The sequence below is a fragment of the Heptranchias perlo genome, chromosome 18 (genome assembly GCF_035084215.1).
Source record: "Heptranchias perlo isolate sHepPer1 chromosome 18, sHepPer1.hap1, whole genome shotgun sequence".
Classification (NCBI taxonomy): Eukaryota; Metazoa; Chordata; class Chondrichthyes; order Hexanchiformes; family Hexanchidae; genus Heptranchias; species Heptranchias perlo.
In genome coordinates this window covers 50493885-50556681 of record NC_090342.1, presented here as the reverse complement: position 1 = coordinate 50556681, position 62797 = coordinate 50493885, and the positions used below count along the sequence as shown (strand labels likewise).

The 62797-nt window shown below is 42.1% G+C and overlaps 1 protein-coding gene across 2 annotated transcripts; it reads left to right on the top strand.

Annotated features, from left to right (window-relative positions):
- The first annotated feature begins 8365 nt into the window (after positions 1–8365).
- caprin2 (caprin family member 2) lies at positions 8366–62556 on the top strand. 2 transcript variants are annotated; one of them, XM_068000110.1, is made up of 20 exons: positions 8366–8687; positions 9933–9992; positions 12542–12628; positions 13507–13745; positions 15120–15202; positions 15401–15550; positions 18697–18743; positions 19965–20330; positions 20408–20449; positions 22721–22852; positions 23454–23535; positions 25957–26012; positions 28820–28927; positions 29987–30100; positions 34361–34495; positions 36740–36923; positions 37242–37430; positions 44619–44713; positions 48498–48564; positions 62272–62556. In XM_068000110.1, exons 1-20 carry the CDS (start codon positions 8409–8411, stop codon positions 62310–62312), a joined length of 2556 nt encoding a protein of 851 aa, XP_067856211.1. In that variant the 5' UTR covers positions 8366–8408; the 3' UTR covers positions 62313–62556. The 2 variants fall into 2 exon arrangements, with proteins under 2 accessions (XP_067856211.1, XP_067856210.1); XM_068000109.1 differs by lacking the exon at positions 62272–62556 and adding an exon at positions 53133–54095.
- The last annotated feature ends 241 nt before the right edge of the window (positions 62557–62797 follow it).

The window sequence follows — 62797 nt, the reverse complement described above, 5'->3', positions numbered from 1 at the left end:
CTGCAGCCACAGTGCGCCGGTGGTGAAGGGAGTGAATGTTTACGATGGTGGATGGGGTGCCAATCAAGTGGGCTGCTTTGTCCTGGATGGTGTCAAGCTTCTTGAGTGTTGTTGGAGCTGCACTCATCCAGGCAAGTGGAGAGTATTCCATCACACTCCTGACTTGTGCCTTGTAGATGGTGGAAAGGCTTTGGGGAGTCAGGAGGTGAGTCACTCGCCGCAGAATACCCAGCCTCTGACCTGCTCTCGTAGCCACAGTATTTATATGGCTGGTCCAGTTAAGTTTCTGGTCAATGGTGAGCCCCAGGATGTTGATGGTGGGGGATTCGGCGATTGTAATGCCGTTGAATGTCAAGGGGAGGTGGTTAGATTCTCTCTTGTTGGAGATGGTCATTGCCTGGCACTTGTCTGGCGCGAATGTTACTTGCCACTTATGAGCCCAAGCCTGGATGTTGTCCAGGTTTTGCTACATGCGGGCTCAGACTGCTTCATTATCCGAGGGGTTGCGAATGGAACTGAACACTGTGCAATCATCAACGAACATCCCCATTTCTGACCGTATGATGGAGGGAAGCTCATTGATGAAGCAGCTGAAGATGGTTGGGCCTAGGACACTGCCTTGAGGAACTCCTGCAGCAATGTCTTGGGGCTGAGATGATTGGCCTCCAACAACCACTACCATCTTCCTTTGTGCTAGGTATGACTCCAGCCACTGGAGAGTTTCCCCCCTGATTCCCATTGATTTCAATTTTACTAGGGCTCCTTGGTGCCACACTCGGTCAAATGCTGGCTTTATGTCAAGGGCAGTCACTCTCACCTCATCTCTGGAATTCAGCTCTTTTGTCCATGTTTGGACCAAGGCTGTAATGAGGTCTGGAGCTGAGTGGTCCTGGCAGAACCCAAACTGAGCATCGGTGAGCAGGTTATTGGTGAGTAAGTGCTGCTTGATAGCACTGTTGACGACACTTTCCATCACTTTGCTGATGATTGAGAGTAGACTGATGGGGCGGTAATTGGCCGGATTGGATTTGTCCTGCTTTTTGTGGACAGGACATACCTGGGCAATTTTCCACATTGTCGGGTAGATGCCAGTGTTGTAGCTGTACTGGAACAGCTTGGCTAGAGGCGCAGCTAGTTCTGGAGCACAAGTCTTCAGCACTACAGCCGGAATGTTGTCGGGGCCCATAGCCTTTGCTGTATCCAGTGCACTCAGCTGTTTCTTGATATCATGTGGAGTGAATCAAATTGGCTGAAGACTGGCTTCTGTGATGATGGGGATATCGGGAGGCGGCCGAGATGGATCATCCACTCGGCACTTCTGGCTGAAGATGGTTGCAAACGGTTCAGCCTTGTCTTTTGAACTCACGTGCGGGACTCCGCCATCGTTGAGGATGGGGATGTTTACAGAGCCTCCTCCTCCCGTTAGTTGTTTAATTGTCCACCACCATTCACGACTGGATGTGGCAGGACTGCAGAGCTTTGATCTGATCCGTTGGTTGTGGAATCGCTTAGCTCTGTCTATAGCATGTTGCTTCCGCTGTTTAGCATGCATGTAGTCCTGAGTTGTAGCTTCACCAGGTTGGCACCTTATTTTTAGGTACACCTGGTGCTGCTCCTGGCATGCTCTTCTATACTCCTCATTGAACCAGGGTTGATCCCCTGGCTTGTTGGTAATGGTAGAGTGAGGAATATGCCGGCCATGAGGTTACAGATAGTTCTGGAATACAATTCTGCTGCTGCTGATGGCCCACAGTGCCTCACGGATGCCCAGTTTTGAGCTGCTAGCTCTGTTCTGAATCTATCCCATTTAGCACAGTGGTAGTGCCACACAACACGTTGGATGGTGTCCTCTGTGCGAAGACGGGACTTCGTCTCCATGAGGAATGTGCGGTGGTCACTCGTATCAATACTGTCATGGACAGATGCATTTGCGACAGGTAGATTGGTGAGGACGAGATCAAGTAAGTTTTTCCCTCGTGTTGGTTCGCTCACCACTTGCCGCAGGCTCAGTCTGGCAGCTATGTCCTTTAGGACTCGGCCAGCTCGGTCAGTAGTGGTGCTACCGAGCCACTCTTGGTGATGGACATTGAAGTCCCCCACCCAGAGTACATTTTGTGCCCTTGCTACCCTCAGTGCTTCCCCCAAGTGGTGTTCAACATGGAGGAGGACTGATTCATCAGCTGAGGGAGGGCGGTAGGTGGTAATCAGCAGGAGGTTTCCTTGCTCATGTTTGATCTGATGCCATGAGATTTCATGGGGTCCAGAGTCAATGTTGAGGACTCCCAGGGCGACTCCCTCCTGACTGTATATCACTGTACCGCCACCTCTGGTGGGTCTGTCCTGCCGGTGGGACAGGACATACCCAGGGATGGTGATGGAAGAGTCTGGGACGTTGGCTGAAAGGTATGATTCTGTGAGTATGGCTATGTCAGGGTGTTGCTTGACTAGTCTGTGGGACAGCTCTCCCAATTTTGGCACAAGTCCCCAGATGTTAGTGAGGAGGACTTTGCAGGGTCGACTGGGCTTGGTTTGCCTTTGTCATGTCTGGTGCCTAGTGGTCCAATGCCGGGTGGTCCGTCCAGTTTTATTCTTATTGTGACTTTTTTTTGTGGGAATTTACAACCGATGGGCTTGCTAGGCCATTTCAGAGGGCAATTAAGAATCAACCACATTGCTGTGGGTCTGGAGTCACATATAGGCCAGACAGGGTAAGGACGGCAGGTTTCCTTCCCTAAAGGACATTAGTGAACCAGATGGGTTTTTACGACAATCCAGTAGTTTCATGGTCACCATTACTGATACTAGTATTTTAATTCCAGATTTTATTTAATTCATTGAATTTAATTAATTGAATTTAAATTCCCCAGCTGCGGTGCTCAAGTCTCTGGAGTGGGACTACCACTGAGTCATGACTGACACCCTTTAACAGCCCTAATAAGCCTTGCACACAGGCTCCCAACACCCTTAGCGTTGGTCGGCTGCGTTGGGTTTCAGCTGAGCTAAGGCGTGTTAAAGACCTTGCGTCTCTGCGCCCTATTATATGGGAGCAGACGTGCCAACACCACATTATCGGCCCAGTCACGCCAGGCAGTGGCTTTACCCTCAGGCCTTTGGAAGAGTTGCTTTCTTAGCTTCAAATCCTTTGAAGGAAGGAGGGTGATGGTACAGCTATGTCTCAAATTTAATATTCTCATCCTTGAGTTCAAATCCCTCCATGGCCTCGCCCCTCCCTATCTCTGTAACCTCCTCCAGCCCTACAACCCCCCGAGATCTCTGCGCTTCTCCAATTCTGGCCTTTTGCCCTCCCCGATTTTAATCGCTCCACCATTGACGGCCGTGCCTTCAGCTGCCTAGGCCTTAAGCTCTGGAATGCCCTTCCTAAACCTTTCCGTCTCTCTACCTCTCTCTCCTCCTTTAAGACGCTCCTTAAAACCTACCTGTTTGGCCAAGCTTTGGGTCATCTATCCTGGGATCTCTTTATGTGGCTCGGTGTCAAATTTTGTTTGATTGCGCTATCGTGAAGCGCCTTAGGACGTTTTACTAAGTTAAAGGCACTATATAAATGCAAGTTGTTGTTGTTGTTGATGATGTATCTGGAAAAAAATCTGTCTGCAGTTTTGGTTCTGCAGGTCGGCCCTTGATCTGCTAATAAATCATTTCTATTAACCTCTGGCTTCTGAATATCAGCAATGTCATTGCCTGATGTGCCTTTGAGGGGACACATAGCACCATCTTGTGGTCACAATGGAACCCATCTGTGCAACAGCTTTTTATGATTTTTTTCTTCACATGCTGATCAGCCCCAACGACTGAGCATCAGCATCCATTTTATATTTTTATTTTTCTCTGCCCCTCCTCCAATGACACTGGGCTTTAACCCATGTCATCTTGCCTGATCTATAATAAATCAATTGAAACTAAATTAAATCATAATTTTGTTATTGGTGTCGATGATGCACTCCAGTCTGTTGCGGAAAGCCTCACGCCCACCGGCAGTCACCGCATGCTCCTTCTCCAGGGTCACCGGGGCGCGGAGAATGCCACGGAAAAGAGGCAGACAGTTGGAGCGACCGACCTCGCTGTCCGCGTCCAGCCAGGACCTGTAGATGGCCACCTTGGTCAATCCCAGGAGCAGATCCACGAGGCGATCCTCTGACTTGCCCACCCCCCCTCCTCACCGGGTGGCCAAAGATGAGGAGCGTGGGACCAAAATGTAAGGAGCAGACCCCTTAAATACTGAAATAGGGGCTGCAACCTCTCACTCTCACGTGAAAACAGGACTCATCCAGGCTGCAGAAATTGCACGCATCCTGGGTCTCCGTAAAATGGCTTAGCAGCCAGTTTGTCGGTACTGCTCCGTGCAGCACTCTCCACACCAAATCCCCAATGTTGCAGGGGAGGACTCCTGCATAGAGAACCCTCCATTGGGGACCCCCGCCTTCGCTGGAGTGCAAGATGGTACGCCAGGGTCAGTGCAACAGCTTGGGTCGGTGGCCTTCTGTGTGCCTGCAAATACTGATACACGTGCCTGTGGACACCCCTCTTATATTGACACACTCCCGGGAATTGCTGCATATATTGACAGGGGTCCTAACCTCTAAAGATAGCACTGTCTTGCTTTGGAAAACCAACACTAATCCGGTGAATTTGCAATTTGTTGCCTAAACAAGAAGGAAAAAGGCGTGCATTTATATAGCGCCTTATCACATTTCTCCGTTATTGTAAACTGTTTCGGGATGTCCTGAGGATGTGATCTAAATGCAAGTTCTTTCTTTTTTATTCTTTGAAATGTTAAAGCACTTTACATAGAATAGTGTACTGTGCGCAGTTCTGGTCTACCTTTTAAAAATGGATATAGAGCCACCGGTGAAGGTACAATAATGATTTACAAGGATGATACAAGAACTGAGAGGTTATATCTATCAGGAGAGACTGAAAAGGCTGGAGCTCTTTTCTCTAGAAAAGACAAGTCTGAGAGGTGACCTGATAGAGGTCTTTAAAATTATGAAGGGGTTTGATAGGGTAGACGTAGAGAAGGTGTTTCCACTTTTGGGGTGACCAAAACTAGGAGCGATAAATATAAGATAGTCACTAATAAATCCAATAAGGAATTCGGGAGGAACTTCTTTACCCAGAGAGTGGTTAGAATGTGGAACGTGCTACTACATGGAGTGGTTAAGGTGAATAGCCTCAACCATTTAATAGGAAGTGAGATAAGCACATAAGGGAGAAAGGAATAGAAGGATATGCTGATAGGTGTAGATGTATTAGGGTGGGAGGAGGCTCGTGTGGAGCATAAACACCGGCATGGACCAATTGGGCTGAAAAGCCTGTTTCTGAAAATGTTGGCTCCCGAGTGGATCTGAGTGATGACAAATCCCTTAACTATACACAACCACTGAGTCAGTAACCTTTGACCGTCGACCATTTTTATTGATGTAAGAGAGGAAAGGCTGTAAGGTAACTGATGTCCCATGTAGTCCATTATGTCAATGCACTTTGCCAAGAAAAGAAATTGCTCATTTCAGTAATTGGTGATTGGGAATCACTTTTACGTGTTGCTAATTCATTCAAGAACTAATGCAAATGCTTTGAAATCACATGATTTTATAGTTTTAAAAAAATTCTTGATAATTTTTACTACCTTCTCTTCTCTTGAAGGAAGTTGACTTCCTGCTTTGACATGGTGCACCAGTAGTCATTATTTGTGCTTGAGTGGGTGTCAGCAGGACTATTCGACTGATGGAGGCATCGTCAATGAACCCTATCTTATCCTCAGTCATTTTCCACAAACAAGTACCCAGGGGTGATCGCAGGCATGCATCTTAGCTGATTTCCCCCTCCCTAACTCAGAGGTGCTGAAGCCAATTATACCACACCCATTACTGGCCCTGTTACGATCGGCTGGGGATCAAGTGGGGATCAAACCTGTGGCCGTCCTATTCTGTATGATTCTGTGGTTCACTGGCTAAACTCACCGACTCATCTGGGTGCCCGACTGCATGGTTTTCAAATGGAGAAAGATGCTGTATTTATATAATACTTTCATACTTTTGGGATGTCCCAAAGTATTTCACAACCAATGAATTGCTCTTGAAGTGCTGTTACTATTGTTATGTAGGTAAACACCCCAGCCAAATCATGTTCAGCCAGGTTCCCGAAACAACAATGAGGTAAATCACCGGTCAATCTGTCTTTGGTGGTGGTGGCTCATACCACACCATGTAATTTTATTCGGTAAGGGTATCGAGGTATATGGAGTTAAGGGGGATAAATGGAGTTGAGGTACAGATCAGTCATGATCTAATAGAATGGTGGAGCAGGCTCGAGGGGCTGAATGGCCATCTCCTGTTCTTAAGTTCCTAATGTTCTACAAGCTACAGTAATCTGTATCAGACACTGAGCAGGTACATATTTCACTCGGGTTCTTAACTTCCTAGCTCTGTCAGGCAATGCATGGAAACTGAAAGAAAAGTACTTACCTACGTAAAAATTGATGGCTCTGGACCAGACACCAGTTTGCTGCTTACTTTGATTGTCGTATTCATTATGGGGAGATTGATCCCTCAGTATTCAGACATTTGTCTGCTTGTGGACTTTTAAGGCTGTTATACCTTGACAAGAGTGCTGCGTACTACTGACATGCTGATCTCGATCTGGTCAGTGACACTTGCAAGTGTTAACAACCTAGTTCCAGAGAGCTGACAGCAACGGGAAGGGAATTTTGCATGGATCTCCTGTTCTGCATTCGGAACAGGGGGCTAAAAGAATTAAACTATGAGGACAGGTCAACATGGAGACTGGCTCAGAAGGAGGACCTGTACCTCCTTCAGCAATTGGCTGTAAAGCACTTTGGGATGTCCTTAAGTTGTGAAAGGCACTATTTAACTGCAAGTCCTTCATTCTTTTTTCCTGAGACATGAACAATGGTAGAGATATACAAGTATCTTCACACGCAACTGATGCAGGGAGGGGGCACTGCTTTGTGTTCCTGCAATTGGTAGGGTGTTTTACCATATCAGTAGTGGCAAGACTGGAGCAGGAGGGAGAACCGGGGTAGGGATGGGACTGAAGTGGCATTCAAGGAGGTGTGAAACATGTTAGTATCTGGGGAAGAGGGACATGGGGAGTCTCATGGTTACCTTTAGAGGGGCTGAAAAATAGCTGAAGGAATCTTGTAGTCTATTCCTCCCGAAATTAATTTTTCTTTGCACTAAATTTCCTCTTCGCTCTATTATTTACATTGTTTAATACAGGTGATGGGATAATTCACATTTTTGGGTGCGAAAAAAAAGTCTTCTCCACTTGCAATTTACCACCTCTTTGGTGATGTCATCACGTCCAAGTGAGTGACGCAACGGGATATTTTGACACATTTATGTCATCACGTGGTAATTATTTACAAATAAAAACATATTTGCCTTTTCATTCAAAGTGTGGCCTTTTAAGTAAAAGTAGTACTTGCAATGCTGATTGCTAAACTTCTGAATTTATGTTTCCTCCACTTTGATTTGCCCCATACCCTCACAACATTAAAACGCAGTGAACGGGATATGCTGCCGACTGATCAACGTGTCTTTATTTTTTTAGTTAAAATATTTTATTATCATTATTTTATCTGGTCCGGCCAATGCACCTTGGACGGGAGGTCATTTAGCCCTACCATTTGCAGTTACTAACGTGCAATACGGCAATCAAAACGACAGGAACGATTTGAAACCGACAAACTTTAAGACAATATACAACAGTGATGAGGAATGTAACGTCACGCTCCGATGGATTTGTATATCCTTTTGCAAAAAAAAAAGCCAAAATCCAGGTGAAATGCATTGCAAATATTTCCAGACATATTTTCAAAAAACATAAAACAAAATAACATATATTGCAAATGTGTCCGCGTGCATTTTATTTGTAGATTTACTTACATTGCACAAATATGCATTTTAATTGCGATGCAAATATTTATTTCTATATGCATTGTAAATATTTATTTCTATATGCATGTCAATTGCGTTGCAAATACTTAATTTCCGTGTGGCATTTGTAACTGCATTGCAAATATTTGTTTCTGTATGCATTTTAATGACCAAAAAAAAAACACTCAAAAGATCGCATGCTGTAATTATATTTATGCGTTCATAAAAAAAATTTTAAAAAAAAATTTTTAAACCGAATTTGTGCGGTGCGCGTCGTTTGATTGGAACGTCGAGGGACGCAATAGAACGTGGTGTCGGGAGAAATAGAATTCGGTGACATAAAAGCGGCGGCGCGCGCTGAAGCCGTGGCCAGTGCGCGGGCGGAGGATGAGCCGCAGTCCCGGGGTCAGTGTTCGGTGAACAGGAGCTGAACCGGTGATAGAGCACGCACTCCCCCCCCCCCCCCCCCTTATGTGGTGACGCCGTTCCCCGATGGTTCAGCTTTCGCTGTCGGCTCTCCCCATTCCCCCGGAGCAAGAAACAGGTGCAGCAGCAGCAGCAGCAGCAGCAGGCGGCGGCGACGAGATGAAGATGAAAGCCGAAAAGAGGTCCCCTTCCAGCGGCGGAGACGGTGTCGCCGTGATCCAGGGGCCGGCCCCATTCAGTCAGGCTCTGGCGGCGGCGACCAGCCAGTATCAAGCTTATGAGACGTACTTAGAGAATGGCATGATCTGCCTCAAGCATAAAATCAGAAATATAGAGAAGAGGAAGGTAATATCTGGGCATCTTTCTCCTCCCCCCTTCACTCCCCCCCTCTCCTTTTCTGTTGCTTTGGTTCTGAGTCCATTTGATGCTGCCCGGTTATTTCTGCAGTGTCAGTTGCTGCAGTCTAACTGCAATGCAATCGGTTACACCGAGTCCCCGTCTATGCCTGACTGACTGCAAAAATCCATCCAACTCCTGAACTTTGCATTTATTTTAAAAAATATTTCTCCAACGCGTTATTGGAAGTTTGCAATTTTAAAAATAAATCCCTTTTAGTTCATGCATCTTAAACACTGCCAGTACCTTAAACACTCAATCCTTTTTATATTAAGGGCACTTTTTTTTCTAATTCCAAGTGTTAAAGGGACAGCGCCCAGATTGCGCAGTAATCTCCCCCCTTTTCCAAAAGCATACAATGCCTGGACACTTTGTAGAAGGTTAGACTAGTGGCAAATCGAATGCTGTGTTGACCGAGTCTGGACCATTTTAAACAATGTGACACCCATCCACCCTGAGCGTCCAATACCCAGTACTGCAGTTGTACTGAGACTTTTTTTGTATTCACTGCCTCTAATTCACCCCAATTGCCTCTAACAATGTGAAGTCACTTTACATTTCATCAGCAGAGAGCGAAAACATAATCGCTTTGCACCCTCTTAAATAGGGAGTTTGGTGGCATTTTGCTTAATTTTCGGATTTTATTTGTATGCATGAAGCGATTGGTTTCCCCCAAACACTTTAGGCGCGGGACTTGAGTTTATTTTTGTATTATCGCACTCTCGAGCTGAAAAAACAAGTTGCAAGCCCGTTTTCAACTGAACGTAATTTGTACTTTTAAAAAAAAAATTACGCGTTGAATTGCATCACCGTTAACAAGTAACTTGCTCTGCCCCCCTCTCGAAAGCTGCATCATGTTTGAAGCAGGACGTGCAGGAATTGACCCTTCTGTGTGTCTCGTTAGAATGCACTCAGTGAATGACCTAACTCGTTTCATCTAGTACTTGTTCACTTTACAATTAACTGTCAGTGGGTAATGGGAGTTCAATGGCTTGGCACAAGGTTGCAGTGTCGGTTAGTATCGGGTGAGCCAATACTTTGTTCAATACACATTATTGCTCATCTCTTCCCAGCCATGTCGAACACCGAGAACTTTTATCATTATAGATAAATCCTTGGTATGGACTCCATTGCTGGGCATACGGTGAATGTGATCGGCACGCATGATTATATAGTGTTCGTTTTTTTTCCAAGGCAAAACTGGATGATTACAAAGAACGCCTAAAACGAGAAGAACTTAATCCAGATCAATTGGTATGTATTTTTCAATTGGTTAATCCTAGCGATTGATAACCTCTAAAACATGTTAATTGGTTGCACAAGTCTTGCTGCTGTTGTGCAGCTCGAGCTGTTCAAATTAACGCTGCTATAGTCTCCTGTACAAAGCTTAAACTAAATTTAAGCTTGGATAATTGAATATTCCCTCTTAAAGATAAAAGGCTCACAAGTTACTAGTATGTGATCTTTAATTTTATACTCAAGTCTCAGTTGCATCATGCATCTATTTTTATCTTGAATAAGTTTCTCACTTAACCTGCACTTGTACTGGAGATTTCTTTTGCAATCTTGCTTTTGGAGGCAATACATTGCCAGCCTAAACTCAAGGTGAAATCAGCAGTTTGCACTCCCAAGATCTTGTCGTAGCTATATGCCAGTTTTTATATTGGACTTGATACAAACTATGCTTACTGACAACAGCTGCTGTACTGCAACTGTGAGCTTGCAGTGTGGAAATATAGATTGGGTATTTTTCTTTGAGGCTAGAATGAAACTGGTCTGAATTATAAGTTGTTTTATGTGCACTGATTATTCCAATGCTCTCTTGGCTGGCCCTTCTCCTTCCACCCTCTGTAAACTTCTTCAGTTCATCCAGAACTCTGCCTGTATCCTAACTTGCACCAAGTCCTGGTCTCCCATTACTCCCTGTGCTCACTAACTACATTTGATCAGTCTGGCAACGTCTTGAATTTAAAATTCAAATCCCTCCTTGGCCTCGCCCCCTCCATATCTCACTAATGTCCTCCAGCCCTCTGAGATCTCTACACATCCCCCAATTTCTATTGCCCCTCCATTGGTGGCTGTGCTTTCTGCTGCCTACGCTCCAAGCTCTGGAATTCCCTCCCTCAACCCTTCCACCTCTCTCCTATAAGGCACTTCTTAAAACCTACCTCTTTGACCAAGCTTTTGGTCACCTGTCCTAATTTCTCTGTGGCTCGGTGTCAAATTTTGTTTGATAACACTTCTGTGAAGCAGCTTGGGACATTTTACTAGATTGAAGAAGCTATATAAATGCAAGTTGTTGCTTGTCCTTGTCATTGAGTTGACCCTTCCCATTAGATGAGTTGCATGCTGCTGATTCTGAAACTTTTACTTGCACTATGCATGGAGGACAGCCTGTAATCGATTCCAGGTTCAGTTGTTTGCCGTTATTGGCAAAAGCTGTATGAGTTAATATAACTGCCCAGTTAACATAAATATGTTGGTGTGAGTGTTTGGTAGTTTTGTAAAAAGTTTTGACTCTGCAATCTTTTCAAATAAATTGTAGGTTCCACACTAGATTATTGGTTTAAAATAAAAACCATCTGTTCCATCTTTGTTCCAGGATGCAACTGAAGCATCTTTATTGGGTTGACCTGTGGCACGGCTTTTGTTAAGATAGGGGGTTAAACTGGAAGCGTTTATGCCAGCATATAGTGTTGGTGGGTGAAGTCGTCTAAAGTTTTCTGAGCTACTCTTCAAACTTGCTGTGGCAATGGCAGAGATGTTTCCCAACTGCTTCAATTGGTGTAGGGATGGAGATGCCCTGGTGGGAGCTTGCTTTGGTGAAATGATGGTGGTTGGAGGCAGTGGTGACAGAACTTTGTGCTAATTGAGCTTCGTTGCATGAATGAGGCATGCCCCTAACTGATATGTATTTGTGCCACTCACTGAGGTGCTCTGCAACTTTTGAAAACCCAACTCAAATAGTACACTGGGTATGGTGTCTGTTGTTGCATTGGTCAACTTTCCTTGACTCTACCTTCTGCCAGACCCAAATTGACCAAACCAGCTGGTTGCATAGACTTGTAATGGACCTGAGCTAGAGAAGTGAAAGGCATGTCTCCAAAAATGCTTGAACATTCGTGTATGAGATAGATCATCTTCCGATTTGTGATGCTCTGTAATTTCCCCCTGGCCCCAGGGTATTGTGACGTGTGGAGAGGGGAGAATCAGCTGAAATCCTCTCAGCTGAATGACACTGGTGCTAAAACATATGTGGTGGTGCATCTTGGGTCTGTTTTATGTAGGCTCATGGGAATAAGCTACCTAGTTTGAGGGGAGAAGGGCAGCACAGAAACCATAAAATATGGGAAAGGGACAACATTTTGCTCTCCTTCCTCAAATTTATCAATATGAGAATTTGAACTCAAAATGGCTGTCACTTGGTCTCAGTTGGTTGCAGATCTTGTGCTGATTTGTTCTTCCTGTGAGTTATGTAAATACTGTAGCAAAACAAGATTTACTTTTCAGGGCTGCCAAGGATCTTTCTATAACTAACTTGATCATTAAAGGCTCGACTCCATATTTTGCAAGACAAAATTCAACCATTTGAGGATTACGATTTTGCTTTGAGATGTGTTCAAACATTATGTGCAGTTTACTAGCTATTCAGTAAACTGGCCACTGAGTGTCTTGTTAAGACGCAACCATAAATAAGACTCTAGGAATTTTTTTTGGAGTGAGTGCTCAGTCAGAATGTTTTGAGATCTTTTGGATTTAAATACCTAACCAAGACTATGATGCACTAATGCTGTCTTTCACAGGATGCTGTAGAGAAATATGAAGAAGTAATTCACAATCTGGAATTTGCCAAGGAGCTGCAAAAAACCTTTGTTGCACTCAACCAAGAAGTAAGATTTTCTCCTTTGCTGCTAATGGTTCAGGGAGGGATGGTTGTATAGCACTGGAGGTGAGTGGTGTGTTGGATTGTGCTGTCTGCATCTTGAACAGATGCCATTCCTCATTTATGTTGGAAACTTCAAGATTTAGCATTACAGGGACTGAAGCAGATAAGCTTTTGAATTTGCTATACCAATGTTGACTAACTGGCTAGCAATTACTCTTAAATGTGGTATCTGTTGAATCTCCATGGGTTTTAATGATGTCAACTCAGTTGCCAATTTGGACTCTTGTGCAACCTTCTGCTATTTGATTTTGTTTTTAAACATTGCAACTGTGACCACACAACTGTGGCCTAGATAGTTTTTATGCTGGGCATTCAAGTTTAATACCAGCATTTGCACAGACTGCACCAAAAAATGATGGTGGCTCTTCATATTTGACATGACCTTTCAGAATAGATGTTTCTGAATTAATTACCACCTTTTTTTTAATGTTGACTTGTGCATAATTCCACAGTGGCAGTCACCTTACAGTATCTTACCCAAGTGATTGGCTTTCATGTCTATCTTGATTGTTGATTACCTATTCAACTCTGGGCCATCTCAGCTGGTCATGCACCTTCATCAAGGTTGGCTAGATGGTGATTGAGCAAATGCTACTTTATTTTCCACCTTCCCAACAAAAGCATGCTGAGGCTAGTTTCCATGCTGCTCCAACTTGAGATTAGCTAACAGGGCACAGACTAAATTGAACCTGGGACCCTCTTCATCTAGTGCAGTTGGTCACCCCCTTAACTGGCCCAATCATCAAGGAGTGCACTAGACCTTGGTTTAAGCTGAAGTCCCACATTTTTCTTCATGTGATTTATGATTTTTATTTTGAGCAGTTACTGAAAGCACAAAGGAAAACTCTGCGGCGTGAACAGCTTCTGAGGACAGAAATGGAGAAGAGACGGCTTTGCACAGTATTGCAAGTTAGATATGTACTAGAAAACTTCAGCCAGGAGCATGTTCAGAATGACTTCAGAGATGGCCTTAATGGTGCATTTATTATTTCTCGGAAGGAAATTGGCTACCTCAAGGATTTCTGTAAACTCGCCTGTCCTGAAAGGAATGGAAGAGTGTCGTAAGTAATGGCTTGACATGAGGGTGTTCATAGCATCTGTGTACGGTTTTTTAAAAAATTAATTCTCTGGATATGGGCATTGCTGGTATTTATTGCCCATCCCTAGTTGCCCTTGAGAAGGTGGTGGTGGGCCTACTTCGTGAACCCCTGCAACCTTGTGCTGTTAGGTCACTGGGTCAAAAACCTGTTACTCTAACAGTAACAATGCATTGCCAAACTCAAATAAAATTGATTTCAATAATATACATTTCATAATTCCAGTATTCTATCCATTTTAGAAGTAAATGGATAATATAGTGCAGGTATGTGTACTAAGGTGGTGCCTCCACACAGACTTTTGAAACCTGCGCTACAGATGGATTGAGTGTCTGGGAACTGTACCAAATGGAACCAAGGTCTTGCCTAAAGACCACCTTCAAAGGACTGCCTTAATGTAGGAGGGTAATAGTGGGTGGGTTATAACAAATTACTTTAGTGGAAAGCAAATGTCTCCCCACTTGGAAATAACCATATTTAGTGGGAGAAAACCTTTTGGGAGTCCTTCCTCTTGGATCCTAATAGGCTTTTCTTTTGGCCTCTGACCATTTGGATAGGGGTAATTTGTTACTCTAATATCCAGTGATGTCTGTTGGTATTGATTTGAACAAGGTAGAGAATGAAGTTGCTGAAATTGCCACCAATTAGAGTGAGTCTCATAGGGACAGGAGTAGGCCATTTAGCCCCTTGAGCCTGTTCCACCATTCATTCAGCTCATGGCTGATCTGTATCTTAACTCATTTACCTGCCTTGGTTCTGTAAGCTGTAAGATTTGTTTTAGACAAACTCTATTGAAATTTTCAATTGACCCAGTCTCTCAGCTTTTTTGGGGGGGTGGTGAATTCCAGATTTCCACTACCCTTTGTTCAATGGCAACTGTGCATTCAGCACTTTCCTATCTCTTGTCAATTCAACAATATTCCAAGCTAGTACTTCATTAATATTGCTTTGTTAAATTTTCTTATTGCAATGGAAAATTTGAGAGCAACTTCGGCCAGTCTTCTCTGCTTATAACCTGATTTCTCTGTTCTTCTGAGAAAGTGAATGCCAGCAGAGATTCTGATTGGAGGCATTACTATGAAGCCTGATAATTTTTTCACCCAGCATCTGTGAGCATATTTCCAGTTGGGATAAAACAGCAATGTAGCTATCTTGCCTAAGATTTGGTGTTGGCACACTTGAAGAGTTGAGATCTTCAGATGTTACTTGAGGTCACACTATTCACCCCTTGAGGTGAAGATGTCTACTGGAAACCTCCACCCCCCCAAAAAAAAAACTGATATTGGGGGGAGGGGAGACAAGAGAGAAGTGACCAGTTCTTCATGGTGTTTTCTTCAGCCTTGAAGATCAAATGGAATTGGTGTCAAATCAAATATGGGACCTATTGGAAGGAGCTGACAAGATGGTGGCTGGTAGCACCTGTAAGTTCAAATCTTTTTTTCCTCTGTGAATGTGGACCTTCATTGTACATGCTAATATTGGAATCTTGGACTAGTCATGATTAGTCTTAATTCTTGATCAGGGAATTTTGAAACATCTCAAGTATTTGTAGTATCTTGTGGTGCTGAATAGTGGCCATCTTGACTTTGTAAAGGCAGTATGCTTTTTCTTTTTCCTAGATAAACATTTGAAGGAGACAATAAGCAGACTACTGAAGTGTGCCTACTTTGATAATATTCCAGTCCCTCACAATGGGTTGCAGGATGATGATAAAGTTAAAGAGACCAAAGTAACCACTACACCCAAATCCCTATCTGTAAAGGAATCTGGTAAGTGTAACGATAAAATTATACAGAACAAGATCCCACTTGATTACCAACTGCTGCAACACCACATTATTCTGGCAGATGGGGTAGAACTCATTTTCTCCAGTGGTAGAGTATGGACTGCATGCAAATCCAGAGTCAGCTGTCTAATTAGAACCACTGCAGCCAATAATCAGTTGAATGAATTTGGTGGTCCTTGTGAATGTGGCATATAACCATTCATGATTTGAGGATTAACTAGCAGTTTTGTTAAATGAGTAGTTTGGCTGAGAGCCTGAAGGTATGGGTGCTTTCCCCGGAGGGTGGGTTTGAGTGAGCAGAGACATGGTGGTTTAAAGTGATGCTGACTGCACCCAGAGGAAATGAATGTCAGTTGTTTGATGCTGACATTTCTACCCATGAGCCTGACATTCTCCTGTCAAGTTTGCTACCATTGGAGGGTTGGGTGTTGAAGCCTGCCAATGCTCATCTTTTGGTGTTACTCAATTGGCTGAGAAGGACTGAGGTGACCTGCCAATCACGTTTTCTCTTTCTGCTATTACCAAGTCCTTGCATGATTTCAGTAACTTCCAAAGTTAGTACAAAAAGCTGCCATTCACTTCATTTGTCTCCAAGTTGTGTGGTTTTGTCTATCAGCCCAACTCCTAGCATGGTGAGGGGAAGAAAACTGGCTTGATCCCTTCCAGGTTGGATTTGAGGCAGTTGCCTAGTGAATTACTGGCATAAATTGGTTTGTAGCACTACATCGTGAAGTGAATTAGTGCCATTGCCATATACCACTGGTTAATCGCAGCCTTCATTTTGGCCAGAAATAGCTGTTAAAATGTTTTTTTTGGGGAGGAGGGGGGGGTTCTTGGGTGTGCAATCCCCATTTGGAGTTTGTGAACTGTTCTTGATGAGTATCTGTTCTCTGCCAATGATTCATTGAAACAACTAGTGTACATGATCAGTCTAGTGATGTGCTGCTAGTTACCACCCAATGGTGGCATTGATAGTCTAGGGACACTCTACTTGTAGACATTAGCTTTTGTACTGTAGTATTGCAGGGCCATAACTGAGAATTTAATAACTACAGTCATTCCAAATGTTGTCTTTCACAAACTCTCAAATGTTGCAGATTGTGGCGAGAGGCCATTCTCCCTAGAACACTTGGGCATTTTGCACTAGAGGTGCATGCATACGCTTATTACAAACATCTTGCTGCACAGTTGAATTTTAATCTTGGCAGTGTTTATCCTTATTCAGCAGACAATTTACTATCCAAAAAGCTACCTTGACTGTTTTCTTTCTCTTCTCCCTTCCCCCCCCCCCCTTCTGTTAATCTTGGCACTTTCTCTCCTCCCCACCACTCCTGATTGACTTGATTCTGCAGCTGCTCCAGGAAAGGGAACTCTACTACAGATGGGCATTCTTGACCTTTCAATCTGAGTGTTCCCATCCAGAGTTTCATCCTTGGAGCAGCAGAAAATGATAATGCAGGAATGGAACTGACTTGACATGCACTCTGCCATTGCTGTCCTTGACCTCTCCAACAGTTGTACATAATTTATGTTGGGAGAACTGGTTTCAAGGATGGCTTTATCTTGAATCTTGCAAGTATAAGAGGACCACTTCACTAGGTTTAATGTTCTGTGGTTTTGGTTCTAGACCGACTGAGTAGAGAAGCTGTATTCTTCCATTTGGTGGGATCAGTTGCTTTGTGATAGTGCGAATAACAAATTCCATGTTTCCCTGAAAGCTTGATATTCTTGGGTGCTTATACTGCATCTGCTCCTGTGGAGTCTGACCCAGTTTACCAGTAGTGTGCAATAAGACTGATTTTTGATTGGCTTACTGTGTCCTCTTGCTCCCAATGGATGGAGGAAGGTGGAGTTTGCTGGAAACCCCTTGAGCAGAAGAGGTGTGTTAAGATGTTATATTCTTGGCTTTGATAAAGGAGGATAAATTGAAACCATATACTGCCTTGAAGACCTGTTAACAATCCATTGTATTGATCTGTGCTTGGGGAGGGTGAAAGGAACAAATGAATCCCCAGTCAACTGCAAAACCTCTTGCATGCTCAAATTAGTGTCAATTAAAAGTCAGTGCATTTTATATCATTAATTGGCCAGCTTATGTACTAATGAGTGGAATTATTCAGCAGGTAGGAAGAAGTGCTCCAAATTACTTAATAGCAAGGAATATTGAAGAGTGACCAGAAATTTTTATTTAAAAAAAAATTCCAGGCTGGATTTCAGTACTTGCTGTAAGCTCCAAGGTCTCCACCCTATTGAATGATAGATGTATAACCTTTTTAAAATGCAAAGCATTTGGATCAGAATTGGAAGAAATAACTTAAATTTGGGCAGCCCCAAATAGCAAGTGGACTGGTACAATGTGTAGATTTAAGTTTTTACGTTGAGCATTAGTATGCTGTAATACATGCATCTTTTTTTGGGAAGCTTGTTGTTGATCGGCTTCCTTTTTTGAACTGGTGACAGTTAGTTCTGCTTTTTAAAAAGTATTGAATAGTCTTGTCAAAAAATTCAGCTTTTTTTCCCCTCAACAAAGAATAAATGAGTTATAATTTACAGTTGGTCACATTTGTCTCTCGTTAACATCTTTTTAAATTAATGCACTAAATCCTGTCATTTTTTACATATAATGCAAATTATTTGGGATTGACAGTTACCTAATCTCATATTTTGAATTTTGTAAATATAGTGAGTAATGGCACGATCTAGTGGCTGCATGTCAAGAGTGCCTCAAATAAATTTGAGTATGTTGCATTCTTGGGTGTAGTCTTACCTAATGACCACTATCCTACAAACTGCTACAGTATGACTTGAGCCAAGGTTGCAGTAACCATGCTGTGGACCTTATGGGTCCATGAATTTGGTTTTTCAGCTTATTTGCAATAGGTTTTTGTGTACAATGGGAACTAGAGCCCATATTGAAACAGTTGTTGCTTTAATGCATCCCAGATTGACAGGGAGCAATAGAAAGCTAATAAAAACATGACTGGTACTTCAAGATTATTAAAGTAGAGTGCATGGTAAAATTGAGCCTGTTCAAGTTGTATAAATTATGGCTCAGCTGCTCATTTTTAATAACTGCATCTATATCATAAGGTTTGCTTTTAACTTCCTGTTTGTAAACTTTCATTGCAGAATCTGACCTGCATTTTTTGTGCTCCAGTGAAGTGCAGCCAAGAGAGGTAAATTCCCTTGTTCAAAATAAGTTTATCCTTCCCACATTGGCTTTCGGAACCAATTTTAAACTGTCAAATGGGAGAGTATTGTTGTGCGTTAGTTACTTGGTAACTTCATGTTGCGTTTAATTGGGCTCCATTCTCCTATTTGTACCATAATTCACTGATAAGCTGGGGAACTTTTATATGTTGCATTGAACTGATGAGCTAATAGAAAGAAGAACTAACAACTTGCATTTATATAGCACCTTTTACAACCTCTGTCCCAAACCACAATGAAGTACTTTTGAAGTGTAGTTCCTGTTGTAATGCAGGAAACACAGCAGCCAATTTGTGTACAACAAGCTCCTGCAAACAGCAATTAATGACCAGATAACTTGTTTGGTAGTGTTTGTTGAGGGATAAATACTGGCTAGGACACTGGGAGAACTCACTTGCTTGTCTTTTTGAAGTAGTGCCATGGAATCTTTTATATCCACCTGAGGACAAATGGGGCATCGGTTAACATGTTATCAAGACTGCACCTCTGACACTGCAGTTCTGCAGTAAGTGTCAGTCAAGATTGTGCTCAAGTTAGGCTTGAACCCACAACTTTCTGACTCTGGTGAGTGTGCTATCACTGAGCCATGGTTGATCTCTACTAGAAGTGCAAGTGTGCTCTTGAGTGGCTGGCTCCCTGCCTCTTAGCAATTGTTTAGCCTTAAGATCTAGGCTGTGAACAAACTGGGTGAATTGGCTGTATCAATTCAAATATCTTTGAGGATCCTGAGGTTATCCCATGCAAGGTTCAATTGCATCAGCATTATGAAGACTACATATAAGTAGTTTAACCATTGGCTGTCTAGTGTTCTGGAGAAAGAAACCAATTTTAATCAGACAAAGGAAATTAATGACAAGTTTTGAAACTGATAGCTTCTCTAATCTCTCCTTAACCTTTCTGCTGACTTTTGAGGCGTTCAGCTCAGTCTGGCAAATTTGTTGCACCTCAGACTCCATTTCTGACTGTCTTGGGCAGAATTTGCCTCAACAGTAATATCTCCTCTTGAGCAGTGTTAACTCATTGCTCTGGACTCTTGCTGTTGTCCATTCAGCTCATAACTGGGGAACATGTCCTGGAGTGCTTTGCTTTTTCCACTTTAATATAATTGGGGATGTGTAATAATGGTGCTTGGTTCATGTACTAAACCTGTACAGGGTGTGCCACAACAACTGAATTTCCTTTCCCAGTTTTTGAATAGGCAGTACATGAACAAAATTGACTACACAGTGAAGCAGCCAGAAAAACCAAGGAGCTGGGAAGCAGAGTATGTCAGCAGGAAGCAAGACGAGGTTCCCAAGAAATGGGACACCGAATACATCAGTAGAAAGCATGAGGACGTGACTCCTGAAAAGTGGGATGCTGACTGCATTGATGAGAAACTGGACAAGGAGCCCCCCAAAAAGTGGGATGCCGAGTTTGTCAATAAGAAGCAGGAGGAGCAGCCCAAAAAGTGGGATATACAGTACTCTGTGCAGGAGACCGAAAGGTGGGAACCCAGATCTGTCCCAAAGGAGTCGGGTGAACCAAAGAGACCTATGCCTGAGCCCAGAGAGGTGAGAAGACCAGCCTGCTTTGGTGGCCTAGAAACACACGCGTATGACTGACCGGCCTTTTCTTTTTCTCTATTTAGAAACGGGATCGTAAATCAAAACCTGAACCTGAAGTGAAGCAAGTGGGTAACATTTTTTTGTTTTTGAAGGACAAACCATGGTGGTGGTTAGTGGCACTTGTTCTTGAAGATGGGCACACTAACATTTCTAACTTGGGTGTTGGCAACTGGCATGGGAGAAGCTGTGGAATGCTACCAAATTGGAACCCTAGCACCTGAAGGTTCATTAACTCAAAACATCTGACAACTGCATCCATAGTGAATATTTTCTGGAAGTATAGGTCGTAAGAAATTTACATTTCTGTTGGGACTATGAAAGGCCATGTGCATTATGCACTTAATTTTCAAACAGCATGTGAGCTATGATTGCAGAGCCTTTCTTTCTAGAACTCTATAAATTTCATTGTAGGCGATTCTTTGGCTCACAGTCTCTATTCTGATGGCAGCTTCACATTAGAGCTACCCATGGGAATCTAGTTTGCTTGAGTGTTGAATTCCCTTTAAGAATATTCACTGTGGTATGTTTGATATACTAATAACCCTTCGTGTGAAACTTCTTGTAACTTCCCTCCTTTATGCTTTTAATATTCTAAACTTGTGTCCCGCCTTCCTGATTCTTAACCAGGGAGAAGATAATGTCACTGTCTTCCTCAGCACTTTGAATACTATTGCATTCCTTGTTTAATCTTTTGCTGTTGTGCATACAGCTCCTTGATTTCCAAGTTTTGCTAGAATCTACATCTCTTCCATATCTTTTTGACTACTTGTTTGGAGTTGTGGCGACACAATGCCACCAGTAAGAACTGATTCCCAGGCAAGTGTGTAATATGCACTCTCTATCTACATTATCTCCTTCCATCCTAAAATCTTCAGCAATGAAATCCCCACTCAGGCACAGTCTACTAACCTGTGTAATGCCTGATCCTTATTTGATTGCCCCAGGGTAAAATGGACACCTTGGCTAGTGGGTATGCAGCATTACACACTTGCCAAGGAGCAAGTAGCTTGCTGCTGGGCAGACCAGCTTCTGAAGCACAGGCATTTGCTCCATTATTACTGCCTCCTACAGCACAGTTGAAATTCCAATTTGCATTTGGGCAATTAAAGGATGCAACACTCTGCAGCACAATGTTGAAATAAGCTAGTTCAATGCACAATAATGGCTGTCTGTCTCTTGAGCATCTTAGTACTGTTTATCAATTTACATATGTGCAATGAATGGGAATTTTTTTGGAAACCTTTTTCCATCGGTCAAAACTCGACCAAGTGCTTTCTCCCATTTCTTGGTCCCAGCCATCCTGTGTCCTGCTGAGATTCTGTCTGATTCCATTGCTTGTGGAAATTTTCACAAGATTAGGAGTCCTACCAGCAGTGTGAATCACCTAGCAAGGGGGTAGCCTGGAGCTACACAAGGAGTAGGTAAGGCAAATAGTGTAGATGCATTTAAGGGGAAGCTAGATAAACATGAGTGGGGGGGGGGAAAGGAATAGAAGGTTATGCTGATGGTGGGAGGAGGCTCATGTGGAGCATAAACACCAGCATAGACTAGTTGGGCTGAATGACCTGTTTCTGTGCTGTAAATTCTATGTAAAATGTTTTGGCAGATGGCTAGAGAAGCTGGAAGGGGATTGCAAGGGGTAGAAGTGACTGAGGTGGCTTTTTGGAAAGCTGGGTACAGTTAGTGTATTAGAAAACCCTTGAGTTTCACACTAAGTTTAAAATTAACCTTTTATAATTAAAAAAAAAATCCCTTTCAAGGAGAGTGGTGGTGGGAGATCAAAGTGTGACCAGCTGTGAAGTGAAACTGAGAAAAATCTTAGCACCATCTCATAACTAGAAGGAAGAATTTTTGTCCACTTGTGGCAAATGTACAAGAACACCCAATTCAGATCACCTTCCGAACAAGTGGCTTTTATTTTTTTTCGCCACAATGAACCAATTACCTGTTTTCTGGTGGTCAAACTTCTAGTTTTACTAACTAGGATTTGAGATGATCTGGTAAAAGCATTTGGCCAATAAGTTCCTTTTTGCTACAATGGGTGCCATAAGTCATGACAGTGCAATAGCATTGTTTCTGATTTAAAGGCAGTGGAGAGGTTTTGTGCACATGTCTAATCCCCTTCACAGTTGATGTACCTGCAATTTGAGGATTGAAGTATACTAGCTGCATGATTGTCCTTGTCTGGCAAACACTGGAAGTGTACTAGACTAGAGTTAATTGTAGCATTTGCAGTAATTTGTTCCAAGGTGCAGTGCCTGCTTTCTCAAGCAGCAGCTGTCTTCGTGTAAATATTATGCCGAACTGATCTTGCATGACAGTTAAATCCTTCTTAGGTGTCAAAGGTGGTACAACAGGCTGCTGCAGAGTTCTGTTCAACCTCATCACTGCCAAAGGATCCAGAACTCAGGAGGAAGAAGCTTCAAGACCTGATGTCCCAGATACAAGGGACATGTCATTTCATTCAGGTATGTGGACTTTTTTTGCACATTCTAGATTCCTATCCTAAAATGTTCCATGAAACTTGACATTGACTGTTCAAACCTGTGAAGTCTCCTGTTAAGTTTTCCTTTCACCACATGTTCATCAAGGTTTTGACAGGAAATTTTCATACTTGCAATTTGGCCTCAAGTCTCAGTTTGTCTTGTATGTTTAATCCATCATTGCACTTCACTTCTGGTTTCTGTCCAGTTGTTCTCTTGTATGCTACTCACTACTTGTAATACTAGCAGTTGCTTGCTTTAGGTTTTTTAAAAAAAACCTGAGCATCTAATGATTCATGCAGCACTTTTGAACACTCAGCTAATAAGAATAATCTTTGTTTCCTCTGTCTATCCATAATTGCTTTGGAATCCTCCTTGACTGCAAGTCATTGTGTCTTAAGTGAGTAGAAATGAAGTCCTTGTCAAGATGGGTGACAGAAACTAATGTGTCTTGCACTGTTAAGACTTGATTTGTCTTAACATTTTGTTCTTTTGGTAGTACATACTTAAGTAGATTTCAGTAGCTAAGCTCTTGTTCCTCAATTTCAGTTTTTCAAAAAGTTACAATTTTTTAAATTAAACTTAGGATTCTATGTTGGATTCTGACTCCTCCTCACAAAGTGCTATTGGATCACAGAAGGCTGCCATGTTATCGCTCAGTACTGCAGGTAGGAGGCTTTATCACCACCCTCCCCCCCCCCCCCCCCCCCCCCCCCCGCCACACACACAAACACCTTTCCTAAGGCTTGTAATACAGGACTGTGGCTAAATGTGTTAGGCCTATTCTGCTTATGCACTAAATTCTGATCTAAAGCTAGACGCATAGTTAAATCTCTAGTTGGGTTTTAAGATCAGTTACAGGAGCCTCAGTTAGGCATTTAAAAACTTGTTAACAACGTGCTACCATTTTTAGCACAAGCCAAGTAGCAAATTTCTGGCTTTGAGGAAATGGCACATGTGTGAATCCAGGGGTTGGAAAAAGTACTAGGATTGTGTTTGAACAATGAAGTGCAGTCTGGTGCACTGATCTCTTGGCATGCTGCCTAGTGTCCATGTTCTGTTGAGCTTATAATCTGAGCAACATATCCTAAGATTTTGTGAATTAACTTGCAGGGAGACACTGAATGCAGTAACAGCAAAACGTTTCTGCTGCTTTCAGGCTAGATGTTTTTTTGTGCTGTTAAAATATCAATTATGTTAACAGCTTTTGGGGTCCTGCATTCTGCCCTTGCAACCTCAGCCAGCAATATTACCCATGTATAACTAGGAGGCTGGTTTCAGATTGCTGGTGGAAACCCCCCCACCCCTCTCCAAAAGAGGAAATGTTGACTCTTGCTTATGCAATTTTTTTGGTGAATTGCTGCTTGCCAGAAGGTGGACAAGTAGATAGATTTGCTGTCTTAAGCTTCTATTGAGATTTCAGCTACTGATTCCCAAGGGACTGGGGTGGAACTGTGGGATGTAGCTCTTGTACTTGCGCTGCAATCTGTTCATGGGAGATCCTGGAATTGTTTCCATTACACTTGGGAGCTTAAGTGCAACTGTATGGCCCTTCATAAAGATTGGATCATTTACCCTATTGTGCATGGTGTATTTGGTATGTAAGTTTCAAGGGATGTGTGTGGCTTGGTGTAAATCTGGCCTGCTAGTCACAAGTTCCAGTGGCCTATGTATTTGGAATGCTACCTATTTTGCTCTGCTCGCTGATCTTCTCCCCAACATCTGATATAAAATTTGTATTCTCTTGATTAAATCCATTCATGGCTTCACTCCTCACTATTTCTCTAGCTTCATCCAGCCCTACCATCACAATCTCCATTCCCCTGAAGCTGTGCCTTTGGCCACCTAGGCTGTTTTTTTCCCTCCTTTTAAACCCCACCTTTTTTCACTCAACTATTGGTCACTCCTTTGGCTTGGAATCTTTTTTCCCCTTGGATTACATTTGATATGCCTTTCTATGTTAAAGGTGCTATATATATGTTTTTGTTTAGGTTAATTTATGCAGTGACAATTTTTCCCCAAAAAAACACACTGCATAGTGGGCACTATTTTGAAGTTCATCTTAGTAGCATGATAATAAGGTTGACCAACAAAGCATGGGTCAGCATAAGTTTTCTCTGATCTAAGATGTACATTTTGTCATGTTGCCTTTTTGAAGCTAAACTGGAATTTTTTCTTTATCTTCAGCTCCCACAAGGTGCATACCAATGTCCATTGGATTTCAATGTGGTATTTTTGCAATGAGTCCACTGACAATCTGTCAGTCTCTCTTCCCTTCAAAATTACATACTGATGCAATGTGGACCTCTGCATGCAAATGAGGTTAAATTCTCCAAACCTAATGGAGCATTGGGTGTGGATGGTGAATCTTTGTTTCTGCACTACAAATATTTGAAGCATGCTTCATCCAGCAGTTGAATGTGTTTCCTTTTAGTCAGTATTGTAGCTCCAATAACTGCAAACCAAGACAGTGGATATATTGGGAGTGGTGGACTTATTGCACAGAAGTGTTCTGTGCCCAGCATATAATATATTCCATACTGGGGGGAAAAACACTTGCATTTATGTAGTGCCTGTCAGGATGCCCCAAAGTGCTTTGCAGCCAATGAAGTACTTTTTTGAAGTTTAGTCTCTGTTGTAGAAAACACACAGCAGCCAATTTGTGTACAGCAATGAGATAATGACCAGATAATCTGTTTAGTGATGGTTGAAGTATGAATATTGGCCAGGACACCAGAGAACACCTGCTCTTAGTGTCATGGGATCTCTAGGCCACCTGAGGGCAGACAGGGCCTCAGCTGAACATCACAGCCAAAAGACTGCACCTCTGAGTGCAGCATTCCCTCAGTACAGCAGAGTTGTCAGATTGTGCTCAAATCTCTGGAAGGAGTTTATAAATAGAATTTGGCATTGCTTTCCTCTTTTTTTTTTTTCCTCCCCTGCTCCCCAAGATATTCTCCAAGTCCCTGTAAGAAGCTAAGGTAACCTATTGCCCTTGACTAATCAGCTATAATGGGCTTGCTGTGTATTGGACAGCTTTCCTTATCTGTTGTCCTCTACCAGTTTTAATGTGTACTTTTCTTGAATAGCACCAAAAGAACAGAAGCAGCAAAACAAGACTGAAATTGTTCCATCCCCGTCTAAGGTAAGAACTAACTTTACACTTGGCTAGAAGTGTTAAATCGGTGTTGGAGGCTTCAGTGACACTTGTTTGAAGTCTTTGACTGATTTAACTCTGTAGGTGAAGTGCTTGCTGCCCATTGTACCCTGTGCCCCTGCATTGGGGATTGGAATTCTAGTTTCAGATTGCTATCTGGTGGCAGCTGCTGCTATGGGGCAGGGGAGGTTGTGCTGGCATGAATGTTAGATTGGGTTGTGATGTCGTTGACTAGCCTGATTCTGTTTGGGAATAATGACCTTTTGATGTGGTTAACTTCTTCGAGAGACAGTTAGTTTTAAACTTTACAAAGTTTTCATGGCTTATAGTGCAAAGCTGACAATTGGGTGCACTGCTAAACCGAACTACAATGCCATGAGTGCTTGTAGTATGGCTGTTCCAGTTTGAATCTAGTTATCGTAAAGGCTTCCAATGGGGAAATAAACCAACTGATGGAGAGGGGTGGTGAAGTTGTGTATGGACTTTCAAAAGGCATTTGATAAAGTACCACAAAAGACTTGTTAACAAAATTGAAGCCCATGGGATTAAAGGGGCAGTGGTTGCATGGATACAAAATTGGCTAAAGGACAGTAGTGGTGACTGGTTGTTTTTCAGACTGGAGGAAAGTATGCAGTGATGTCCCCTAGGGGTCAGTGTTGGGGCCACTGCTCTTGTGTTAATGACCTGGACTTGGATATATAGGACCTAAGGTTTGTAAACTCAAATGTGGTGAACATTGAGTAGGATAGTAAATGACTTCAGGAGGACATAGATTGGTGACATGGGCAGACACATGGCAGATGAAATTTAACAGAGCAGTGTGAAGTGATTCATTTTGGTAGGAAGGAGAATAGGCAATATAAATTAAATGGGGTACAATTTTAAAGAGGGTGCAGGAACAGAGACCTGGGGTGTCCATAAGTCTATGAAGGCAGCAAGACAAGTTGATGAAGGGTCACAAAGCTTTTGAAAAAGCTTCACTATTAAGAGGCATAAAGTAAAAAAGCAAGGAAGTTGCTTAACACTGGTTAAGTCCCAGCTGTCATACTGGGCCAATTCTGGACACTACACTTTAGGAAAGATGTTACAGCCTTAGAGGGTGCATAGGAGATTAAACTGGAATATCAGGGATAAAAGACTCCAGTTACGTGGAGACAAGAGAAACTGGGGTTCTGTTTTTTTTGAAGAGTAGACAGTTAAGGGGAGATTTAATAGGTGTTCAAAATCATGAATGGTTGAGAGTAAATAAGGAGAAACTGTTCCAGTGGCAGAAGGGCCAGTAACCAGAGGACACAAATTTGCAGTAATTAGCAAAAGAACCAGGTGATGTGGGGAAACACCTTTTTTACACCAAGTTATGATCTGGAATGCACTGCCTGAAAGGGTGGTAGAAGAAGATTCAATAATAACTTTCAAAAGGAAATTAGGTAAATACTTGGGGAATTTGCAGGGCTGAGGAAAGAGCAGGGGAGTGGGACTAATTGGATAGCTTGTTCAAAGAGCAGATATGATGGGCCATATAGCTGCCTTCTGTATCATTTGATGATCCTATGAAACCATGTAAAATTGCATGATCTCTTGCTGGAGATGATTGGCTTCTGAGATGAGATTTGACTTCACTTGACAGTCAATATTGGACTTTTTAAAATCTGTCAACTTGGTACTTTGAAGGTGGCTGAAATAGCATACTACTAGTCAAAAGTTTGTGTAATCTGGTGTTGCCCCCATTCTGCATGTTGGCTGGATTCCCTCTGACCTTGGTTAACAATTGGTCAATTGTTGTCAAACCGAACACTTGCTCAAAAATGAGCCTGCTGCAACCCCATCTCCTCTTTCCTCCCCCCCCCCCCCCCCCCCAAAAAAAAATAAACTGGGCTGAGGTGCAGTTTTCCCATCATAAGGAGTTGTAGGTTATCTAAAAATCAACTTACTGTACTTGTAAAAGTTGAGGTTACTGATTTTTAACTCAAAGTTGCTTCTGTGCTATACACTGACAATACTTGGTACCAGAATTGGATGCTGTCTGTTACTTTTTAATGTAAATGTCACATTAGCTTGTCACCTGGCTTTGTATGTAATAGCACAAGAGGCTGTTATTCAATCCATTAGCACCTGTGCTGGCCCTTGAGCTACCCAATTTGCCCCTTTCACCATAACCTTTTCAAAAAGGAAAACTTTTTTCTACTACTCTGAAAATCCATTGCTGATTTTACTTCTGCCATGGTCTCTAGTAGGACTATTCCATGTCTTACTAAACATTTATTAAAAATAAATGATTAAATTTATGCCCTCTAGTTACTGACTCTAACCACAAGAAATTATTTTTTTCCCACTTTATTTTACTTTATCAAAATAACTATCTCATCAATCATCCTTTTGAGGCTCCCCCTCCTGGTTGGAGCATCTCCAGCATTTAGCAGTATTTGGGAAATGGCAAGTAGGTTCCCAAAGGACATTCTGTGGGTATGACTATACATCAAATCCTACAAACTAGAACATGAAATGTGCACTTGGCAAATAGTATACATACTGGGGAGTTGGGGTACTTCCAACAAAAGAATTTTAAAACTGACATGATTGCACTGGCAGCAAGAAAATAGCAAATGTATACCAGATACTTGGTATGGTGTGGGAAGATGAGCTATAGCTGTCTCGGCAGAGTTTCATTTTGTGCCACTTTTTTTAGCCCAGGGTTGGCATGAGTTTGGGAGCAAATCACTTAGTGGATTGATGAACTTTTTATTCCTTGCCTGAAAAACCCACAAGGAATAAACGTTTTTATTCTACTTTCACAGCCTGCTTCAGAATTGGGTGTCCTTTCCAATATCGGGGGTAGTTCAGGTTCTGATGACCAATCGTCACTCTCCGGTTCTACAACCGATCTTTCGGGACAAACTCCACAGGTAAAGTCACTTAACTGTCCTTCCTGCATAGCTAATGGTTACAAATTCATGTCTGCTGTAGATGGCCTCTGGTTGTGGCATCACTTGCTCCCATAAACAGTCTAAATGCTAGTCTTATGGGGTTGACTCTGCACAATAGTATAACCCAGGGATGTAACAATACAATCCCTTTGTGATCAGTCTACCATTTCTATCTTGAGTACAAATGCTTCTTCTCTCCAAAGGTGGACTGAGTTAACACTTGGTGAGTCGCAACATGCAATCAGTTAAACCACTTTATTTCTCAGCAAGTTTATGATTTAGATTTATTTAGTTAATAGGTATTGACAGTGATTTTTGATTTTGTTCTTTATTTTCTATCATTGACTTCAATGGGCGTGTAACTGGTGACTGTTGCAATACTGCCCATTTTACATCCCTGCCCAAGTCAAACTTCACCCTTTTTGGACTGTAAGCATGGCTTGCTTGAATTTAAATTTTTCTTCTATCTTGAACCCAGTAGTCTTTGATTCTTCAATAGGCTTTTGGTTCTGTTGAGGCATTGCATCTTGGAGCAGCAATTCCAAAATGGTGTTCATGCTTTTGAGCCCTTCATTACTTTTTGTTCCCCTTTGGAGCTAGGATGCTGAATCCTGCACTTAATATTACAAATGTGGCTTCACTGATCTGCACAAAGCTGTTCTGACCAGGATACATGTTGCCACCTGTACTGGTGCTCCAGCATGGTTCCTGATCTTGCCTCAGTGCTTGAGACCAGTGAGTCCCCATAAGTTGGCCATAGTGGCTTTTGTATATGTAACTCTCCTAAAAGGAGGGGGTAATGTCACTGACTTACTTTCTTGAGGTTGGGAAAAGAAAATTATAGTTTGCCTTTTGAAGTCAATATGGTCATTTGAACATGGACTGTTGGCCTTTTCATTTCCTGTTTCTTTCCCAAGGTGAGTGAGTTTAGTGAAGGTACAAAGCCATAAACCTGAATGTGGTGATGTATCTAAACATGTTGACCTAACAAAATGGCGATGAAAGACTCAAAATGACTAGCCCTGACTCCATTTCCAGGTATCTGCTGCACGCAATTCGGAAAGTGAGGCATATGTTCCTCCACCACAGATGTACCAAACGAGTACACCAATTACTGAATCTTTAACGCAGAAGTCCCTAGAGACAAATCAGGTGGGTTCTTTTGTGGTGTGACTCAGGAGTGCAAAAAGACTTTACTATGGTCCAGATTAGCTTCAGAGTTTGTATGTGAGCTCTAGCAAACCTTGCATGTGTTGAGTAAACTCTTTGCAAGCCACGTACTGCCATCAAGCATGCAGTCCAATTCTAAATAGTTGTGGAAAGATTTTTAATCACTGTTGATCTATAGCCATAGTGGAGTAGCAAACTCAAATTAATTGCATAGGAGATAACACTGCAAGCTGGAGGCTAGTTGCAAGAAAGCAGCATCAAGAAAGCAATGTTTGATACTGGTGTCCATTCACCCTACTAGATTTGAGAATCTGAAGTTGCAGTTGGACAGTGGTTGTGGCCTTCAGTGTATTGCCCTCCCCATCTCAAATCATTGTATGGAATGCCTAATGACACTTCTCAAAACTTGTACTTTTGAGGCCCTGAAAGCTACAAGCTAGACTGCAAATATGAGAAGTTTAGCAGAAAAATCTATTTGGGGTGTCTCCATTCAAGTTTAGCACTGACCTATGCAAATTTCTATTAAACTTGGTGGCTTCGCAAGCTGTTTGACGCCCAATTTCAATAGCAAAGAGCTTCTAATTGACTTCAGGAGTTGTACTAAAAACCTAGGCTGGCCTCTAATTGACCTTGGGAGCAGTGCAAGAACAATTAACTTGTAATTAACCTAGCAATCTACACAATTGCACCTTGTGGCCTTAAAGGGTCACATAGCTGACATTGGCTGTAGAATGTTTCTATTTTGGTTTTGTTGGGGGTGGGGAGAAACAGATGTGGAGAAGCATCATCTCCAACCTACTGTGAGCATCATCATGGGAAATCTGTTTTAATGAGCCTCTGGTTGACCTTAGATGGTGGAATTTTGCCAGACTGTTTTCTCTCTACTGCCTGTTTAAATACTAAATGCTTTTCTAGTAGCAAAACTGAGACCAAGCTACTTTTTCAAATCAGTAGATTGGGTAATTGGAGGGGGTGGGGAGATGGTGGAGAGGGTTTGATGGATGGGACTGGCTCAATGGACAATGTTTGAACCTGCATAACTACCTGGAATTCAAAGGCCCCCAGACTAACTGTCTAAAGGAATGGTAGAGGACTTGAATGTGGAGAAATGTAAGCCACCATAATGCATAGTGGTATAAGAGGAATTCATAGATTATGGATATATTAACATAAGCTAGGAATAGGCCATATGGCCTTGAGCCTGATCCACCATTCAATCAAATCATAGCTGATCTTCAACCTCCACTTTACTTTCTGGCCTGGTCCCCATATCCCTTGATTTCCCCTAGAGTCCATTGATTAAGTAGTGAATTTCCTCATGACCAGGTCTTGTAATGAGGTTGAAATAGAAGGCCTTTGCACTGGCAATCCAGTGGTGGTAATGTAACCCGATTTAATTAATTAGTAACAACATATTTGGAATGTTTTTCTCCTCATCTCCCCCTCCCTAAGAACCACATCTTAAACATTGCAGCTGTGCTGACTTTAGATACCTGTAACCAATAGGTGCCCTGAATTTATTGTAGGAAACACTGTAGCGATGTGATTGAAGCCTGGATGTCCTATTCATTTAGACATGGTAATAGGCCAGCCTGATGCTAAACAAACTCTGCACAAGTGTGTGAATTAGCATCTTGTATAGAGCAGATCCCATTTCAAATCTCAATGGTTTGCTGAAAGAATTACAAATCCAGTTGAGGAAAGGATTGAGCATATTACTGAGCAGTGATTCTTTGATCATTATGGCCATGGAAATGCCTGACTATAGCTGATGGGGTGAAACATGTTGGATCATAGGACTATTCATTTCTGTTTTGCAAGGTGTCTTTAATGGGGTGATAAATTGAGCATCCAACAATGGAAACTGCATAGGTGAAAGGGATGGGCTTGAGTCACATGGCTTCTCTTTATAAGATGAAATGGCTGAGATGAGTGTCTTGCTTGTGAGACATTGCAGATATCAAGCCCATTTTGGCAGCATGCATGAGCTTTAACACCTAAATCTCATCACGTGGGCCAGTGGTTGCTGCAGTCTTCTATTTGGGAATTTGCCTAAATCAAGGTGAGAAGTTAGTTGCTAAGCTAAAGGAAGGAATAATGATCCACAGTCACATCTGGACCAGTTTTGATTTGCCTGAAGTGGGGGGGGGGGGGGGAGAAAGAGAGAAAGCAGTTGAGATTTTTTTCTCTTTCCCCCCTCCCAATTTGGCCCTGGATTTTTTTGGTGTTTTGCCTCACAGGAGGTTACATGGCTGCAGGGGTTAGGAAGTGTCTAGTCATGATATGACAAGGGTGGAGCAGCCTTCATGGATCAGTTGGTCTTGTCCTGCCTGTTTTCATGTTTGTAGTTGCTCTCGCTAGGAGACAGGACAGCATTTGAGGTGTGAAGATCAGCACAGTTGCCAGCTTGCTTCTGCTAAGCAGTATGGTGACTATATGGAAACAGTCAGCATGGTTAACTTGCTTCAGATGATGTAGGATGTGATTTTTTTTTTGCAGTGTTTGGTATATACAAGTAGTGGGGGGGGGGGGGGAAAGGGATGAGGCTGAGAGAAAATAGCATCTGAAAGAGAACCTCAACCTCACTTTGAAGTTCTAATTGTGCTATTCATGAACTATTTGGTGCTGAAGGTTGTCTGGGGAGGAGCTAACATGGGTTTCTCTCTCTGGATATGAAGTGGGTATATTTGGCATGTCTTGAACACATGTCCTTAAATGGGTTATAATTGTGCATGAGCTCAGTCCTTTTTGCTAAGGGATTTGCTATTGTGAAGTTAGAGAAAAGTATATATTTCAGTGATTTGAGTGAAAATATCAAGTAGTTGAACAACTTGATATAACTCCATTTCACCTTGTCAACATACAATCCTGATTTTTAAGTTCACATGGACAGTTCAATTTAAGCTAGATTGCATGGCAATTGCAAAAACTGGGCTTCATTGGATGACCTCCCTCAGTGCTTGTGAATCTTGATTTGATTTAGTCTTCCATGTCTTTGCCATTATATGAAGACTTGAGTTTTATACTTTTTGGGAGAGATGCTCTGAGAAGCCATTTCCATTTTTTTGGTACCATTGCAGTACATTTCCAGGTTGAGTACTGCTTGGTAAGATGTGGAGGGAAACTCATTTAGAACACCATTTTGAGATTCCTGAGTGGTGTTGCTGCTTTCTGGGTCTGTGTATATAGACATTTGCTTAATTGTCTCATTCTGTTGCCTTTGCATGAGGATATTTAGGGTATGAGGGTAGCCATGTGAATTCCATTTCACTGATTTCAAAAGCTCTAACTCCAGCAGCATCACCACTGAAGTGTCCTGTGCTCTAACTCTAACTGGAGACAGTACAGCCATCTGAATCCAAAGGACCCTTTTGCAATGTACTTAGGATCATATTTGTCTGAATGAAATGGCAAAATGTTGATTTCTGAAATTGATAAGACAGTTGTATAGTGGTGATGGGCTGTCTTTATCTGCAGTGACCTTCTGTTTGAACAGAGCAAAGTATCTCCCTTGGAAGGTGCAGTTTATGTAAATAAGGCATGAGTGCTTGGTTGTGGCTTATTGCTGTTGTCAGGTGACAATGAAGTTTACACTGCCATGAACCTTGGTTTTGTGCCTGTGTATTGCTGCATGTTGGGAGTTTTGGTGCCTGTCACAGGCTGTGCACAGCATTGCTGAATGTTGCCTAAGATTCTCTATGGAATCCAGCATCACTTTTTATTCCCTTCCCACCCCACTGCTGTCTTTTTTGAAAACTGAATCTGCTGTGACTTGTATTCAAGACACTTTCATGGTATCTATTTCTTGAGTAAAAGATTTTCTGTCAGCATGACCTAGACAGCTTCAGGAATCTTAAATTTTCATTGGAGTCTTGACTGACTTTCATCTCCCATTAAATATTTATGCATTTCATGCTATGATCTATGCATCATAAGTTTCAGAATGTGTTTCTCCTCCCTCCCCTCTGCCCCCCCCAAAAAAAAACCTCTTAATGGCACTGTTCAGCCACCTTGTGATTGTTCAAACATGGCAAATGTTTTACCTGGCTCAGCATTGAATCAGCTTGTTGGTTGTCCTGCAGTCCACTTGGACTTGTTTCCAGCACTGTGATTAATAACTTGTCCAGTTGCTATCCTGTTAAATGCTGACTTCTGGCAGTTATGTTTGTCTGGATTTGAAATCAATTTACTATTGCTTCTATTTGTCAAGTGATTTTATTCCTTTTCTATGAATTCCACCAGGTGACTGCTCTGCCTAACGACCAGACTGCCTCAAGCACAGCGATAACTCCAGCATCCCGAGGACGGGTACTCCAGACTCCAGTAAGCAATTCTCCAATTAGCATGAAGACCACACCCTTTCAGGCTATGCAGACTGTGAGTGGCTGAGACTGGTTTTAACTTGGACAAATTGCTGTCCTTTTCCTCGCTGTCTTTGCATAGACATTTTGCTAGGTGGGAATTGGAGGGGGGAGAAAGATGGTGGTTACCATCTATTGCACACTTGTAAAGGTACTTAGTGTATAAACAGAATATACTGGAGGTAGTTTGAGTGTCAAACTAGAAGATGCTCTGATGTCTCCGAGTGCTTTTGTCTGGTTGAGTTGGCAGTGTCTGCTCCTAGCTTGCCAGTGTGGGAATGCACATCTGCCCTATAACACTTGTACCTTCCAATAGACCAAGTGCTGTGTTTCTGTTCATTTTACACCTTGTTCCTCTTTTCTGGAGGGAGTTGTGTAAGTGAGCTTCTAGAACTGCTGACCTAATGGCAGTCAACCTCCTGATGGTCACTGACCTCAATTTGTCAAGTGCCCCTCATGTCATTGAACATCCTGAGTCTTCATTGGAGGGAGGATAGGATACTGCAGGAGATGGAGGAAAGGGGGCTTTTAAGAAACTATTGAAAGAGGCAAGTTTGAGGCAAAGTAGCTTTGAGTGTGGATGATAAAGTAGGGGTTAGTATCTGCTTGGTCAAATGGCACTTTTTTTTGTAGCCTCCAGTAGAGGAAGCATTGTTCATTTTCTGTAATTTAAAAAGTAACCATAGAACTTTTAATTCTCTTCCCCCCCCCCCCCCCCCCCCCCCCCCCAGCTTTTTTTGGACATTTGCTGACCTGGTCACTTGGAAAGGGGAGAAAGAGGAAGGGACTATAAGGGGTGGGTGATGAGATTTACACTTGTTCCCACGATTGCTATTTGTCTTGAGTTTAGTCAGTGTGTAACCTTCATTTATGAATGACTTAACTTTATCCAGGCCTGAATGAATTTGTCCATTAAGTTGGAAAAAAAACCTCAATTGGGTGTCTCTTAAATTCCCCCATTCTATTTATTTTCTTTGAACTCCAATTAATCAATGTGATTTCTCAAAGTTGGCTGTTTAAAACAGCATGCAATATTGGATGTGCGGCCTTGAGTTTTAAAAGATTAAAACATCTGAAACCCTTGAGCTGCCTCACAGTAAGTAATTGGCTGTAACTGCATCTCCTTTCTGTAGGTTAAGAAAATGGTCCAACTCAGCCCAGTTCATTTTTTTTCACCATTGTGTATTTTTGTACACAAGATTTGCATCTGAACTTATGTCAGATGGTAGATTTTTATTGCTGGGGCATCTCTTGGATTATCCCAGTTTTTGTCCTGATCCTTCTTGAATACTTGATCTCCCTCATGGTTTCAAAGCTTGCTGCCAATGTAGAGATTTGTACCAGAAATGACATCGGTAGAATGTGTAAACCAGGGACCCAGATGTGACTCCTGTGGTGCCTTGGCAACTCACTGCCATGTACTGGAGCCTTGTCCATTGCCAGGGACTTGAACCCATCAATTTTTCCATATTCAGGATATGGAAAATACTAAACTAACTGTGGCCATGTTCTGAATTTGTTAAATGTGTTGGGAGTGATTTAGGCTATTTGCAACCTCCACCACACTTCAAACTGTCAAAGGGTTGTCTGTTGCAGGGTTTGAAAAGATTGAATGGAAAGGCACAAATTGGGGGAAATGTGTACCTTTTTAATCCCATGGATTAATGGCATTGTCAAATTATACTCAAACTTCCAGGGGAGCAGAATGTTGGATGGTGAAGATATAGTGCAGTCCTTGGATCAGTGTGGTTTTGGAGAAACTCCTGTGGTTTTTTATAGGTGTAGGATTCTACTGTGGGAATGAACATTGTGACCTACAGTACCAAAGGGTTTACAAATGTCCTGGGTGCAGATGCCTCTTTGCCAGATGTGAGTTGGGTAGCCTTTCTGAAGTTCATTGGTTTCCAAGATTGGTCATCTACCACAGCCTACATCTCCCAGGTCTGGTAGTAGTGAGAATCAAGATTGTATCTAGGCATTATCTGAAGAAATAATGGTACATGTTAAGTGACTTCTTTTGATAAGTGCATTCTTGCACTCAAACTGGATCTAAACCTTTTTCTCCATCTTTTGAATTCATGGAAGGCAATAGGATGTACTGATAGAAGGCATTCATTGGAGCTCTTGGTACCAAAATATGACTGGGTCACTTTTCTGTTGAGTAAAACCAATCCATGTATTGGAGACTAGAGAAAGTGGCAAAATACAATGATTACATAGTGAAAGGAATGAAAATGTAACTTGTATCATTGCCTTGCAGGTGTTCAATGTGAATGCACCTCTGCCTCCACGAAGTGAGCAAGAAGCAAAATCAGATGCTCCATATTCCCCTGTCTATACTCTAAGTTTGATTACAGCCAGTACTCAGACTCCACCGCAGCCCACATCTCTTCAGTCTTCACATATTGTGGAGCAAAATGCACTAACACAAGACTCTTTAACAGGTATTAAAATTGTAGATATGTTGGTAATGGTACTATTGGAGTATTGCTATCTAGTGTACTTAAACATCTGGTAGTAAATATCTTTTGGGGTTTAACTTGTAGTTACTGATCCATGGATTAATGGCTAGCAATGACTACTGTTTTCTTTCGACTTAAGAACCTGTCGTGAGGTTGAACTCTTGTATTTCTCAAGTGGCTGTAGATCAAGATTGTGCCTATTTGGAGATGCCTGGTGTTACTGCTTTTGTAATTTTAAGCTATAAAGATTTTGTACTTGAATTTTGAAAAAAAAATTACCTTAGCTTTGTTTCCAATCAGAAGAAACTACATCTGTTGCCAATGGGACCCCGGTTTTTCTACCCCACCATCAGCAAAATAATACTCTGCCCAGACCAAACCAAGCCTACTTTGGGAGCCGAGGTGCAATACGGGGAGCTGCACGAGGTGGCAGAGGAATTGCTAATGCGTACCGTAGCTCTAGCAATGGATACAAAGGTGTACAAATAGGTACAGTATAGAATCTCTTCAATTAAGGTGTGGCACAGAATGGCTACTTCGATGTTTTCATGAAAACTGACAGGTGTCAGCTGTGGCTCAGTTGGTAGCACTCTCGTCAGAGGCCATGAGTTCAAGCCCCATTAGAGAATTGATCACATAATCTAGGCTGACACTCCAGTACAGTACTGAGTGCTGCACTGTCAGAAGTGCAACTCTTTTGGATGAGTCATCAAACCAAGGCCCCATCTGCCTCCGGTGGATGTAAAAGATCCTATGGTGCTATTTGAAGAATAGGGGCATTCTCCGGTGTCCTGCCCAATATTTATCCATCAAAAAAATCTCATCTGGTCATTTATCTAATTGCTATTTTGTCTCATTCTCAAATGCCTGTTGTAGTTCTCAGTGTGGATTGCAAAATTTACTTCTGAGAATACTGGTTGTGGTCAACCCTGAGCAAATTTTATTTTGCATTTGGCATGTAACATGTTTCTCCTAATGCTTGTGTTGCTTCACAAAAATGTAGATGGTCTTCAACAATTGAGTGGTACAAAGATGAATTCTGATAAGAGATATATGGGTGCAGTTCAGGGTGGGATGTTTACTGCCCTTGGCTAAACTGTCAAAGTAACTAGAACTGGGGCTGTTGCTCCCTGCAGCACATGAGCACTCCCTATGTCAGGTGGTAGTGGCATGACAACATCCAGGCAGATACCCAAAGTCTGGACATGACCTGTGTGTGGGGAAAGGTGCGGAAGGGAGGTAGGCAGGCATTACGCTCTGCATACACTCAACTTGCTAGTGTTAATTCTGGAAGACCAGGCTAAGGGGTGTCTTAAGCGGTCTTCACCATTTCAAACCCATTCATAGTTTTAGATGTGAAGATGTTTCCACTTGTGGGAGCCTGAAATTAAGGGCTATAAATATAATTACCAATAAATCAAATAGGGAATTCAGGAGAAACCTCTTTATCCAAACAGTGGTGAGAATGTGGGACTTGCTACCACAAGGAGTAGGTGAGGCAAATAGCATGGATGCATTTAAGGGGAATCTAGATAAGTCACATGAGGGAGAAAGGAATAGAAGGTTGGCAAGTAGAGTGGGAGGAGGCTCTTGTGGAGCATAAACAAGTTGGGCTGAATGGCCTGAGTTACATATTACATAGAATCTACAGCAATGTGTCATTTCAGAGTGCCGCACATTAAAATTCAGTGGTCTACTGTAAGAGTCCAATCTTTGCACCTGCTTTTCCTCACTTAGCTCTTCAGTTCTCAGCAAAGATAAATATAGAAAGCTACTCACTGGCTTATTCAAGTAGAGTATATAAGGGAAGCCTGAATTGGGTCACATACATGTCCTCTAGAAACTTAGTCATGGAACTTGGTTCAAACTAGCATCTTCCCCTCCAACTGAATTTTGGCACATTGATGTACAATTACACATGTTTTAAGCAGCAGTGATCCCAAGTTGGTTCTGGATTTGTGTGATGAAGTGACAAACCCCATACATATTTGAAGGCTCAAACAGGAGGGACTCAAATTTTGAAGTAATGTGTTCCTACAGATGGGAAGAGCTTAAGCAATAGTTGTCTTTGTGACTGAAGTATGTGGTGCAACAGGTCTCCACTTTCAAAATGAAGGTGTTGTGCAAGAATCTAGCTTCTAATATTGGTATTAACATCAATTATTGAAATTGTTAACTATCCTACATTGTGTTCCATTTCATACTGGGGTTGAGACCTGCAGGAACATGTGGGTAGAGAGTTGATGTTGTCTCCACATGGCTCATTGTAGAGTTGCAACTTGCCATTCACATTGCTGGTCTGTATGGACCTTCGACTGCAAGGAAGAGTTGCAGCTACAGTGAATGCATCAGTAGGCTGAGTGCTTGGCCTGCCTGTGATGGGAATAAGAGGCAGATTTCAGTAGCCACCCTTGTTCATGGCTGTTTTAATATAGTTGGCAGTTCTGAAATGAACCTGCTGGGTGCTGGTCAATGTTTCTATAGGATTGTGTGCTTGCCTTCCTTAGTGCTGGCCTTGCTTAATGTATCACTGGAACAATTCCACACCTTAATACAATGCAATGGGACAAAATGGCAACAGCATAACATCCTGTGCTGTTAAAATTGTTTATTTTATAAGGTTTCTACTATAGTCAACTTTTAAGATGTCCTTTTGATGCTCCCTGTATTTTTTGAGACTTGGAATATCTTTCTCATGTCAACTTCTCTGGCTACCAAGCTGAGATTGCAGTGCCTGTTGGTTGCAGAGTTCACTAACATCAGTGCTTTTCAGTGATAGATCAAACAACAGTTATTTTTAACAAGATGACATCCAATCAACTACAAAAGTAAACTGGATCTGACTTGGTGCAATGCTCAATTACAACTTGGTTTGGACATTGCAATTTTAAATTTCATTCAACTTTTTTGCTGAAGTTGCAAGGACACATTTTGTAGTGCTTTGCACAAACTTGTGAACAGTTGAAGACCAACTACAGTAGCCACGTTTGACCATACAGACTGATTGTCCAGGCCATGTAAAATAGCCACATCCTAAAACAGATGTTCAATGAACTAGGTTATACCCCATTTCTCATCAACCCTCCAAATAAAGCAGAAACAACCCAGACCTAACGCTCATATTAGATTTAGTAATGAGCCTGAATTAAGTCAAATTTAATAAGGGAACACCTAGCTAACAGTGACAATAATGATAGAATTCAATATTAGGTTTGAGGGAGAGAAGGGTGAGTCACAAACCAAGGTTTTAAATTTAGGTGAAGCTGCTATTGGAGGGATGAGCAGGAATTGACCAATCGACTGATAATCTGTAGTTTCCTCCATTAATAGTTCTGAACAGTGGGAGGTGTTAAAGTATTTATTTGGTCGAATACAAGACCTGTACATATCCTTTTAAATGGCAAGAGCTCTACGTGTGCAATTAAACAACCTTGGTCAAGGGCAGTGAGTATAAAACTAAAGGGCTTGCAAAGAACAGTAGGAATCCTGCAGACTGGGAGAGAAAGCACAGCAAGGGATACAAAGTTGGAACTGCAAAAAGGAATGAGAAGAAACATGATCAATGACAACATTGAAAGGTTTACAAATAAATGAAGAGGGTGGCTAAGAGTAATGTGGGCCCCTTATAACAGATGCAGGTGATCAGACTTGCTAAATGGCTACTTTATCAGTCTTCACAGTTGATGACTATTAAGTACCAGAGATGCCAGGAAAACTAAACATAAATCAGAGGAACTAACTAGATTCAATATATTTTAAGTGATTGAGAAACTAATGAGATTAAAGAGACAAATCTCCAGGACTTGATTTCAATCCCAGGGTATTAAAAAGTTGAGGAAATTATTCCTCAAACTCATCAGGAATTGACACCTGGATTGGAAAACTACCAATGTCCTTCCTTATTTAAGAGGGGTAGAGATAAACTAGGAAATTATAGGTACATTAGTCTGGTGTCAGTTGTGGGGAGGTTACCAGAATCTGTTAGGGACATGGTGACTGGTGAGTTCATTTGTCCAATAAGCTCATCAAAGAGCCAGCATGGAATTGTAAAGAGGAAGTCATGTCTAATAAACCTAGTTGAATTTTGAGGCAACTAATAAGTGTCTATGGACTGCCAGAAGGCATTCAAAAAGGTTCCACATAAGAGGCTGTTAACAAAAATGAGAGCATGTGGAATTGGAGGCTATCTATTGGCTTGGATAGGGACTTGGTTAGGAGGTAGACAGAGTAGGGATTTTTTTTTTGTTTATAAGATGTGGGTGTCGCTGGCAAGGCCCGCATTTATTGCTCTTGAGGTGGTGGTGAGCCACCTTGAACCGCTGCAGTCCATGTGAAGGTTCTCCCACAGTGCTGTTGGGGAGTTCCAGGATTTTTGACCCAGTGACTGAAGGAACGGCGATATATTTCCAAGTCGAGATGGTGTGTGACTTGGAGGGGAACATGCAGGTGGTGTTCCCATGTGCCTGCTGCCCTTCTACCTTCTAGATGGTAGAGGTCGCAGGTTTGAGGTGCTGTCAAAGAATCCTTGGCGAGTTGCTGCAGTGCATCCTGTGAATGGTACACACTGCATCCACAGTACACCAGTGGTGAATGGAGTGAATATTTAGGGTGGCGGATGGGGTATCAAGCAGGCTGCTTTGTCCTGGATAGTGTCGAGCTGCTTGTGTTGGAGCTGCACTCATCCAGGCAAGTGGAGAGTATTACATCACTCTCCTGGCGAATGGAATGCTGGCCTTTATATCTAGAGTGCAAGGGGGCAGAAGTTATGCTGCAGCTATACAAAACCCTGGTTAGACCGCACCTGGAGTAGTGAGCAGTTCTGGGCACCGCACCTTCGGAAGGACATATTGGCCTTGGAGGGAGTGCATTGTACGTTTACTAGAATGATACCGGACTTCAAGGGTTAAGTTACGAGGAGAGATTACACAAATTGGGGTTGTAGTCTCTGGAGTTTCGAAGGTTAAGGGATGATCTGATCGAAGTTTATAAGATATTAAGGGGAACGGATAGGGTGGATAGAGAAACTATTTCCGCTGGTTGGGGATTCTAGGAGTAGGGGGCACAGTCTACAAATTAGAGCCAGACCTTTCAGGAGCGAGATTAGAAAACATTTCTACACAAAGGGTGGTAGAAGTTTGGAACTCTTCTGCAAATGGCAATTGATGCCAGCTCAATTGTTAAATTTAAATCTGACAGCTTTTTGGCAATCAAAGGTATTGAGTGATATGGGCCAAAGGCAGATATATGGAGTTAGATCACAGATCAGCCATGATCTTATCAAATAGCAGAGCAGGCACAAGGGGCTGAATGACCTACTCCTGTTCTTATGTTCCTGACTTGTGCCTTGTTGATGGTGGAAAGGCTTTGGGGAGTCAGGAGGTGAGTCGCTTGCTGCCAAATACCCAGCCTCTGACTTGCTCTTGTAGCCATAGTATTTATATGGCTGGTCCAGTTAAGTTTCTGGTCAGTGGTGACCCCCCCCAGATGTTGATGGTAGGGGATTTGGCAATGGTAATGCTGTTGAATGTCAAGGGAATAATGGGTACATACTCAAAGTGGCAGAATGTAACCTAGTGATGTCCCAGGGATCTGTACTAGGGCCACAGCTTTTCACTCTTAATGACTTGGATGAAGGATTAGAGCTGTAAATCCAATTTTGCCTGTGGCACAATAAATAGTGTAGGTGGGAGCAGAAAGTTGTAGAGGGACATTGGGCAAAACTGTAGCAGATGGAGTTCAATTTGGGACAGTGAGGTCTTTGGGCCTAAGATGAGTATTTTCTAAATGGTGAGAAACTAGGAACTGCGGATGAGCAGAGATTTAGGGGTCCATGTACAGAAATCTCAAATCTAGCAGACAGGTAAATGTGGAAATCCAAAAGTTGTGCTGCTTTGCCATTAACATGGTAGAAACAGCATCTCGCTGTCTGCTTCACTGAACAGTGTGATGCAGTATTTGCATGGTAGATACAAACTAACTTTCAAAGTTAAGACTTGTCCATTTCAGTGTAAGTACCCTTTTAATGTGATCAGTGTTAATTACTGCCAGTCAACCCCTCTGGCACTGAATGAACTATTAAGTGTGGAGTCTCCTTCCTTCAGGTATTAGTTGTTAAAGATTTTAAAATTAATCTTTAAATCTTTTTTCTCTTTGCCTAATTTGACATTGAATTTACCCATTCTAACTTCCTTCAGTCCTTGTACTGATGTTATAATCCTTCAGTCTGGTTAAAGACACAGTTGGTTGCCCTGTTCACCCAGATGCTTTGCCTCATTTCCATCTCTCCTAAGAACTTGTGGCTCAAAATATCAGATTAAACAGCTAAGGGAAAGTCGAACAGTGGATTCTATTCGAAGCCCTGCTACAACAAATTTTGAGCCAGTATATTGGGTTTGGCTGCAGTGAGCACTAGGCACACTCAATTTCCAGCTTTTGGTACTGCAGTCCCAGTTGGATATAATGTCCTGGAGGGTGCTTGCAGTTGGTTTTCCCTTCTACCCATGACAGACTTTTTTAAACTGACACCCTCCTGGATTATCTCCTCAAATTGTCCCAATTAGCTGCTGCTGCCTCCTTTACAACTGAGCCTCACTCCAAATTGGTTTTCCTTTTCTCCTCTTCCTTTCCCCCCTTCCTCCTCCTCCTCCTGCCAACACTGGACAGCCTCTCTGGCTTTTTTTAATTGATTCCTTTTTGAAGCAAGGCTTTCCTGGCTTTGGTTGTGTGCAGTTTTTGTCTGCTTGTTCTTCCAAAGTGTGCTGTGATCTTGATGGGAAACTGATTGTGATAGCAGCTGCTGCCAGTAGGTGACTAGGGCCTTGTAGACCTCTATCTCTCATGTTCTCTTCTCTTCCTTGCCCCTCTCTCAACTTTCATTTCCTTTTTGCTTATGATCAGAAGGTTTTACAGGCCTTTGGAGCACTTCTGTTGCCCAACAAACTGAGTTCCAATGGTCAGCTTCAGCAAAAACCAACCAATCAGTCCTCATTACCTATTTTAGCTTGTGTATTTATCTGCAAGTCAGTTTTTTTCCTGCTGTGGCAGAGGCTTTTAAATCTGTTTCTCATGCACAACTTTTTTCCCTCTCCAGTCTTGTGTGGCTCACCTCTTTCCTTTCTGCAATCCAAATGTAAGGAGTCTTACAACACCAGGTTATAGTCCAACAGCTTTATGGAATCATGAGCTTTCCTCCTTTGTCAGGTGACTAAGGAGGAAAGCTCTGAAAGCTTGTGTTTCCAATAAAGCTGTTGGACTAAACCTGGTGTTGTAAGACTCCTTACATTTGTCCACCCCAGTCAATCACTGGCATCTCCACATCATTCTACAATCCACACATTCCTTCCACAAATCAAGTGGGAGGACTGCAGGATACATCAGTGCTGGGATAGTTTTTAAACAGACTGGCACAGCTTTGGGACAATGGGTAGCAGATGAGCTGAACCATAGGCTGCTGGCAGATAAATAAACTTGTATGTTAACTGCAGGTTTTTTAAAAAAAAAATCAGATTGAAGAGGCCTGAAAAATGGAAGAAATATTTGGCCACCAATTTAATTGGGAGCCCTTCAAAAAGCACTGGCATCCCCCTCAGTTTTTTGCTTTGCACACTTTTATAAAGCCTGCTGTATTCTCTGGCTTAAAGAAACTTGAACACTAGTGACCATGTGTTTCTTCACCAGGATTTGACAACTACAGAGGAATTCCCATACATGGCAATGGAACATATGGACCGTTTCCAAATAGAGAGTACCCTGGGATGCCATTTACTCCGAGGGTAAGGAATGTCATGTGCCATTTAAAGAATTTAATTATGGTCTAAATTCTCTGGCCCTCTTGCTGCAGAATATTCTAACCAGAGAGTTCACCAGCTTCACTAATTTTGTTTCACAAGAGGAACCAAGAATTTTTAAAACATGTAAAGTGAGAATTTTGTTTAGGATTGATAACTATTTTATGTAATTCAAGTTAGAATTGTAGAAATTGCTGCACAGGAGGCTGCCATTAAGCTAGTTTTGTGATGGTGCTGAATTGGAGCTATACTAATCTGATTTCCCCACCTTTCCTGTTTTTTGGTATCCCTCTTCAAATTCTTAACTAATCCCCATTTTAAGTTGTTTCGGAACACTGTCCTACAAGTGGGGCCATCAAGATATGGTCTGAGGACTCTAAACTCTGTCCCACCCCTGTCACCAATTCTGGGGATAATCTTTTTAGTAATACACTAACATTTGTCCACATAATTTTGGAAACCGTGGCTGTTTTTCCCTCCTCACCAATCTCTTTATTTGAAGCTTGAAAAGTTGGGTCACGTCAATTGCATTTCATTCCTGTCATTCTGATGAATTAGGAACATGGGAATTGCTAGATGAAAGACCAAAAATCCATCTAGTTTGCCCTCTACTATCCTGGTAGTTGCATGATGCAATGATAATAGAGTTGTTGACTGATCATAGCAGTCAATTAGTGTACAAACCCAGAGATGAGGGAAGTGGTGGAGAGCTTTGGGTCCAAAGTCACCTGATCCTCCCAAGCCTGCTACACTTACCACATGTATCTCAAATTACCTATACTGTATCCCAAAATGTTTTCATTATCCTTTCCATGGCTCTAATCTCCTTCCTATAATGTGATTTCCAAACTGCAGCAATACTCCAACTGTGGCCTAACCCATGTCTTGTACAACTTGATCCTTTCTTCCTTGCTTTTATATCCTGTACATAAACCCAGATCCCAATTGCCATTTTAATGGAGTTCTGCACCTGTCATTCCCACTTCTTGAATATGTTCCTTTTAATGTTGCCATTTAGTGAGTTATGCAATGGTAAATGGAAGTAACACTTCTCTCAACTCATGGCCTTGAAGCAGATACTGAAGTCATTTACTTCTGGCTGACTTGCAATGCTATGTTTGCAGCTGTAGTTAGTAGCACTGCAGCTATTGCATAGACTTTCAGTAGTTTTTTGTTTTAGATCTAGTACTTCAGGAAGAGTCTTTGAAAGGCACTAAAATGTTGGCCTGATCCAAATATTAAGAACTTGAGACATCATGACCAGATCTATTTGCTCTGAGATGCCCACCCAGGGACTAGGATAGTAAACTAATGGTATTTTGATAGTTACATGGAAATGGTTTTTGCTAGCAAACTTTCTGAAAAAGTTTAGTAACATCTGCTTCAGAATTTCTCCTTACCTCAAAATTAGAACAGGGAAGGAATCAATTGCTAGATCCAATTTTTGAGGACTAAATCCCTGGATATTGAATCTTTGTGAAAGACTTGGCAGACTGCATGGCTATTTAAGGCAAACCCACTATGGGGTTTGACTAAACAGTCATTGTCACAACATAATACAACTCACTATAATGGTATGGAAGGTCAATAAATTTCTCACCAAATATATTTTCCTTTTTGGAAAGTAGTTGAGATACCATGTATTGGTTTTTTCACTTTTAAAACTGATCTTTCATTCCCACCCCCCTGTTTCTTGGAGGGGGTGAGAAGAAAATCTTCATCTGGGGTACTTACAATTTTATTGAGTTTTAGGGCAGGTTTCTGCAGTGTGTGCTTCACAAATGAAACTGGGGCAGGAATCCCTGTAGAAGCCTTTGTGACTAACAGGACTGAGGGCTTTCTGTGGGAAGCTTGGAGACTGTCTTGTGACTTTGTAATGTTTGTTTAAGGTTGAGCCTCCACTTAGCATGAAACACTGGACTATATTTTTGCCAATGTATGTGACTGGCTTCAGTAAAGCCTGAGAATCCATACTGAAGACTTCAGTTAATACCCAGCATTATAAGACCTGTTACAATAAAGTGGCTTATTACATATACAGATGGAAGGAAACATTAAATGCTGCATTGGGTATTTCTGGGGAGCAGACGTCCCAAAAAGGCACTTGATCCTGAGCAGTGAAGTTTCCTGTTATTTTGAAGTAGAGCACATCACAATCTTTAATCTAGCTACTGCTGGCCTGCTGTGGGCAGTGTCCTAGGCCCAACCATCTTCAGCTGCTTCATCAATGACCTTTTCCCTCCATCATAAGGTCAGAAATGGATGTTCGCTGATTGCAGTGTTAAGTTCCATTCACAATCCCTCATAGTGAAGCAGTCCGTGCCTGCATGCATCAAGACCTGGACAACATCCAGGCTTGGGCTGATAAGTGGCAAGTAACATTTGTGCCAGGCAATGACCATCTCCAACAAGAGAGTCTAACCACCTCCCCTTGACATTCAATGACATTACCATTGCCGAATCCCCCACCATAAACATCCTTGGGGTCACCATTGACCAGAAACTTAACTGGACCAGCCACATAAATACTGTGGCTACAAGAGCAGGTCAGAGGCTGGGTATTCTGCAGTGAGTGACTCTCCAAGCCTTTCCACCATCTACAAGGCACAAGTCAGTGTGATGGAATACTCTCCACTTGCCTGGATGAGTGTAGCTCCAACAACACTCTGAGCTTGACACCATCCAGGACAAAGCAGCCTGCTTGATTGGCACCCTAAACACTCACTCCCTTCACCACCAGCACACAGTGGCTGCAGTGTGTACCATCCACAGGATGCACTGCAGCAACTCGCCAAGGTGGCTTCAACAGCACCCCACAACTTCTACCACCTAGAAGGACAAGAGCAGCAGGCACATGAACAACACCACCTGCACGTTCCCCTCCAAGTCTCTCACCATTCCGACTTGGAAATATATCGCCGTTCCTTCATCGTTGCTGGGTCAAAATCCTGGAACTCCCTATCTAACAGCACTGTAGGAGAACCTTCACCACAAGGACTGCAGTGGTTTAAGAAGGCGGCTCACCACCATCACCTCAAGGGCAATAAATGCTGGCCTTGCCAGTGACTCCCACACCGCATGAATGAATTTGAAACCATTAGTGTTTTTTAATGTGGTCTGAAAATTCTCAACTTCTCTAGTTCTAGCCACAAGGTATTGTGTACATAATTTGGCACAAATGTTTGGAGTGCAGAGCCACACAAAACTCTATTCGTATCCTAACTTGCACCATCCTGTTCACCCATCATCCTTGTGCTGTCTGACCTGCATTGGCTCCTGGTCTAGCAACAACTCCATTTTAAAATTCTCATCCAGTGTCCCCTCTCTTCCCTATCTCTGAACCTCCTCCAGCCTTACTACCCTTCAAGAACTCTGCATTCTTCCGATTCTGGTCTTTTACGCATTTTTTTCTTCTCCCTTCAAGGCACTCCTTAAAACCCACCTCCCTGACTATGTCCTAATATCTCATGGCTCGGTGTCAAATTTTGTTAATGCTCCTATGAAGCATCTTGAAATGTTTACTACGTTAAAGACACTATAAATGCAAGTTGAAGTTGTATGGGGTGGGGGGGGGGTAGTTAATTGGATGGCTTTTGTGCTGATGAATGTAGGCTGTGGTGCAGAGCAAGGACATTAATTGAACATATCTGGATTTTAAAAATCTAGCGTTCTTCAAATTGCAACCATCAAATCCAGTCCAAGTTATGTGGTACTTGGATGCCTTGATTGTTATGCAACATATTTAACTAATAATGTTTGCCCCTTGCAGGAATCTGGTTACCAGCAGAACTACAAACGTGGTGCAGGAGTTGGTGGGCCTCGTGGGACCATGAGAGGTAATTATCTAATAGATGATATCTGTACTTGGAGGGTTCAGGAACCCCCATTCTTAAATAGCCTATTGGAGGTCCAAAACCTAAATAGGTTAATACAAAATGGTATCTTTATAAATCTGGTAAATTAGAGCACAAGTGTAGTGTTAAATTCCTTCAGAAAAAGGACAAAAATGAGGGAGTTTGCCAGCTTTTATTGACTGTCCCTTTTTCTCCACTGCCCCATGGTTTTTATTTGCCAGATGTGGCAGCAGCTACAGTATTAAATCCTAATTAGGTGGGTACATGGTATCAAAGGCCTTCATCTCCATGCATAGCTCGGTCAGACTTGAGGTGCATCCTTTTTTGGAAAGGGCAAAATAAATTGAGTCCAAAAATCTATCAACTGGTAGTCCCATTGCATTATTTTCTTTATCTAGATGCAGGTGAGTCTGGTTTTAGATCCTATTTGTACTTATTCAGTCTATACTAGCTTGGATAGTAGTAATGAAATATTTTGGCAAAAGCTGAGATGGAAGCATAGCTTCTGAGGTTTTCTGGTTAGAGAGGATTACAGGCTCCAATTTGAACAGATACTTAAATCTTCCTGATATGACTGGCTGTCTAGAAGTTGAAATGGCTTTTTTAAAAATCCTATTATCGTAGCTGTTATCAAGTATAAAATGGGGCTGAACTTGTGATAAAACCTTCCTGTATATTCTCACCGATCCAATGAGGTTAGTTCTTCTAGGGGCACAAAATAATAGTAGACCATTCCCCTCCTAGCTCCGTCAGTTAGGAGTTAACTATTTGCAAACATTCTTGAATAACAAGCAGCCATAATCTGCAGAACAAATGTGCACATGCCAACATTTGCTTAGTTTAGTAAAGGTCAAATTTTTTGACACTTGATGCAAAATCAAGTTGTAAATTTTCAGACCAGTTGGTCTGTTGACAGCTCATGACCATTATTGTCTTTTTATTTGCTTATGACATGGAATGCTTGCACAGTAATTTGTGTCCTGGGTGTTATCCCCTCCTTGGGTATACAGAGCTTCCCACTTGGCAGCAAATCTGTAGACTTAAAAAATTTCATAAAATGTGCTGGCAACACACTGGGTCAGTTGAAAGTCCTGCCTGAAACATGGGGCAGTCATCCTTGTCAGATACTGAAGTTGTATTTCCACTGTTTGCTGTCTTCATTCCAGGAACCCACTCCAGTTGCATGCAAGTTTCTGCAATCAGTTAAGGTTCCTCTCCTGTAGTCCTTGGGGTTGATGGGAAGGTTATTTTTGCTGCTTGGTGTTGAGATCATGAGCAGTGTTTTTGGTTTCCCTCAAAAGCACTATTCTAAATACTGGCTAGTTCAATCACCCTGCTGTAGATGCCAGCTCTTTGCTTTAAAACTGTGCATTTAAGTGGCAGATGCTTCCCAGCAGTTTGCTCACCTGCTTACCTTTTGCCTGCTTCCATCTCAACTTTGAGAATGTAATTCCTGTTCCAGGAACATGTATTATTCCTAGCACTATATAGAACTTCCTGCCCCCATGTTGAAACTGTATTTGAGCACCAAATGAAGTTCTTGAATGGCACAGCAGTGTTCTCCAGCTGCATTTAAACTTCAGGGTTCGTTTTACAAATTATCCAGAACTTTCAGGTTTGGCCACTGATCCAGCATCTACTTATTGATCCATGTCCAGTTCACTAATTGTGGCTTTTTCCTCCTGTCGATGCAGTTGTTCAAGCATCAGTCCAAGCTGCAGCAATGCCCAGAACATGGCCAGTCTACTGGCCCCAGTGTTTAAGGATAGCTATCAAACTTCCCTGAAGCTAGTAGTGCCCTCAATTTGAAGTATGTTCTAACATGACTCTAAAATGGATGACCTTGCTGCCAGTGTAGATGTCAGTCTAGTCTATATCCAGGTAAGTGGCTAATATTGGCGAAGGTTAACTGACAAAACATGGGACATTGGAATTGCTGGGATTCTCTCTATTGCAACTGAATCAGCAAACAAGTGCCAAGATATTGGGTGGGGGTACATCTTTGGGCAACATTTGCTGTAATCTAATTGACTATTGCAATATCATGGTTATCTGCAAATTACAGGAAGATTCTAACTAATTATAGAACTTGGGGTTCTAAATATTAATCCAAAGATGGATTGATTTATTCAACAGACCATCCATGTGGTGCAATTGGGATGTTGGCTAGCTGCAGCTGATTTGTAGGATGCATAATTCCATATGAATTGAACTTGCTACCAGTGTAGGGTTTTTTCTGGCCTCCTAGTTTGAGGTAAAGTTTGCACATCTTCATGCCTGTATGGGTGTTCCCCCACAGAAGCAAAATCTAGCAGATCTTGAAGTAATTGGGATTTAGCGGAGAAATCATAAGTTCACCCTGCAGGTGCCTACTTCAGTTGGGAAAAGGTGTCTTAATAGTTCCTTGCTAAATAGCACAGATTTCATGTGCAGGGTTTCAGCTAGTAACTTGAGCCTGATGGCCACAGCTGTCTGTTGCTGTATCCCCATGTTACAGTATCCTTTGAACAACATAACCTTATGCTTTGGTCTTGCAGCACATGCCTATTATCCTAAAAGTTGGACTGTGCTCACCCTTCTGTGATTTGGGCCCAGAATGCCAGCATATTAACTGGATTGTAGTTTGGTGCTTGCCTCCATCACTTGGATGTGAGTTTCCTTTGCAGGATGGGGAACTCTTCCTAAAGGAAGACTGGGTGTAGGGAGTTTGGATCCCCTCTGCAGCACAAGAGTTTCTTGTCCAGCATTTAAAATATTTTGAATGCACAGGGTGATGGATGTATATGCCAAGATAATGACCATGATTTGTATCAATGAACAACCCAGTCTTTTGTTCTCCACCTTTAATCCTAAACCAACACTGGTGCAGTCACTTTGCACTTGTTCTAAACCCTTAAATATTGGGCTCAGATCAAGGCTGGATGCCCTCTGCTAGGTGAAAGTTCAGGCTCTTTCAGTAGGGTTATGTGCAGTTGGAACCTGCTGCATTCCAGAATGAGGCTGGTAGATGTCTACTCTAGATTTGGACTCTTGTTGCTCTACATGGTATGGTTCTTTTGCCCTGTCAAATGTTTCCTTTTCAACAAAGGGATATCTACAGAATTTGGTCAGAGGGTAAATTATGAAAGTCCCTCTCTTGGAGGCAAAAGATGATCTTGAATCTTCTGACTTGGTCAACTGATCAACTAAGGTCACTCTGAGGATTACCTGACTTGGATGGATAGTGGTCAGATACTGCATTGTGACACAACCCACAACTGATGTGGCTTTTGAAAGGGTTGGCTTGAAGAAAATTGGCAATGTTATTTGGATCTGGTTGACCTTTTGATATTGAAGAATCTTGTCAAATGGATTGTTCACTGGTATCATGACTCTTGGTTCAACTCACTATGTGCTGTTTTCTGAAAACTCGTGCAACTTAACCTGCTCAATCATAGCTTCCCTTGTTTTAAGTCCATGTTGGTTGCTGTCCATATTGGGTACTAGTGCAGGATCTTACTGCAATAGTACATCCTTTTTTCTTCCCCCTCAGTCCTGAAGGGATTTGAATTCTGATCTTAGTAAGTTGATGTCTGTTTTCTGGAACTAAGATTTCCTGTGATTTTGAAGTTGCTTTACCTTGTTAGCCCTTAGCAGTTAATTGTACATCCTCCTACATTTAGCTGGGCATATACCAAATGCTTTCTTGAAGCTTTATATTGCAGGTAACCATATTTTGTACCTGTAGGAGGTGAATTTGTCAGAGTAGCTAATCCTGTTTGGAAATTTGAGTTTTTTTTTTCTGAATCCATCACTGAACTAGTTGGGTAGTGGAATTGCAGTTATTTCTTGACTGGGGAAAGTCCCAGTTAAAATGAGGCAATTTCAATTGTCCATTATGAAGTTCTAGGGGTAAATTGACAGGTTTTCTGTTCAAGGCATTGTCCTTGAACAATATATAAACTTCTGAACTGTCAACAAAGTACTTTGCTGCCCTCCAAGTGACATGTAGGTTTTGGTCCTAAGTACCAAATTGAGACAGGTGTTTTGGGGTACTAAGGATCACTCCAGTCTAACTGGATGGAGGTTTGATGAATATTGGACAATGCTCCTGGGGTATGGCCTTTGAAAGATTCAGCTTCTTTCAGTCTACCTTTCATTCTAATGCCAGTACAATGCTCAATATAAAATCTAATTCTGCAGATTGTATTTTTTCCAGCATGTCCTTTCAACCTCTTGATGCAGATATGAATTTGTCCATCAATGCAGATTTTTCTAATAGGTAATTAATCTAAAGTCAGTAAGGGAGGAAGTAGTGAAGGTATTTGTAGAATGTTTGAGGAAGTGTAGCCAATGCACAAAGGGCTTTTGGAAAAAATTGTAAAAACTTGAAATAGCAAGTATGAGAAACAGTAAATGTACTGTGGTGAGAATTGCTGCTTTGCTTCTGAAAGGTTTGTCAAAGCTGGCTTCTGAAGCCTAGAAGAATTATGTAGCTAGAAGTCAATGCTTTGATTTGGAGGAGGGGGGTAAGAGGGTTAAGAGAATTTTTTGATTTTAAATTTTTTTAGATCAGAGAAAATGTGGTGTTGCCTTGTTGATGAGCAGAGTGGGAGTTTTCTCAACCCCAACAGGTCCTAATTACTCGACTGCAGGGTGGAGCGATTCATCTCAGATGAGCAGTCCCGAACGAGACAATGAGCACTTCAGTGGGGATTCTGGACAAGGAGACTCTCGCAGCATTACTCCAGTGGATATGCCAGTGACCAGTCAAGCTGCCACCATCTTGCCAGTGCACGTCTACCCCCTCCCTCAGCAGATGAGAGTGGCCTTCTCCACTGCAAGGACCTCTAACTTTACCCCTGGATCCCTGGACCAGCCCATTATCTTTGACCTTCTGCTCAATAACCTTGGAGAAACATTTGACTTTCAGTTGGGGAGGTTTACCTGCCCTGTGAATGGCACTTATGTCTTCATCTTTCACATGCTGAAGCTGGCTGTGAATGTGCCTCTCTATGTAAACCTGATGAAGAATGATGAGGTCCTATGCTCTGCTTATGCCAATGATGGTGCCCCAGATCACGAGACTGCCAGCAACCATGCTGTCCTGCAGCTTTTCCAGGGAGATCAGATCTGGCTGCGATTGCATAGAGGTGCCATCTACGGTAGCAGCTGGAAGTATTCTACCTTCTCTGGATACCTCTTGTATCAGGACTGAAAAAATGTGCTCCAATAGGTAAAATGCTTTGCACTCTGATCACTATCTTTAAGGGTCACGGTGTGAAATGAGTTGCCAGAGATGACTTGTTAAACTGTCGCAGTGGTTTTCTGGAGTTTGGGTTTGGGTTTGCACTGACTGGGCACTTTAACCTGTGATGCCTTGCTGGTAGAGCTGTGAATATATTTTGTTACAGAATGTTACGTCTTGCACTTGTTGGTCTAAGACAACTTATGTGACTGTTCAAATGGATAGATTCCCTTCCCAAGATATCCTGCTATTTACAATGCCTCATGGTGCCTCAATAAAGATATTCTGCACTGTTGATGGTTGGTGTTTTTGAATGGACCATATAGCTGCTGAACTTTGCATTTTGAGAATTAGAATTGACAACTCTGCATATTAAACAATGAAGCACTGGAACAAATGACAACTATACTAGTGTCTGGAGTAATATGCATTTAATGGATTTTACCCAGTTTGCATCTTTTCAGCTTTGAAATGTCTCTTGACTGACTTTTTTTCCCCCTTTTTCTCACCACTTGCATTTTCACCCTCCTTTCCCTGGAACCATCCTTAGATAGCACCCCTGAACCTCATTACCAATTAAAGGTTGAGGTTCAGTATATGATTGCTAACCAAGCCAATACTCAATTTGACACTGGGTCAAGATTTCCTGAAGTAATGATCCTAATGCAGTTTACAGAATAGGTTCACAATTTACTTGCACATGGTGGGGGAAGAAAAAACAATTTCCTCATGACTTTATAAAACTTAAAACTGAAATTGCAAAAACTCTAGACCAGAGGTCAAAGATTCCTATTTAAACTAACTGGAGAATGCTTGCTTTTCTCCATTATTACTAACTAAGTATTCCCTGACCAGAATGGGCATTCAGTTTTTCTAAGATTAATTTGTATTGGTATTTTAGGGGAAAAAAATTAAAACTAGATTTACCATGCATAGTGAATCTATTTGGCAGGAGTGGAGGATTGATTTCAGTAGTTTTCAGTGTCTCAGCACATGAGAAACTTCCACATCCAAGAATGGGATGAACTGTTTCCTGCTCTTTTACACTGCCCCATCACCTTTGCTTTCTAGACAATGTACTATTTGCTTTCAGGCAACCAAGCTCTCTGTCCACTATATATTCAAACTCCTACACAGGTCACTTGGAGAATTACCAAGTTGACTACTAAATGCTAAATCTAATTTGCCTGAAGGTTGTTCAGTTAAATGGAACTGGATATTAAAATGTCCATCAGTTTGAAGGTGAGATGTGTATTCTAAACAAATTCAAGTCTTGAGGAATTAACATCTGAAGTAATTGAGGGAAGGGGGGGTGGTTTAAAAAGTCTCCATTTTCAAGGCTATTGGGCAGTTTGTGGAAATCCACTTTTGGGGCCTCAGGGCAAAGAGCAAGGGTTGTGAAAGTTAACTTTAGGTCAAAAGCCATCTCAAACCAACCTCATTCTTTGTTATCAGCCTGCTTCAGTTGACTAAGACTATTCAATACCTCTGCCCAAGTTAACAACTTAAGCTTGAATCTATTAAACTTATTTCAGGGAGGGAAGAGGAGGAGATAATCAATTTTGGATTGGTGTTTACCATGCTCTCAATGAGCAAAGCACCCCCTATGTTGACATTGAAGTTCTGGATAGATGCTCTTGCAAGTGTTGCTTTCCTTTCACTCATTGCCTTTCTGCTATTGACATTCGTTCTTTTATTAGCGTTCTCTTTCTGTCGTAAGCATTGGCGGGGTGTACTGGCTGCCTTGAAAAAGCATAACATTCTTTGAGATTCTCGGGGATAAAACAGTGTGCAGATAATGGTACTATGGAATCCTTCATGGGGCAGTCTACCCCTGGACAATCTGCTTGTTCCCTGTCAATAATGCTACAGTCAATGACATTCTTCTGTGCAGAGAGGTTCTCCTTCCTCACTCCATCCCACGGTCCATGGAAGAAGTACAAACCGATGTTCAGGCTACATGGAGCGTTGCATGCTGTTAAGTACCATAGGGCCTAATCTGACTGCTCCCTACGTTTCAGTGCTAGTGCAGTCTAAACTTTTCTAAATCTGTTTTCATAAAGACTTTAACCATTTTTCCCCCCCACATCCTTCTAATATACTAACCATACAATTAACCTATTAAATTTTGACTACACACAACCTGACTTTTTTGAAGGAATCCTAGTCTGTAGGATGGTTGAGCTGTAGCCTGAGGTAGAAAAGTATCAGGAGCCATCTTTTGTAAAGCACTCTAACCCTATATTGGGCTGAAATGAATGAATTAGGGGTAGTCCTTTGTTGGAAACATTGATTTGTATGGGTGGAGAGGGGTTGCTTCCCCCTTTTGGAGAAAGTAACTTTGTCCCCTACAAGTGCTTACATTAGTTACTACTCATCCCAATCTTTTAGGTTCATTGTAGGTTATCTCACCACCTCACAGGAGTCAGGTTACTCTTTTTATCTCACTAAGCCTTCAGCATACCCTCAAATGATGCTTAGTGATATTTGTTCTGGTATCAAACTACAGCTTATAATGGCAAATCCCTCACTAATTGGCTATCAAAAGCACAATTGAGTGTGGCTGGAGCTAACCAAGGAATCATTCTGGTTCAGGTCCTAGGCCATAAAGACTTGAAACATCTTTTTGCAAATTCTGATGGTCATAGCATCTGTCCAGATAGGTCTTAATCATGGGACCTTGACTAAGTGCTGGTTTTGGAGGGGGAGGGAATAATGACCTGGGCAGGTTACCCAGAAAGATCTTTAATGACTTTGTCACAGATGATTAGATTAAGCAGAAAAAGCTGGTGCCCTCAATATTTAGACCTGAGAATTAACTTTGAGGCATTGATGGGGATCGGGCGGGCAAGTGGATTTGAGGCTAAAGATTAGCCATGATCTTATTGAATGGCGGAGCAGGCTCGAGGGGCCATATGGCCTACTCCTGCTCCTATTATGTTCCTATGAGTTGGCACACATCTGTTGAGTATAGGGCCTTCATTGCCTCAGAGCTGGTTTCCAGCTCATTGTAGTGACAGAAATGGGCATAGACAACAGATTAGGCTCAGTAGATATAGTCAGCTTTCATATCAGACTACTTGTGGTGCCCTCTTTGCTCTCTTGTTCCTTATACCCAGCCTTTCCTCTTGTTATTTTGGAAGGGGGATGAAGAAAACAAGTGGGCTGTATCATACCTAGGGTTCAAAATAATGGCATTTATATATAAGCTAAGGATACCAACACGAATGTTATCTCCTGAATGTTATCATCTTGATTATGTCTCACAGACTAGTTACTTTTCTGCAGATCACCTAGGTACTACACCTCAATCATCTTTGCAGTAGATTTAAATGTGTACTTCCACCTCACTAGTTATGGAGCTCCATAAGAATGACTTCAGGTTCAAGATTGAATATCAGCACAACTGTCTGTCTTCCTTTGCTTTTTTTTCTTCTTCATTTCCCCCCACCCCTCCTCTGCATCCAGGGGTCCCTATGGAGTATAGCTGGGATTGCTGTTGGATCATGCTGAGGAGCTCCAGAAAGGCCAACACTGCCCCCACCCCAACTTCCTTTTATTATTTCTGCTAAGGTTGCCTTGATCAACCAGTTCTCCATGCACAATTAATACAAAACCTTTCTCCTGCAAGAAAGCCGTCAGTCAAGAAAGGTGCTTGATGAAAACCCTGCGAGTGGGAATCAGCTGAACAGCAGTATTGCTGGTCTGGAACCTGAAGTGCCTCTTGTGAACTTCTCAGATCCAGCTTTGGAAGGATGCATTTCAGTTCTGTGGGGAAGTAATTTTGCAGCTGCAGAGCCTGGATGATCTGTTGGAGGGTGTCCACTGTAGATTTTTCTTTAGCACGAAAGACATTTCCAAAGAACAAGTGCAGAATAACAGGCGAATCCAAAACTTGAAGACACTATGTCCCATCTCTACTGTACAGAGAAGTTGTGATGTTTTTCAGTGGTGGATACAAAGTGCTCGTATGTCAATTGGGTTGTAGTTCATTTATCTAGTGCTATCATTGACCGGATCCTTATTTCCTATCTTTGAGGTGCCTGGGCGGAATGATTGTCAAATCTACTGATTTGTTGTCTATAAATGGGTGAGCTCGGAGAATTTTAGGTAGTCTGATTCACTTCAGCCAATTGAATACCCAGCATTATGTGCGGTGCAGACTGACTACAGTTATCAGGTATATAAACAAGCAGGGGCCCCTCTGTCTTGTCAGTGCAGCTGCAATACTGCTGTAGATTGAACTGTGGGCATTGTATCTTGTGTTCCAAGAGGCAAGACTTCAGCAACCCACCTCTAGTTTGGTGCGTGTCCAATTTGTACCTGGGGGATTAAGGTTACTTCGCCTCGATAGTCTTACTCAGTCTTTGACATTAGTTTAACCTCCACAAACAAAACTCCCCCTCAGTCTGTTCCATTGTTTCAGCATGACTAGTCTGCCCCTTGTTCTGACCTGTTGTACCATTAGCTGTGATTTATTGTAAATGGCTTTTTGTAACAGTTTAATGATTTGGTCGTCTTACTTTGTCTCTGCCTCAATTTGAGGCCGTGATATAGTGGAGTGGATCTGCATGATTATTGTGGATGTGAATTTTCTTAAAGGGACAGTATCACTGGTGATATTCTCCCGTGGGATGATGGTCATTGCTATTTCTTTGTGGAGGTTGAACTTCTTGCCATCAGTGCTAGGTTGCTTGTTTCTTTCTCCTCCTTCTGCCCCCCTTAGTCTGGGATTGAATTTTCTGGTCATATTTCCTTTGGAAGAGTTCAGACGAGTACAAACAACTGCATAGATAAAATACCGCCCAATTCGCACACGATTCAAACTATCTGAATTCATAGTGTGGTAGTGCCTTGCAATACCTAGATATCCATGCCTTCAACTGCCTAGGCCCTAGGCTCTGGAATTCCCTCCCTAAACTCCACCGCCTCTCTATCTCTCTCTCTCCTCCTTTAAGATGTTTCTTAAAACCTACCTCATTGACTAAGCTTTTGGTCACCTGTCCTAATATCTCCTTTTGTGGCTCAGTGTCAGATTTTGTTTGATAACGCACCTGTGAAGTCTTGGGACGTTTTACTATGTTAAAGGCGTTATATAAATGCAAGTTGTTGAATGTCAGGTGCCAGTGCATTCCAAGTTTCTTCTGGAAAGTTCAGTTACAGTTTGCTCACGTCTGTGGTCCTGGTGCTTATAAGTTTCTTGCTCTCAGAACAGAGGGAACAAATGAACACCAGTCTAATCCATTTCAAACAATTTAGGTTTTTGGTGGTGGGAGAATATTTGGTGATGGAGGCTTGCTTCACCTGGGTTGTAATTGTGTAGGTCGATCTGATTTCCATCAAGATGTAAGCAAGGTTCAGTTTCTTATTAGTCCCCATTGACATGAGATGGAGCCATTCCCCTTGTTTGAAATATATTTGGGAGCAGTATTGTTAGGTTAGATTTGCATTTGCAAATATGGTGTATTGCCTTATGGTAATGGTGCCCACATCTTCAACCTTGTGGAGTCCATGGGTGCATACTATAGAGTCTTGACGGCCAGATGTTTAAATCCACGTTCCCACTCATTTGTATATGCCACAAGCTACTGACCGATCTTGGTGTTCTGATTTAGGATTCGTCCACTGATGAGGCAACAGTGCTAAAATGAGCCATTTCCAAAACCTCCAGGCCCACAAAATTCAAACGGGAGAAAGCAGCAAATAAGGACTAAATGCTGTATGTTGCTTATGGGGTCCAGGTTGGACACTCCTATTGTATGGTATAAAGCTGTGCGGTTGAACAATGAGAAAGGATAAAGCAGAGTTGTAAAGTTGCTTACGGAGGGAGGGAGGGAGGGAAAATAGACAGTTGAGCTTCCCACTTCACCTTGTGGATGGAGAAAGAAGGCAGCCAAATAAATATTCTCCATCGGAAAGGGAATGGTGCACGACAAATCGGCAGGAAAGGGGGAGAAAAGACCATTTCTTTTTGTATATCCGATATTTCTATCTACTTAGTTGTGCTAGAAAGCATCAATGTCAGATCTCACTGGATCGCTACCTCTTTTCATAGAAATTGAGGGATTTAAAATGTTACTGTAGGAGCTGCAGTCGACTAAAACAAGGGCAATTACACAAAGCAGAAGGGAGATAAAAACAGAAAATGCTTTGAAACACTCATCAGATCTGGCAGCATCTGTGAAGAGAGGAAGGTAGGGTGAACTGGTGCTGATGAAAGGTCATCGACCTGAAACGTTCACCCTTCCTTCCTCTCCACACAGATGCTGCCTGACCGGCTGAGAGTTTTCCTGCATTTGCTGTTTCTATTTCAGATTTCCAGCATCTGCAGTGTTTTGCTTTTTGCTTTACAAAGCAGTTGAGATATGGGGTGTGGTGCTGCAATTACTTTGTTCCTGTGTCCAGGTTGGTCTTCACAATATAATCCATGGTCATCCTTACTTGATAAAATAGGCAGATGAAGCCCTTTAACAAAATAATAGAATTTGTAATTACAGTAAGAGATCGTGCTTAAACACTAATTTATTTTACAAGTATTTTAAATTTAAATGTAAAATCAGTCTCGACACCTAAGAAGAACTTCTGCTCTTGATTGCTAGTCATGAAGAACACCATATCTGGGTCCAATTAGTTTATTAATAAGCTACACTATTTCCACTGGAGCTTGATGAGCCCTTGTTCTGTAATCAGTTCTACGTATATTCTTATTATAAACTAACTTTTTCTGCTAGGTACAGTCTGCACAATCGTGTAATACGCCAGCTCCATCATGCAAAAGAACCAAGGGGGAGATGAGAATTTTTTTTTTATGCAGTGAGTTGTTATGATCTGGAATGTACTGCCTGAAAGGGTGGTGGAAGCAGATTCATTAGTAATTTTCAAAAGGGAATTGGATAAATACTTGAAAAGGAATAAATTGCAGAGCTATGGGGAAAAAACAGGGGAGTGGGACTAATTGGATAGCTCTTTCAAAGAGCTGGCACATGCATGATGGGCCGAATGATCTCCCCTGCTGTAAGATTCTATGCAGTGGTGAACTGTTCAATTCAAACTGACAATCTAAGTCAACTTGCTCAGTTGGAATGCTGAGCACTGTGAAATTAGAGAAAAAATCCACGAGGCCGGGGCTCCCTCGCACAGTCATGTTTTCAGTTCACTGCTTCTGATATTGGTCTGGCAGCAGCGTTGTCTCCACTGTTTTACCTGTCCCTTCTTTCCTCTTAGTCACCCTCTTTTTAAAAAACAAATAAGGTTTCATATTTGCAACACTGATAGGAAGAATGGAAAGTTGGATGTGGCTTCACCTCAGCTTTTTTCATTCTAGCAGTAGATCAGAGCGTAATGCCTGCTTGCAGTTCTAGATACTGAACAAGTGATATGTGCATTATGCAAGCAGAGACTTGGTATAGCTGGCAATAAGACTAGGTGACAAACAGCAGTGCCCCCTCAAATTCAGGTAGCAACACTTCAATAATTAACCCTCCGTACCAGGTATTCATTTTGCGATTAAATCTTCATTTTCTTTGTTAATATATGGTGCCTGTAAGAAAGCGTTGGTTTTGTAAAACAGAAAGAAAACAGCAAACTTTGCATGCTCTTCGTATACATCCATACAGAATATTATGTCACTTTGATTAGAACTGGCTGTATAGCTGATTAATTGGAGGGATTCTTGACTTGTGTGAAAAGTTAAGCTTGATTGATACTCCATTGATGATATGGTACAAACAACACATCACTAATGTTCCGTGAAGAAAATTATAAAGCTTAAGGGATTGAAATGTGCATCTTTATGTTGAGACCTGGATGATACATAGATACCCGGACACCTACGCATCTGAATCACAGGACAAAGCATCTGTAAGAATGAAAGACTTGCATTTATATACCTTTCACAACCTCAGGACATCCCAAAGTGCTTTACAGCCAATGAAGTACTTTTGAAGTGTAGTCACAGTTGTCACGTCGGAAATGCGGCAGCCAATTTGCGCACAGCAAGGTCCCACAAACAGCAATGAGATAATGACCAGATAATCTGTTTTAGGTGTTACTTGAGGGATAAATATTGGCCAGGACAACAGAGAACTCCCCTGCTCTTCTTCGAAATAGTGCCATGGGATCTTTTATGTCCACTTGAGAGGGCAGACGGGGCTTCGGTTTAACGTCTCATCCGAAAGACGGCACCTCCAACAGTGCAGCACTCCCTCAGTACTGCACTGGAGTGTCAGCTTAGATTATGGGCCCAAGTCTCTGGAGTAAGATTTGAACCTACGACCTTCTATAGTTAGATTAATTCTCACAATACGGTCCAACGCTGGCATGGCAGAGCAAAGACAGTCAGTCAGAAGTTGTGCAGTCGGACTGTTGCACACAGTACTTGAACACTTCAATTTGATGAATTGTACAAGGTACCCTGAACAGAAAAGCTGAACTTACTGACCTGGGCTCATTTCTCTTTGCAGGCCATGGCATCTTACCACAAATGAGACAGAGGCATGAATAAATTACCACCACAATCAAGTTTGCACAGCTTTGCAGTTTACAATACACACTACCCACAATCTGATGCAGTATACAAACAAAAAGCGTCTTGGTGGTATTAAACACACCCATTCCCACGTCATTTCAGACTGTATTCGGACATATCCTAATCCCGGTTCCCATTGCAGCTCAGACTTCAGGGAAATTGAACTTCATCTGCTGAAACAGTTTGGGAGCTTGAGAAAAACAAAGTGTCTTGAGGGTGCATGGAACATCATGCAGTTGTATTAAGTACAACTTTTGCTAAATTGCTCAAGATATTTATTGTGGAAATGTTTTTGTGTATGAATTGTAAAGACAGCTACACTATTGATGCCTTGCTTACATTCAAACACGTACAGTATTTTTACTTGAACTATAACATGACAAAGGGCAGCGATGTTATTACTTGTACTGTAGCTCGTACTATCTTTAATCCTATGGGGAATGCATTCTAAGCTATCATCT

Coding starts and splice junctions, on each gene's coding strand:
- caprin2 (XM_068000109.1), top strand. CDS start 8,409: ATGGTTCAGCTTTCGCTGTCGGCTCTCCCCATTCCCCCGGAGCAAGAA. Junction 12,629..13,506: donor TTGTTGCACTCAACCAAGAA/GTAAGATTTTCT, acceptor TATTTTGAGCAG/TTACTGAAAGCACAAAGGAA. Junction 18,744..19,964: donor GTGAAGTGCAGCCAAGAGAG/GTAAATTCCCTT, acceptor TTCCTTTCCCAG/TTTTTGAATAGGCAGTACAT.